Raw genomic sequence first — 67,841 nt, 5'->3', positions numbered from 1 at the left:
CCCAGAGAAGTGAAGTGACTTGCCCAAAGTCACCCAGCTGACATGAGGCGGGGCTGGGATTTGAACCCATGACCTCTGACTCCAAAGCCCAGGCTCTTTCCACCGAGCCACGCTGCTTCTCTTCATGAGGTAACTGAGGTCCAGAGAAGTGAAGTGACTCGCCCGAGGTCACACAGCAGACAAAGTGGCGGAGCCGGGATCAGAACCTAGATCCTTCTGACTCCCGGGCCTGGGCTCTGTCTGCTCCGGGAAGACCTCTGGGAGGAAACGTGTCCTCTTGGAAGGAAGAGGGGATGGGGAAGGTTGGGGGAATGAGACCCGACCCTGCCTTTGTTCATTCATTCATTCATTCATTCATTCATTCATTCACTCATTTAATTGTATTTATTGAGCGCTTACTGTGTGCCAGTGACCTCTGACTCCAAAGCCCGGGCTTTTCCCACTGAGCCACTGCTTCTCTGCCGGGTTCATTCATTCAATCGTATTTATTGAGCGCTTACTGTGTGCAGAGCACTGTACTAAGCGCTTGGGAAGTACAAGTCGGCAGCATATAGAGACGGTCCCTACCCGACAGCGGGCTCACAGTCTAGAAGGGGAAGACAGACAAGACAACAAAACATATTAACAAAATAAAATAAATAGAATATGTACAAATAAAATAGAGCAATAAATACGTACAAACATATACATATATACACATGTATACATACATACATATGTATATATATGTATACACACATATATACACATACATATATATATATACACATACATGTAGACGGTCCCTACCCAACAGCAGGCTCACAGTCTAGAAGGGGGAGACAGACGACAAAGCGAAACATATTAACAAAATAAAATAAATAGAATAAATATGTACAAATAAAATAGAGTAATAAATACATACAAACATATATATACAGATACACACACATATATTATATATATGTTATATATATGTATATGTATACATATATGTATATATGTGTATATTATATATGTTTTATATATATATATAACATCTAGAGACGGTCTCTACCCAACAGCGGACTCACAGTTTAGAAGGGGGAGACAGATGACAAAATGAAGCATATTAACAAAATAAATAGAATAAATATGTACAAATAAAATAGAGTAATAAATATGCACACACATCTATACATATATATGTACAAACATGTATACATGTATACACACACACACACATACATATATATAACATATAGAGCCGGTCCCTACCCAACAGCGGGCTCACAGTCTAGAAGGGGGAGACAGACGACAAAACGAAACATATTAACAAAATAAAATAAATAGAATATGTACAAATAAAATAGAGTAATAAATACATATACATACACATAATTCTAATGGGTTCTCATCCCGGCTCCGCCACTTGTCTGCTGCGTGACCTTGGGGAAGTCACTTCACTTCTCCGTGCCTCAGTTACCTCTTCTGTATGACGGGGGCCTTACGTGGGACAGGGACCGTGTCCAACCCGATTTGCTTATATCCACCCCACTCAGTTGAATTCACCCCAGTGTTAAGTTCACTGCCTGGCACATAGTAAGCGATCAACAGATACCGCCGTTATTGTTCCCCACCTTCGGAAGAGGGTGGGTTGGGGGGCCCAAGGCCTGTATTGTGTGGGGGGTCTCAGAAGATCAGTTCCACGGATACCAGGAGGAGGAGGGCCAGGAAGAAAACGTAGAGGCCGAGCACCAGGGAGGGCATCAGGGCGTCGAAGATGAGCAGCAGCGTCGGCAGCAGGGCGTAGAACAGCAGCACGAGGGTCGGCAGCAGCAGAGGCAGTAGCAACAGGGACCCCCTCACCAGGACGTGAAGCAGCAGCAGCCCGCCCGTCAGCTCCAACAGGCCCACCGAGGGAGGGGGCTCCCTGAGGCCTCCGCGACCCCGGCCCGCCATCCCTGCGGGACGGAGCCGGCGGTCACCACCCCGGACCCCCCTCCCTGCTCCCGGCCTGGGCCCCGGGTCCCCCTCCGAGGGCGAGAGGAGGGACCCCGTGTCCCGGGACTGGAGGGTCAGGTCTCTGCCCCCGTCCACGGACTCCCCCTTCTCTTTCCTCCCTCTAAGACGGTCAGCTTGCTGTGGGCAGGGGATGTGTCCGCTATAATAATAATAATGATGGCATTTATTAAGCGCTTACTAAGTGCTGGGGAGCTTACAAGGTGATCAGGTTGTCCCGCGGGGGGCTCACAGTCTTAATCGCTTACGCGCTTAGTACAGTGCTCTGCACACAGTAAGCGCTCGATAAGTACGATTGATTGATTGATTGATTAATCCCAATGTTACAGATGAGGTCACCGAGGCCCAGAGAAGTGAAGCGACTCGCCCGCGGCCACACGGCTGACGATCGGCGGAGCCGGGATTTGAACCCGTGACCTCTGACTCCAGAGCCCGGGCTCTTTCCACCGGGCCACGCCGCTTCTCTGTTATCTCGTTCTAGTATGCTCCCTCAAGCGTCTAGTACGCACTCAAGGGATACGGTTGATTGAGACGAGACTGTAAGCTCGCCGTGGGCAGGGAATGTGTGTTACATGAGTCTACCGTGCTCTCCCCGGCGCTTAGTGAAGTGCTCTGCACACGGTAAGCGCTCAGTAAGTACGTTTGACCGGCTGACTTACTCCCCTCCCTCTCCCTCAAGGTTGGGGGTCCCATCGGGGGCAGAGGGCGAGCCAAGGAGGTGGCGGGACTTAGACGGTGAGGGCAGCTGTGAGGTGAGGGTGGGTAGGGGGGCTCAGGACACTCACCTCCCCCCAGGTTCCCAAGAGACCACCGTCCCCCCACCCCCCCCAGCCCTTCTGGCCTCCCCTGGCGAGACGAGCCATTGTGACCTCAAGCCGGAGAGGACGAGGTCAGTGTTTCAGAGCTGTTGAGTTCCAGCCAAGCAGGTTCATTGAGTCATTTAATCGCATTTGTTGAGCACTTACGGTGTGCAGAGCACCGTACTGAGCACCTGGGAGAGTACATTGTAACCATCAACAGACACAGTCCCTTACCACAGCGAGCTTGCAGTCTAGGGGGGAGACGGACATTACTATAAATAAATCAAATTACCGCTACGGACACGGCCGCCGTGGGGCCGGAAGCGGGGATGATGACGATGATGGCATTTGTTAAGCGCTTACTATGTGCAAAGCACTGTTCTAAGCGCTGGGGGAGGTTCCAAGGTGATCAAGTTGTCCCTCAGGGGGCTCACGGTTTTAATCCCCATTTCACAGAGGAGGCAACTGAGGCACAGAGAAGTCCAAAGCCACACAGCTGACAGTTGGCAGAGCCGGAATTTGAACCCAGGATCTCTGACTCCGAAGCCCGGGCTCTTTCCACTGAGCCACGGGGATGAACAGAGGGAGCGAGTCGGGGTGACGCGGAAGGGAGTGGGAGAAGAGGAAAGGAGGGCGCGGTCAGGGAAGGCCTCCGGGAGGAGATGGGCCTTCGAAGGCGGCGGGGAGAGGCTCGGATATAAGTGGCCACTCCTCTGGGGACAGGTAGTTAATATAATTTTTAATAGTTACGAATTCACCCCCTCCTAGGGAATGGTTCATTCTACTCCTTAATCCTTTCCCCCGGCGCTGCGGCTCGCCGAGGACAGTTTCTCAGAGGCCACCGTGGATGATGATTTGGGATTTGGTGAAGTCAAACCTTGAGGGTAAGCTTCCCTTCACCCGGGAGAGACCCCAACTCCCGAGCCTCCGGGACCCGCTCAGGCCCCGTGGATAGAACGCAGCCCTGGGAGTCAGAAGGTCGTGGGTTCTAATCCCGGCTCCGCCACGCACCTTTTAACTTCTCTGGGCCTCAGTTTCCTCGGCTGTGAAATGGGGATGTGAGCCCCCCCGGGGGACAGGGACCGCGTCCGTCCCGTTTTGCTTGTATCCACCCCAGCGTCTGGCGCGTAGTAAGCGCCTAACAAATACCACATTTACGGTTGTTATTATTAAGGGGAACCTAACCACGCACAGCCGACGGTTCTGGTCTGCCTGACGGTCGGGGTTTTCGGGTCCCTGGGCCTACAACCGTCCACGATGGCAGAGGCAGAGGGGAAGAATTCCTGGCAGTGGAAGACTTCTAGACCGTAAGCTCCTTGAGGGTGGGGAACGTGTCCGCTTATTGTTCGACCGTCCTCTCCCAGGTGCTTAGTACAGTGCTCAGCATCCGGTAAGCGCTCAGTAAATCTGTTTGAATTGAAAAGAGGAGACGGCGAGGCGGGGCTGGGGGGGGGGTCGTCCATGTATTGACCTGGGTGTTGGGGGGAGGCTCAGTCAGGGGGGTCGAGCCAGAAGAAGAGACCCGGCAGGAGGAGGAGGAGGGGACCGAGTGCGAGGGCGGTTCTGAGCAGCAGTAGCAGCCCCGTCAGCAACAGGGCCACGTCCAGCAGCATCCCCAATGGAGCGGGCAGGAAACTTTCCTCCAGGGCCGGGCCCTCGCCCGCCCCCGACTCCGGACCCCGGGCCGGGGCCTTCAGACCGGACAGCAGCACCCGGGTCCTGTGGGAAAAAGAAACGGGGCGGGCCGGGTTCATTCGGTTCATTCGATCCTATGAACTGAGCGCTTGCGTGCGGGAGCACTGGACTAAGCGCTTGGGAGCGGACAGTGGAAGGGTAAGTAGGCACATCCCCTGCTCACAACGAGTTTACAGTGACATCGTGACTCCCCCCCAGCACCGAAACCGCCAACCGCACTGGAATAAAGGTATGAAGTCGCGGGTTTAGGGAGGGCAGCTTTGTTTTGTTGGTTTTTATGGTATTTGTTAAAGCACTATGTGTCCAACGCTGGTTTAAGCGCGGGGGTTAGGCGCGGTAATAATAATAGTAACAGTAATTGTGTCATCTGTTCAGAGCTTACTGTGTGCACTGTTCTAAATGCTGAGGTCGATACAAGGTAATTGGGTCCCTGTCCCACGTGGGGCTCAAAGTCTCATCCCCATTTTACAGATGAGGGAACTGAGGTCCAATCAATCAATCAATCAATCGTATTTATTGAACGCTTCCTGTGTGCAGAGCACTGTACTAAGCACTTGGGAAATACAAGTTGGCGACATATAGCGACAGTCCCTACCCAACAGTGGGCTCACAGTCTAGAAGGGGGACAGTCTAGAAGGTCCAGAGAAGTGAAGTGACCTACCCAAGGTCACCTAACAGACATATAATAATATTAATGATGATGGCATTTATCAAGCGCTTACTATGTGCAAACCACTGTTCTAAGCACTGGGGAGGTTCCAGGGTGGTCAGGTTGTCCCACGGGGGGCTCGCAGTCTTAATCCCCATTTTACAGATGAGGTAACTGAGGCCCAGAGAAGTGAAGCGACTTGCCCAAAGTCACAAAGCTGACAACTGGTGGAGCCGGGATTTGAACCCACGACCTCCGACTCCAAAGCCCGGGCTCTTTCCACCGAGCCACGCTGCTTCTTAGTTAAGTCCCTGTCCCTCCTGGGGCTCCCGGTCTTAAGCAGGAGGGAGAACAGGGATTGACTCCCCATTTTACAGTTGAGGAAACAGGCACTGAGAAGTGAAGCGACCTGCCCAGGGTCACACAGCGAGCAGCGGACAGAGCCGGGATTGGAATCCAGGTCCTCTCACTCCCAGGCCCGCCGTCTTCCCACTAGGCCACGCTGCTTCTCAGGTGCCGGACCCAAGTTGCCCTGCCCCTTCTCGAGAAGCGGCGTGGCTCAGCGGAAAGAGCCCGGGCTTTGGAGTCAGAGGTCGTGGGTTCTAATCCCGGCTCCGCCAGTTGTCAGCTGGGTGACCTTGGGCAGGTCACTTCACTTCTCTGGGCCTCAGTGACCTCATCTGCAAAATGGCGATTAATAACGATGATGGCATTTATTAAGCGCTTACTATGTGCAAAGTTCTAAGCGATTACGACTGTGAGCCCCATGGGGGACAACCTGATCACCTTGTAACCTCTCCAGAGCCTATAACAGTGCTTTGCACATAGTAAGTGCTTAATAAATGCCATTATTATTATTATTATGATTATTATTCTCACCTGCTGGCCAGATCAAAGGTGACGAAGCTGAGGAGCAGCAGCAGCAGCAACAGCAGAAGACCGGGCCCGGAGGCGGCCAAGACCACCTGGGCCCCCAGCCTCAGTGTCCCCAGCCCTAGGGCCCCATTTAAAAGCCCGGTTCCCATCCAGGGGCCAACCGGCCTCCCCTCCCCAGCTCCCAGCCCCTGGTCCGCAGCGGGGGCCGCTGACCGGCGGGGAGGGGGAGAGGTGCCAGGGGCCCCGGGTGGCGGAATTAGGGGGTCGGAGGTGAGGGGGGTACAGGAACGGGAGAGCTGGGAAGACTGGGAACCCCTATCCATACCTGGGTGGGCAGGCGAGGCCCACCCCCTGCCCGGATCGGCCAGATTCCGGAGGAGGAAAGGGATATCCCAACCCAAACCCCCCACTCTCCCTCAGACCGCTCTGCGGGTGCCCCTCACCTCCACCCACCACCCGTTGCCACGATGGAGGCTGGGCTGGGGCATTGTGACCTCGGCTATAGGGCTACACCGTAGACTGTAAGCTCATTGTGGTCAGGGAATGTGGTGGTTTATTGTTGAACTCTCCTGGGCACTTAGTACGGTGCCCTGCGCACGGTAAGCGCTCGACAAATACGATTAAAGGAATGAATGAAGAGGAGAGGGAGGAAGCGGGTGGCCCCCCCTTGACCTTGGCCTGAACTTTGGAATCAATCAATCAATCATCGTATTTATTGAGCGCTTACTGTGTGCAGAGCACTGTACTAAGCGCTTGGGAAGTCCAAGTTGGCACCATAGAGACGGTCCCTACCCAACAGTGGAGAAGGGGAGAGTGGGGGGGAGTGGAGGGTCCCTCCCCGTGGATGGTTTGGGGGGCGTGGGGTGAAGAGAGGGGGCTCAGGCCAGATCTGGGGGGAAATTAGGACCCTCCCGGGAATGGTCGAGGCCCGGTTTGCGGGGGAGTTTGGGCTGGGTTCAGCCGAGAGGCCCGGACCACCGATGGTTCAGCCTGGGATCGGCTGATGGATTCAGACCAGTGTCCCCCCCAGGGATAACTCGGACTGTGGTCAGTGAAGGGGTTCAGACCAGAGGCAGCCATCCGGCCGGCTGCCCCGACCTGACCTCCTTCATGCGGCGCCGTCGGGAGTAACGCTTCCTTTGGGGGGGTCGGGGTGGGGCTTGGAGATCTCCTGGGGCCAGCCCAGTTGGGGCTGTTTTGGGGGTGCAGGCGGAGAGCGGAGCCATTTCCATGGGGCGGGGACCCCGGGGTTTGTTTTGGGAGCCACTTGTCAGCTGTGTGACTTTGGGCAAGTCACCTCACTTCTCTGGGCCTCAGTTCCCTCATCTGGAAAATGGGGATTAAGACTGTGAGCCCCCCGTGGGACAGCCTGATCACTTTGTATCCTCCCCAGTGCTGAGAGCAGTGCTTTGCACGTAGTAAGCGCTTAACGAATACCAAAATTATTATTATTATTCTTAGTGGGCCTGGGAGACAGAAGGACCCGGGTTCTAATCCCGCCTCTGCCTTTGTCTGCTGGGTGACTCTGGGCAAGTCACTTCACTTCTCTGGGCCTCAGTTACCTCATCTGTAAAATGGGGATTAAGATTGTGAGCCCTACGTGGGACAACCTGATCACTTTCTATCCGCCCCAGTGCTTAGAACAGTGCTTTGCACGTAGTAAGCGCTTAACGAATACCAAAATTATTATTATTATTCTTAGTGGATAGAAGAGAGTCAGAGAGCCTGGGAGTCAGAGGACCTGGGTTCTAATCCCGCCTCTGCCTTTGTCTGCTGGGCGACTTTGGGCAAGTCACTTCACTTCTCTGTGCTTCAGTTTCTTCAGCTGTAAAATGGGGATTAAGATTGTGAGCTCCCTGTGGGACGGGGACTGTGTCCAACGTGGCTCAGTGGAAAGAGCCCGGGCTTTGGAGTCAGAGGTTGTGGGTTCAAATCCCAGCCCTGCCACTTGTCAGTTGTGTGACTTTGGGCAAGTCACTTCACTTCCCTGGGCCTCAGTTCCCTCATCTGTAAAATGGGGATTAAGACTGTGAGCCCCACGTGGGACAACCTGATTATCCTCCCCAGCGCTTAGAACAGTGCTTTGCACATAGTAAGCGCTTAACAAATGCCAATTATTATTATTCTTATTATTCTCTGGGCCTCAGTTCCCTCATCTGTAAAATGGGGATGAAGACATGAGCCCCACGTGGGACAACCTGATTACCTTGTATCCCCCCCCCATCGCTTAGAACAGTACTTTGCACATAGTAAGCGCTTAACAAATACCAACATTATTATTAGGTTAAATCTACCCCAGTGCTTAGTACAGTTCCCGGCACAGCGTAAGCACTTAAGAAATGCCACGATTATTATTATTATTATTATTATCAGGGTCCCCTCGGTGATGATTCAGACTAAAATCAGTGGAGGGGCTCAGACCAGGGACCCCCTTGTGATCATCAGAGGTGCTCAAACCCGTTTCCCCTCCCGGGGATGGTTCAGGCTGTCTCCATCCCCCCCATCTTACCTCCTTCCCTTCCCCACAGCACCTGTATATATGTACATATGTTTGTACATATTTATTACTCTATTTATTTATTTATTTTACTTGTACATATCTATTCTATTTATTTTATTTTGTTAATATGTTTGGTTTTGCCTCCCCCTTTTAGACTGGGAGCCCAGTGTTGGGTAGGGACTGTCTCTATATGTCCCAAGCGCTTGGTCCAGTGCTCTGCACACAGTCAGCGCTCAATAAATACGATTGATGATGACGATGATGGAGGGGCTCAAACCAGGGCACCCCCCCCCACCCCCCCACCCGGGATGCTTCAGGCTGCGGTCAGTGGAAGGACTTAGACCGAAGTCCCCACAGGAAATTCAGGCCGCGGGCGGTGGAACGGCTCAGACCGAAGTCCCTGCAGGAATTCAGGCCGCGGTCGGTGGAGGGGCTCGGACCGACATTCTTCAGGGATGGTTCAGGCTGCGGTCAGCAGAAGGGCTTAGACAAGAGTCGTCCCCCACACCCCCCGGGATGATTCAGGCTGTGGTCAGTGGGATGGCTCAGACCAGCGTCCCCCCAGAAACAGTTCATGCTGTGGAGGGTTCTCCAGGAATGGCCCTGGCCCGGATCAGCAAGGGCTGACGATGATGATGATGGTATTTGATAAGCGCTTACTATGTGCAAAGCACTGTTCTAAGCGCTGGGGAGGTTACAAGGTGATCAGTTTGTCCCACGGGGGGCTCACAGTCTTCATCCCCATTTTACAAATGAGGTAACTGAGGCCCAGAGAAGTTAAGTGACTTGCCCAAAGTCACCCAGCTGAGAAGCGGAGGAGCCGGGATTTGAAACCATGACCTCGGACTCCAAAGCCCGTGCTCTTTCCACTGAGCCATGCTGCTTCTCTAGCCACGCTGCTGCTGCTGCTGATGGTATTTGTTAAGCGCTTACTATGTGCCAAGCGCTGGTCTAAGTACTGGGGGGGATACAAGGTAATCAGGTTGTCCCACGTGGGGCTCACAGTTTTCACAGTAAGGAGTGATTTACCCAAGGTCACCCAGCAGACGAACGGCAGAACCGGGATTAGAACTCAGGTCCTTCTGACCCCCGGGCCCGGGATCTACCCACTGGGCCATGCTGCTTCCCCTGAGGGACATGATGATGATGATGATGATGATGATGGTATTTGTTAAGCGCTTACTATGTGCAAAGCACTGTTCTAAGCGCTGGGGAGATACAAGGTGATCAGGTTGCCCCACCTGGGGCTCACAGTCTTAATCCCCATTTTACAGGTGAGGTAACAGGCTCAGAGAAGTGAAGTGACTGTCACTCAGCAGACAAGTGGCGGAGCTGGGATTCGAACCCATGACTTCCGACTCCAAAGCCCGTGCTCTTTCCACTGAGCCACGCTCATGGGAACACGGGATTGGGCCCTCGATCGCTCCTCCCCGATATCTGGAAACTGTTCCTGACCCAAGCAGACACCCAGTCCGGGCCTTTATCTCTGGCCTTGAAACACCTGGGCCTCCTCACTCCCTGGCCTCCACAATCCAGGGCCTTGCCAGTCCGGGGACTCCCCATTCATTCATTCATTCAATCGTATTTATTGAGCGCTTACTGTGTGCAGAGCACTGGACTAAGCGCTTGGGAAGTACAAGCCCATTCCCCGGCCTGCCGAGTCATGGGCTTCCCCACACCCAGGCCTCCCCACTCCTGGACCTCCCCACTCCCAGGTCTCCCTGCTCTTGGGCCTCCCGGCTCCCGGACCTCCCCACTCCCGGACCTCCCCATTCCTGGGACTCCACATTCCCAGGCCTCCCCACTCCTGGCTCTCCCCATTCCTGGGACTCCACATTCCCAGGCCTCCCCACTCCTGGCTCTCCCCATTCCTGGGACTCCACATTCCCAGGCCTCCCCACTCCTGGCTCTCCCCATTCCTGGGACTCCACATTCCCAGGCCTCCCCACTCCTGGGCCTCTCCACGCCCAGTCTGCTCACTTCCAGGCCTCCGCACACCCACGTCTCTTCACTCCCAGGCCTCCTCACCCCCGGGCCTCCCCACTCCAGGACCTCCTCACTTCTGGGCCTCCCCTCCCTGGGGCCTCCCTACTCGCCGTCCTCCCCAGCCCACTGGTGTCTCCCGGAGGAGGAGGAGGAGGGATGTCCTCGGGCGGCACTGTATGACCGTCATCGACAGCGACAGCGGAGCAGAAGCAGGAGGAGGGCCAAGGGCAGAATGAGCGCGAGGCACATGGCCGGCGGTCACCCCCAACTCCCTCCACACAGCTTCAAGCCAGACGCAGGACCGAGTCTACCTCTATTTGCAGGTGGGATCCTCCTGCACCACGGACGCACAGGGATCGGGGGTTGCCTTCCGGAGAGGGGGCTCGTGGGGTGCTTCTCTCTGGGAATCCGAGCCCGGGGGGGGCTCTCGATTCAATCAATCAATCAATCGTATTTATTGAGCGCTTACTGTGTGCAGAGCACTGTACTAAGCTCTTGGGAAGTACAAGTTGGCAACATATAGAGAGACAACAGTGGGCTCACAGTCTAAAAGGGGGCGATTCCTCTCCGGACGTCCCAGGCCCGGGGGTCTCACTCCAGGGCCCGGGGTGGGGAGGGGGGTCTCGCGTCTTTTTTGGGGGGTCCCGGCCCTGGAGGGGATCGGCTTCTTTCTGGGAGTCCCAGTCTGCGAGGAAGGTGGGGGGAGCATCTCGACTTCTTCGGTGGGAGAGGAAGGTCTTGGCTCTTCTCCGGGGTCCCAGCCCATGGGGGTCTCAAGTAGAAGCAGCGTGGCTCAGTGGAAAGAGCCCGGGCTTTGGAGTCAGAGGTCATGGGTTCAAATCCCAGCTCCGCCAACTGTCAGCTGTGTGACTTTGGGCAAGTCACTTCACTTCTCTGGGCCTCAGTTACCTCATCTGTAAAATGGGGACTGTGAGCCCCGCGTGGGACAACCTGATCACCTTGTATCCCTCCCAGCGCTTAGAACAGTGCTTTGCACAAAGTAAGCGCTTAACAAATACCATAAAAAAAAGAAGTAGCACGGTCTAGTGGATAGAGCCCGCGCTTGGGAATCAGAGGTCGTGGGTTCTAATCCCGCCTCCGCCACCTGTCTGCTGTGTGGCCTTGGGCAAGTCCCTTTACTTCTCTGTGACTCAGTTACCTCATCTGTAAAATGGGGATTGAGACTTTGAGCGTCACGTGGGACAGGGACTGTGCCCAACTGATTACCTTGGATCTCTGCCCCTTGTCGGTTGTGTGACTTTAGGCAAGTCACTTAACTTCTCTGGGCCTCATTCACTCATTCATTCATTCATTCATTCATTCAATCGTATTTATTGAGGGCTTACTGTGTGAAAAGCACTGTACTAAGCGCTTGGGAAGTACATGTTGGCATCATATAGAGACGGTCCCTAGCCAACAGTGGGCTCACAGTCTAGAAGGGGGCTCAGAATCTAGAAGGGGAATAGATGCTATCACATCAATGAGCAATGTCCGTTGTCCACAAAAATATGGAACGCTTCACGACTTTGCACCTCAGTTCCCTCATCTGGAAAATGGGGATGAAGACTGTGAGCCCCGCTTGGGACAACCTGATCACCTTGAAACCTCCCTAGCTCTTAGAACAGTGCTTTGCACATAGTAAGCACTTAATAAATGCCATTATTATTATTATTATTATCTACCCCAGCACTTAAAACTGTGCTTGGCATATAATAAGCGCTTAACAAATGCCATCATTATCATTAGTAGTAGTATTATTAGAGGATCTTGGTTCTTCTCTGGGTGGGGGGGGTCTCGTCCCGGGATCCCCCTCCTCCCCAGTCCCCCAGGCACGATGCTCGTCCAGCGGTCAGGCCGGGCCAGGCCGTGGGTCACAGGAGAAGAGACCTTACTTCTGTCCACGCTGGAGATCGGGGTCGCTCAACTGAGATGGGATCGGAGGGGCCAAAGAGGCCGGGAACCCCTCACACGCCGGCGGTGAGCGTCCTCGGGTTGTCCCACGTGGGGCTCACAGTCCTCATCCCCATTTTACAGATGAGGTAACCGAGGTACAGAAAAATGAATCGCCTGGCCCAAGGTCACACAGCAGATAAGGGGCGCTCTGAGCCCACTGTTGGGTAGGGACCGTCTCTATATGTTGCCAACTTGTACTTCCCAAGCGCTTAGTCCAGTGCTCTGCACACAGTAAGCGCTCAATAAATACTATTGATGATGATGATGATGAAGGGGCGGAGGAGGGATAGAGAAGCAGCTTGGCTCAGTGGAAAGAGCCCGGGCTTTGGAGTCAGAGGTCATGGGTTCGAATCCCAGCTCCGTCACATGTCTGCTGTGTGACCTTGGGCAAGTCACTTCACTTCTCTGAGCCTCAGTTACCCCATCTGTAAAATGGGAATTAAGACTGTGAGCCCCACGTGGGACAACCTGATCACCTTGTATCCCTCCCCAGCGCTTAGAACAGTGCTTTGCACATAGTAAGCGCTTAACAAATGCCATTATTATTATTATTATTATTATTATTATTAGAAACCAGATCCTCTGATTCCCAAGCCCCGGCGGCCCCCTGGAGCCGGATCCAGAGGGAGGGGATGGCTGGGTGGGCCAGGGGGCAGCCCGCCCGAGGTCTAACCGGCGCCGGATTTCGGCTCAGACCCCATTCCCGCTCCACCCGATGGAGGTAGGGGGGCAGGGGGCTGCTTCTAAAGACCCCCAGTCTGGGCCTTACTGCACCCAGCTAGGCCGGCCTGAGCCGTCCCAGGTGCCTTGGGGCGAAGGTCTAGATCATTAACGAATAATAATGATGCCCTCCCTCCTCAAATCCGCCAAACCATCACTCTTCCCCCCTTCAAAGCCCTACTGAAGGCTCACCTCCTCCAGGAGGCCTTCCCAGACTAAGCCCCCTTTTCCTCAGCTCCTCCTCCCCTCTGCCCGACCACCCTTCCCGCCCCACAGCACTTGTGTAGATGATGGTGATGATGATGGCATTTATTCAGCGCTTACTATGTGCAAAGCACCGTTCTAAGCGCTGGGGAGGTTGCAAGGTGATCAGGTTGTCCCACGGGGGGCTCACAGTCAATCTCCATTTTACAGATGAGGAAACTGAGGCACAGAGAAGTTAAGTGACTTGCCCAAAGTCACCCACAGCTGACAATTGGCAAGGCTGAGATTTGAACCCATGACCACTGACTCCAAAGCCGTGCTCTGTCCGCTGAGCCACGCCGCTTCTCATATGTGTATAGATCTATAATTCTATTTATTGATATTGATGCCTGTGACTTGTTTTGATGTCTGTCTCCCCAGCTCTAGACGGGGAGCCCGCTGTGGGCAGGGATTGTGTCTCTTTATTGCTGTATTGTACTTTCCAAGTGCTCAGTACAGTGCCCTGTACACAGTAAGCGCTCAGTAAATACAACTGACTGACTGAATGAATACTAATGGTATTTGTTGAGTGCTTACCATAGTACCAGGCACTGTTCTAGGTGCTGGGGGTAGATACAAGCTAATCAGGTTGGATATAGTCCCCTGCCCCACATGGGGCTCATGCCCTTAATCCCCATTTTACAGATGGGGGAACTGAGGCCCAGAAAAGTTGAGTGACTTACCCAAGGTCACACAACAGGCAAGCGGCGGAGCGGGGATCGGTGCCTCAGTGACCTCGTCTGTAAAACGGGCACAAAGACGGTTGAACCCCTTGCGTGACCCAGTTTGTGTCCATCCTGTCTAGCTTCCATCCACCCCAGCGCTTACTAAAGCGCCTGGCAACGTAGTGAGCGCTTAACAGGTACCATTTTAAAAATGCGGAGAGGAAGAGGGTCAGGTTAATGTCTGTGTCCCTCTCTAGACTGTCAGCTCGTCGTGGGCAGGGAAAGCGTCGGTTTATTTTTGGATTGCCCTCTCCCAAGCGCTCAGTGCAGTGCTGTGCACAGAGTGAGCGCTCAGGCAATACGATGGAGTGGATGGGGAAGGCCGAATTGAGTCCGACCACTGTCCCCAAGACACCCCCGCCCCCCGGGGGTCCCGTTGGCCTCCCCTCCCTGGGTAGGGCTCCTGGGGGGGTGGGGGTCTGCTCTAAGCGCTTAGTCTAGTGTTCTGCACACGGTAAGCGCTCAATAATACGATTGAATGAATGAATAGGAAGGACTCCTATTGTCCTGCCAAGTTTTCCTGGGGCAGGAGCCCTCCTCTGCCCCCAGACCCCTTCCCCATTTCTCCAGGGGGGGAATCCGGGGGAGGGAGGGGAAGATAAGGGTGGGGGGGGAAGGCGAGGTCCTCGGGACCCCCCCCCAGGGTGGGGGGGTGGGATTGGCAGCCCATTGGGCCCAGATGTGAACACCCGCTCCGGTTACACAAGTCGGGAACGTGGCAGGCCGGGCCTTGGCCTGGGGGGAGGGGAGAGAGGGCCCGGGAGGGGGAGGAAATTGGGGAGGGTTGGGGGAAACTGAGGCAGGGGGAGGAGGGGAACGGGGGGGAGAGGAGGGGGCTTCAGGGGTGGGGGGGAGGGGGGCAAGGGAGAGGCTGGGGGAGGGGCTTCTGGGGTGGGGGAGAGGGGGAGAGGAAGGGAGAGGGGCTCCTGGGGTGGGGGAAGAAGGGAGAGGGGCTCCCCGGGTCCGGGGGAGGCTGAGGGAGGGGCTCTTGGGGTGGGGGGGGGGAGAGAGCCAAGGGGGGGGGAAGGAGGGGACAGGGAGGGGAGGGGGCTCCTGGGGAGGGGAGAGGAAGACAGAGGGGCTCCTGGGGCGGGGGGAGAAGGGAGAGGGGCTCCCGGGGTGGGGGGAAAAGGGAGAGGGTCTTCCGGGGTGGGGGGAGAGGCAAAGGGAGGGGAGGGGGTGGAAGGAGGGGAGAGGGAGGGGAAGGGGCTCCTGGGGGGGGGGGAAGGCTTGGAGAAGGGAGGGGGTGGAAGGAGAGGAAGGGGAAGGGGCTCCTGGGGAGGGCAGAGGAAGAGAGGGGGGCTCCCGGGCTGGGGGGGGGGGGGGGGCAGAGGCAAGGAGAGGGAAGAGGGGGGAAGGGAGAGGGGCTCCTGGGGCGGGGGGAGAAGGGAGAGGGAGGGGAAGGGGCTCCTGGGGAAGGGAGGGGAAGACAGAGGGGCTCCTGGGGCGGGGGGAGAAGGGAGAGGGGCTCCCGGGGTGGGGGGGGGGAGGCTGAGGGAGGGGCTCCTGGGGTGGGGGGGAGAGAGCCAAGGAGAGGGGAGGGGGCTCCTGGGGAAGGGAGAGGAAGACAGAGGGGCTCCTGGGGTGGGGGGGGGGGAGGGGGAGGCAAAGAGAGGGGAGGGGGTGGAAGGAGGGGACAGGGAGGGGAAGGGGCTCCTGGGGGGGGGGGAAAAGGCAAGGAGAAGGGAGGGGGTGGAAGGAGAGGCAGGGGCAGGGGCTCCTGGGGAGGGCAGAGGAAGAGAGGGGGGCTCCCGGGCTGGGGGGGGGGGCAGAGGCAAGGAGAGGGAAGAGGGGGGAAGGGAGAGGGGCTCCTGGGGCGGGGGGAGAAGGGAGAGGGGCTCCAGGGGTGGGGGGGGGGGCTGGGGGAGAAGGGAGAGGGGCTCCGGGGGGGGGCGAGGCAAGGAGAGGGAAGGAGGGAAGGAGGAGAGGAAGGGGAAGGGGCTCCTGGGGAGGGGAGAGGAAGAAAGGGGGGCTCCTGGGGTGGGGGGCAGAGGCAAGGAGAGGGAAGAGGGGGGAAGGGAGAGGGGCTCCTGGGGGGGGGGGAGGGGGAGAGGAGGGGGCTCCTGGGGGGGGGAGGGGAGGGGGAGGGGGAGGGGGAGAGGAGGGGGCTCCTGGGGTGGGGGGCTTTCTGGGTCTGGGGTCCCTGGCTGGCAGGCGGGGCTCTTTGCGGGCCCCTCCCCGCGGGGCTCGGGGGGCGGGCAGGAAGGAGAGGGGGCAGGGCCGGACGGAGCGGACCCACCGGAGGACGGGCGGCCCGGGACCTCGCCCACCCTCCCCCTCCCCCCGGCCCCTGAGCCCCCCGAGCCCGCTGCTCATGGCCCTGCTCCCGCCCCTGCTCCTGGCCCTGCTCCTGGCCCTGCTCGGCCCGCGGGGGGCAGGGGCCGCAGCCCCCCGCCCCCAGACCCTCACCTCCCCGAGGCCTCGGGACGCCCGGGACCCCTCCCCCTCCCCGGCCCCCTCCCTCCTCACCCCCAGCACCCTCCGACCCGAGGGGCCCAGCCGAAGACCCGAAAACGAAGGTGAGCACAGCCCCCTCCTTCAAATCCTTGTGTCTGTGTGTGTCTCTTTGTGTGTGTGTGTGTGTGTGTGTGTGTGTGTGTGTGTCCGACCGCGACCATCCCTCTGCGGTATTTACTGAGCGCTTACGAGGGGCAGGGCACTGGACTGAGCGCTTGGGAAGCGGCCAACCCCACGGAATTGGCAGGCCCCGTCCCCTGACCCTCACGACCTCGTGATTGTGTGAGGTGGGGATTAAAAAGTGTGTGTGTGTTGTGTGTGTGTGTGTATGGGTGGGCGCTCAGAACAGTGCCTGGCACATAGTGCTTAACAAATGCCATCGTTATCATTACTGATGGTATCTGTTAAGCGCCGACTATGTTACCGAGCACTGATACAAGGTAATCGGGAGCTTCAGTCTAGAGGGAAAGACAGACATTGAAATGAATTTCAAATAGGGACTTTTAAGTGCTGTGGTGGTAAAGGTGGGGTGGCTATCGAGGGCCTAAAGAGTACAGATAATAATAATGTCGGTGTTTGTTGAGCGCTTACTATGTGCCAAGCACTGTTCTGAGCGCTGGGGGAGATGCAAGGGAATCAGGTTGTCCCAGCTGGGGCTCCCAGTCTTCACCCCCATTTGACAGATGAGGGAACTGAGGCCCAGAGAAGGGAAGTGACTCGCCCAAGGTCACACAGCGGAGAAGTGGCGGAGCGGGGATTAGAACCCACGACCTCCGACTCCCAAGCCCGGGCTCTTTCCACTGAGCCACGCTGCACAACGCGATGGATGCCCGTGGCTGAGGGTGGGTTTGAGTTGGAGATTGCAAGAGGGTGTGTGACAGAGGGGCAAGTGTCATATTTACTCTATTTATTTTATTTTGTTAATATGTTTTGTTTCTAGACTGTGAGCCCACTGTTGGGTAGGGACTGTCTCTAGATGTTGCCAACTGGTACTTCCCAAGCGCTTAGTACAGTGCTCTGCACACAGTAAGCGCTCAATAAATACGGATTGATGGATTGATTGATTTTGTTGTCTGTCCCCCCCCTTCTAGACTGTGAGCCTGCTGTTGGGTGGGGACCGTCTCTATATGTTGCCAACTTGTACTTCCCAAGCGCTTAGTACAGTGCTCTGCACACAGTAAGCGCTCAATAAATGCGATTGAATGAATGAATGAATGAAAGTGTGGGGATGCGGCATTCAGCGCTTAGAACAGTGCTTGGCACATAGTAAGTGCTTAACGAGTACCATTATTACTGCAAGTGTGTGAGTGAGTGTGCAAATGCAAGCAGTCCATCCATTTATAGAGGGCTTACTGTATGCAGAGCACTGTACTAAGCGCTGGGGAGAGTACCAAATGGTATTTTAATGGTATTTGTTAATAATAATGATGGCATTTGTTAAGCGCTTACTATGTGCAAAGCACCGTTCTAAGCGCTGAATAATAATAATGGCATTTGTTAAGCGCTTAGTATGTGCAAAGCACCGTTCTAAGCGCTGAATAGTAATGATGGCATTTGTTAAGCGCTTACTATGTGCAAAGCACCGTTCTAAGCGCTGAATAGTAATGATGACATCTGTTAAGCGCTTACCATGTGCAAAGCACTGTTCTAAGCGCTGGGGAGGATACAAGGTGATCAGGTTGTCCCACGGGGGGCTCACAGTCTTCATCCCCATTTGACAGATGAGGGAACTGAGGCCCAGAGAAGTGAAGTGACTTGCCCACAGTCACACAGCTGACAATCGGCGGAGCCAGGATTAGAACCCATGACCTCTGACTCCCTGCACTTACTTTGTCCCAGGCACTGTACTAAGCACTGGGGTAGATACAAAATAATCAGGTTGGACACAGCCCATGTCCCACGTGGGGCTCACGGTCTTTAATCCCCATTTTACCATTAATAATAATAATAATAATAATAATGGCATTTATTAAGCACTTACTATGTGCAAAGCACTGTTCTGAGTGCTGGGGAGGTTACAAGTTGATCAGGTTGTCCCATGGGGGGGCTCACAGTCTTAATCCCCATTTTACAGAGGAGGTAACTGAGGCCCAGAGAAGTGAAGTGACTTGCCCAAAGTCACACAGCCGTCAAGCGGCAGAGTCGGAATTTGAACCCATGACCTCTGACTCCAAAGCCCGGGCTCTTTCCACTGAGCCACGCTGCTTCCCGGGGCACAGAGATGCGACTTGCCCAAGGCCACACAGCAGACAAGCGGCGGAGCTGGGATTCGAACCCAGATCTTTCTGATTCCCGGGCCCCGGGCTCTAGCCACTAGGCCATTTTGCTCCTCTCTATCCGTGTTAGACACTTTTCCTGCCCACAAGGAGCTTACAATCTACTGAGTGACAGTGGATTGAAGTCTAATTGTAACTGGTTGTGACCTATTCATTCATTCATTCATTCATTCATTCATTCATTCAATCGTATTTATTCATTCATTCATTCAATCGTATTTATTGAGCGCTTACTGTGTGCAGAGCACTGTACTAAGCGCTGGGAAGTACAAGTCGGCAACATCTAGAGACGGTCCCTACCCAACAATGGGCTCACAGTCTAGAAGGGGGAGACAGAAAACAAAACAAACCATGTAGAAAGGTGTCAAAATCGTCAGAACAAATAGAATTAAAGCTATATTCACATTATTAACAAAATAAAAAGAATAGTAAATATGTACTAAACGTTTTCCAATGGCTGTTTTAACACTGTCCAAATATTGACTAACATAGTGTTGCGATGACCCAGCCAAGAGGAAAAAGCCTCAACTGTATTTTCAACACAGTCTTATAGATGTCTCTTTCATTCATTCATTCAATCGTATTTATTGAGCGCTTCCTGTGTGCAGAGCACTGTACTAAGCGCTCGGGAAGTACAAGTTGGCAACGTATAGAGACGGTCCCTACCCAACAGCGGGCTCACAGTCTAGAAGGGGGAGACAGACAACAAAACAGAACATATTAACAGAATAAAATAAATAGAATAGTAAATATGTACAAGTAAAATAAATACAGTAATATGCACAAACATATACACAGGTGGTGTGGGGAGGGGAAGGAGGGGGCTCAGTCTGGGAAGGCTTCCTGGAGGAGGTGAGCTTTCAGTAGGGCTTTGAAGGAAGGAAGAGAGCTACTGAGGAGATGTTGCCGGCTTGTACTTCCCAAGCGCTTAGTACAGCGCTCTGCACACAGTAAATGCTCAATAAATACGGCTGAATGAATGAATGAATGAAGGAATGAATAAATGGAAGTGTATGTTAGCAACTGCGGGAGTGTATGTGACTGAGGGTGTGAGAGTAACTGGAGGTGTGTGTTAGCGATTTTGGGAATTTATGTGACTGAATTTGTGTGTCTGGGTGAACAACTGTGTAACTGGAAGTGTAGGTTAGCAACTGTGGAAATGTATGTGAGAGAGTGTGAATAATTGTGCGTAGCTGTATGAACAACTGTATGAGTAACTCAAAATAACTATGAGAATGTATGTGCCTGCACGTGTGTGTATGCACAGTCGTGAGCAACTGGGAATGTTTGTGACTTTGAGTGTGTGTGTTTGTGCATGGTTGTGGCGATTAACTTGGAGTGTGAGTTAGAAACTGTGGGACTGTAAGTGACTGAGCGTGTGTGTGTGTGCACAGACGTGCGAGTAACTGGGAGTGTGAGTTAGCGACTGGGAATGTTTGTGACTTTGAGTGCGTGTGTTTGTGAACAATTGTGGCAATTAACTGGGAGTCTGAGTTAGAGACTGGGGGGATGTAAGTGTGAGCGCGTGTGTGCGCGCGCGAACAATTGTGCAAGTAACGGAGTGTGGGTTAGCAACTGTGGGAGCAGATCCCGGCTCTGCCAATTGTCAGCTGTGCGATTTTGGGCAAGTCACTTCACTTCTCTGGGCCTCAGTGACCTCATCTGTAAAATGGGGATGAAGACTGTGAGCCCCCCCCATGGGACAACCTGATCACCTTGTAACCTCCCCAGCGCTTAGAACGGTGCTTGGCACATGGGAAGCGCTTAATAAATGCCGTCATCATCAACCGTGGGAAGGTACGTGAGCGAGAGTATGTTTCTGTGAACAGTTCATTCATTTGATCGGATTTATTGAGTGCTTACTGTGTACAGAGCACTGTACTAAGCGCTTGGGAAGTCCAAGTTGGCAACATGTAGAGACGGTCCCTACCCAACAACGGGCTCACAGTCTAGAAGGGGGAGACAGACAGCAAAACAAAACAAGTAGGCATCAACAGCATCAGAATAAATAGAATTATAGCTTTAAACACATCATTAATAAAATAAATAGAATAGTAAATCTGTATCCCAGCTCTGCCACATTCACTCATTCATTCAATCGTATTTATTGAGTGCTTACTGTGTGCAGAGCACTGTACTAAGCGCTTGGGAAGTACAAGTCGGCAACGTATAGAGACGGTCCCTACCCAACAATGGGCTCATGGTCTAGAAGGGGGAGACAGACAATAAAACAAAACATGTAGACAGGTGTCAAAACCGTCAGAACAATAGGATTAAAGCTATATGCCCATCATTAACAAAATAAAAAGAATAGTAAATACGTACTAAACGTTTTCCAAAGGCTGTTAACACTGTCCAAATATTTCTTAACAGTGTGCCTGCTGTGTGACCTTGGGGAAGTCACTTAACTTCCCTGAGCCTCAGTTACCTCATCTGTAAAATGGGGATTAAGACTGAGCCCCACGTGGGACAACCTGATCACTTTGTAGCTTCCCCAGCGCTTAGAGCAGTGCTTTGCACATAGTAAGCGCTTAACAGATGCCATCATTATTATTATTATTACAAGTAAAATAAATAGAGCAATAAATCTGAACAGTTGTATGAACAACTGAGGGAGCGTGGATGAGAGAGTGTGAGCAAGTGTGGGAGGCTGGGATTGGATTTGGATGTGTGTATGTGAACAACACATATATACATACAACACATGTATGTGTGTATGTGAGAAGCAGCGTGGCTCAGTGGAAAAGAGCCCGGGCTTTGGAGTCAGAGGTCATGGGTTCAAATCCCAGCTCCGCCACCTGTCAGCTGTGTGACTTCGGGCAAGTCACTTCACTTCTCTGGGCCTCAGTTCCCTCCTCTGTAGAATGGGGATTAAGACTGTGAGCCCCACGTGGGACAACATGACCACCTTGTAACCTCCCCAGCGCTTAGAACAGTGCACGTAGTAAGCGCTTAACAATGCCATCATTATTATTATTACAAGCAAAATAAATAGAGCAATGAATCTGAACAGTTGTGCGAACAACTGAGGGAGCGTGGATGAGAGAGTGTGAGCAAGTGTGCTCTGCACATAGTAAGCGCTCAATAAATACGATTGATGATGATGAAGTGTGGGAGGCTGGGATTGGATTTGGATGCGTGTATGCGAACAATTGGAGGTTGTGGGGTATTGTGTGGGTGTGACTTGAGTGTTTCCGCCTGTAAGATGGCAGCCGCCTGCCTCTCCCTTCTTCCCTCCATCCACCGGTCCGCCCCCGCAGTGTCCCCAGGGACGCGTCCCGTGCGTGTGCGCGTTGTCAAGAAGAAGAAGAAGATTGTGGTGAGGAAGAGGAAGAGACCAGCTCGGCCAGGCCCCACCGACCCTCCTCGGGGGTCAGAGCCAGGTAGCGGCCCCCAGCCCCGTCCCCCCACCGTGGTCAGACCCCAGCACACACGAGGGCAACAACGGACACACAACACCGACCCTTGTACACAACACTTGGGCGCGGGAGCAGGCCTTGTATATGACAGTTCATTCATTCATTCAGCCGTATTGAGCACGGACACGCACGGGAGCAATCAATCAATCATATTGAGCGCTTACTGTGTGCAGAGCACTGTACTAAGTGCTTGGGAAGTACAAGTTGGCAACATATAGAGACAGTCCCTACCCAACATCATCATCATCAATCGTATTTATTGAGCGCTTACTGTGTGCAGAGCACTGTACTAAGCGGTTGGGAAGTCCAAGTTGGCAACATATAGAGACAGTCCCTACCCAACAGCGGGCTCACAGTCTAAAAGGGGGAGACAGAGAACAAAACCAAACATACTAACAAAATAAAATAAATAGAATAGATATGCACAAGTAAAATAAATAGAGTAATAAATATGTACAAACATATATACATATATACAGGTGCTGTGGGGAAGGGAGGGAGGTAAGATGGGGGGGATGGAGAGGGGGACGAGGGGGAGAGGAAGGAAGGGGCTCAGTCTGGGAAGGCCTCCTGGAGGAGGTGAGCTCTCAGTAGGGCCTGGAAGGGAGGAAGAGAGCGAGCTTGGCGGATGGGCAGAGGGATTGGGGGCATTCCAGGCCCGGGGGATGACGTGGGCCGGGGGTCGACGGCGGGACAGGCGAGAGCGAGGCCCGGTGAGGACATTGGCGGCGGAGGAGCAGAGGGTGCGGGCTGGGCCGGAGAAGGAGAGAAGGGAGGTGAGGTAGGAGGGGGCCAGGGGATGGGCAGCCTTGAAGCCCAGGGTGAGGAGTTTCTGCCTGATGCGCAGATTGATTGGTAGCCACTGGAGATTTTTGAGGAGGGGAGTAACATGCCCAGAGCGTTTCTGGACAAAGACAATCCGGGCAGCGGCGTGAAGTATGGATTGAAGTGGGGAGAGACACGAGGATGGGAGATCAGAGAGAAGGCTGATGCAATAGTCCAGACGGGATAGGATGAGAGCTTGAACCGACCCTTGTACACAACACTTGGACACAGGAACAGGCCTTGTATACGACAGTTCATTCATTCATTCATTCAGGAGCAAGCCTTGTATACGACAGTTCATTCATTCATTCAATCGTATAGAGCGCTTACTGTGTGCAGAGCACTGGACTCTATTACTCTATTTTACTTGTACATTTTTATTCTACTTATTTTATTTTATTTTATTTTGTTAATATGTTTTGTTTTGTTCTCTGTCTCCCCCTTCTAGACTGTGAACCCACCGTTGGGTAGGGACCGTCTCTATATGTTGCCAACTTGTACTTCCCAAGCGCTTACTACAGTGCTCTGCACACAGTAAGCGCCCAATAAATACGATTGCATGAATGGACTAAGCACAGTTGCACGCAGGGGTACTGACCCTTGTACGCAACAGTCACATGAAGGGACATGGAGGAGGAGGAGCACCAACCCTCATATGCAGCAGTCACACACAAAAACACCGACCCTTGTACAGGAAAGTCACTCCCAGGGACACCGACTGTAGTACGCGCCAGTCACCAACCCTCGAATCCGGCGGTCGCACGCGGGAGAGCCGACCCTTGTGCGCACCAGTCATCACGTACACAACGTTACCGTGGACCGTCAGTCCTCCAAGCCTTATTTGTGCATACGCGCACGCCCGGGACGAGGTCACGCGGGTGGGCAGCCGGCTACCACGGACTGCCTGCACAACCCCCTGGGGCCGCGGCCCTGACTCTCTCTGCCCGCCAGACTGCCCGCCCCTGGGCTTGGAGTCCCTGCGCGTCTCCGATGACCAGCTCCGGGCCTCCAGCAGCCCGCACTTCGGCGTGGGCCCGCACCGCGGCCGGCTCAACATCCAGGTGACCCTCGACCCCGGGACCCCCACTCTCCGCGGCCCCAGGCCCGTCCCTCCCCGCCGAGGGGGCTGCTGTCCACGTGCCGTCCCCGGGCGCGGGCGGGCATCGAGGCCGGGGATGGGTGCGCGGGGCGGGACGGCCCCGGGACCCCCGCGGGACCCGCCCGGTGGTCTCCCCTCAGTCAGGCATCGAGGACGGGGACCAGTACGACGGGGCGTGGTGCGCGGAGCCGGACGACCCCGAGCCCTGGCTGGAGGTGGACGCCGGGAGGCCGGTCCGCTTCACCGGGGTCATCACCCAGGGCAAGAACTCCATCTGGAGGTGAGGCCGGAAGGCGGGGGCCCCTCCTTCCGTGTCGTCCTCTCCCAAGCGCTTAGCACGGAGTTCTGCGTGCGGCCCGCGCTCGAGAAAGCCATCGATTGATTGATTGGAAGGCCACCGAGTCACGGCGGGGGGCGGACCCGCGGCTGGTCCCTTGAGCCGGGAGGCCAGGGGTCCTGAGGATCAGATATTAATAATAACAATGGTATTTGTTAAGCGCCTACTATGTGTGGCGCACTGTTCTAAGCGCCGGGGGGCGGTACAAGGTGATCAGGTTGTCCCACATGGGGCTCACGGTCTTCATCCCCATTTTCCAGATGAGGGAACTGAGGCCAGAGAAGTTAAGCGACTTGACTAAGGTCACTCAGCAGACATTAGACTCCCGAGCCCGGGCTCTTTCCGTTGAGCCGCGCTGCTTCTCAGTGCCCCCACGCTCCCACCCTTCACCCCCTAACTGCCCCCCCCTTGTTGACCGGACGCTTGTTGTGGGTAGAGAACATGTCCACCAGACTCTGTTGTAGTGTCCTTTCCCAAGCGCTTAGTCCAGTGCTCTGCACACCGTAAGCGCTTAACAAGTACCCTTGATGGATTGATTGGTTATGGACTGTCGCTAGACTGTAAGCCCTTGTGTGGAGGGAGCATGTCCGCCAACTCTATTGATTTATATTCCCTCAAGTGCCTAGTACAGTGCTCTGCACACAGTAAGCGCTCAATAAATATCTTCAACTAACTGGGCGGCTGTGGGGAGGCAGGGCCCCGGGGGAAAGCTTTCTGGGGCCAAGTTATCAGCGTCCGCTCATTTGCCTTCCCGGGCCTCTGCGTCTAGCAGGACCTTAGTACGGTGCTCTGCAACAGGAAATGATTCAACAGTACCGAGCACTTAATATGTTCAGAGCAATCAATCAATCAATCAATCGTATTTATTGAGCGCTTACTATGTGCAGAGCACTGTACTAAGCGCTTGGGAAGTACAAACTGGCATCACATAGAGACAGTCCCTACCCAACAGTGGGCTCACAGTCTAAAAGGGGGAGACAGAGAACAGAACCAAACATACCAACAAAATAGAAATGTACAAGTAAAATAAATAAATAAATAAATAGAGTAATAAATAGAGCACCGTACCAAAGTCTATTTAATGAGCGCTTCCTGTGTACTGAGCGTTTCGGAGGGGATTGTATTGATGTCTGCGTCCCCCTCCAAACCGTCAGCTCATCCTGGTCTGGGAACGTGGTTGCCAATGTTCCCTTCCGGTTGTTGTTTTAGTCCCAGGCGCTTAGTACAGGGCTTTGCGCGGAGGGAGGGCTCAAGAAATCCGCCCGGGAGAGTGATGAACGAAGGATCTCTGCGACCTCTTGTCTCTCCGACCCCTTAGGTACGACTGGGTGACCTCCTACAAGGTGCAGTTCAGCAATGACAGCAGTAAATGGCGTTGGGGCCGGAACGGCAGCCAGGAGGCGGTGAGGACGGTTCACCCATCGTTCGCTCATTTAATCCTATTTATTGAGCGCTTACCGCGTGCAGAGCACTGTACCAAGCGCTTGGGAGAGGACAGTTAGAGTAACCCTCACCCTAACCAGCTCCGACGCGCACAATCCCTCATCACCTAGGAGTATAGTGGCCTAGTGGACAGAGAAAGGGCCCGGGACTCAGAGGGCCCTGGGTTCTAATCCCGGCTCCGCCACGTGTCCGCCGTGCGTGAGTTTGGGCGAGTCGATCAATCAATCAGTCGTATTTATTGAGCGCTTACTGCGTGCAGAGCGCTGTACTAAGCGCTTGGGAAGTACAAGTTGGTGACATATAGAGACAGTCCCTACCCAACAGTGGGCTCACAGTGGGCCCCGGTTCCCTCATCCGTAAAACGGGGATGAAGACAGTGAGCCCCGTAAATACCAATCGGTGCTATTTATGGAGTGCATACGGTGCGCAGGGCACTGTACTGAGCGGTTGGTAGACACAGTCCCTGACTTCGAGGAGCTTACAGTCGAGAGCAGGAGACAGACATTCAAATGAATTATGGAGATCGATTGAGCGTATTTACTGAGCAATTACCTTGTTCATTCACTCATTCAGTCGTATTTATTGAGCGCTTACTGTGTGCAGAGCACTGTACTAAGCGCTTGGGAAGTACAAGCCGGTGACACACAGAGACGGTCCCTACCCAACAACTGTTCAGAGCCGTGTACTAAATGCCCGGGAGAGGATGATACAACAGAGCTGACTGAGGGAAACGTTCCCGGCCCATGACGAGCTTACAGTTTAGATGCGGGGGGGACGGACGTGAATTTAGATCGATAAATGACGGATGAGGATATAAATGTTGCGGGGTTGTGGGAGGGGTGAGCGAAGGGAGTGAATCCAAGTGAAAAGGCGGATGTGGAAGGGAGCAGGAGAAGAGGAAAGGAGGGCTTAGGCGGGGAAGGCCTCTTGGAGGAGATGGGCTTTTTTTAAAAATAAAGATTTCAAGGTGGGGAGAGTGACTGTCTTAGGGCTGTGATGTCTCTAGCCTGTAAGTTCATCCTGGGTAACAATCATAATTGTGGTATCTGTTAAGTGCTTCCTACGTGCCAGGCACTGTAATAATAATAATAATAATAATAATGGCATTTATTAAGCGCTTACTATGTGCAAAGCACTGTTTTAAGCCCTGGGGAGGTTACAAGGTGATCGGCTTGTCCCAGAGGGGGCTCACAGTCTTCATCCCCATTTTACAGATGAGGGAACTGAGGCCCAGAGAAGTGAAGTGACTTGCCCAAAGTCACACAGCTGACAATTGGCAGAGCCGGGATTTGAACCCATGACATCTGACTTGTCGCCAGCTTGTACTTCTTAGTACAGTGCTCTGCACACAGTAAGCGCTCAATAAATACGATTGATGATGATGATGACTCCAAAGCCCGAGCTCTTTCCACTGAGCCACGCTGCTTCTCTAAGCACCGGGGTTGATCCGAGCACAGAACTTGTCCCACGTCGGGCTCGCAGCCTCCATCCCCATTTCACAGATGAGGGAGCTGAGGCCCGGAGAAGTGAAGTGACTTACCCAAGTTCACCCAGCAGACAAGTAGGGGAGCCAGGGCTGGAATCCGTGACCTTCTGACTCCTGGGCTCGTGCTGTAGCCACTAGGCCATGCTGCTCAGCGCTCAATAAATATGACCGTTTGGCTCTGTATATCATCATCAATCGTATTTATTGAGCGCTTACTATGTGCAGAGCACTGTACTAAGCGCTTGGGAAGTACAAATTGGCAGCATATAGAGACAGTCCCTACCCAACAGTGGGCTCACAGTCTAAAAGGGGGAGACAGAGAACAAAACCAAACATACCAACAAAATAAAATAAATAGAATAGATATGTACAAGTAAAATAAATAAATAAATAGAGTAATAAATATGTACAAACATATACATATATACAGGTGCTGTGGGGAAGGGAAGGAGGTAAGAAGGGGGGGATGGAGAGGGGGACGAGGGGGAGAGGAAGGAAGGGGCTCAGTCTGGGAATGCCTTAAGCAGTCGGGAGAGCAGTTACTAGAAACAGTCCCTGACTTCGAGGAGCTTACAGTCGAGAGCAGGAGACGGACGTTAAAGTGAATTATGGAGATCGATTGATCGTATTTATTGAGCAATTACCTTGTTCAGAGCAGTGTACTAAATGCCCGGGAGAGAACGATCCAGCAGTTGATAGGAACATTGTTAAAGCGCTTAGTACATAAAAATGCCGTGGGGGTGACGATCAAGGGCTTAAAGGGGACGGATCCAAGTGTGTAGGGGAGATGTAATCATCATCATCATCAATCGTATTTACTGAGCGCTTACTATGTGCAGAGCACTGTACTAAGCGCTTGGGAAGTACAAATTGGCAACATATAGAGACAGTCCCTACCCAACAGTGGGCTCACAGTCTAAAAGGGGGAGACGGAGAACAAAACCAAACATACTATCAAAATAAAATAAATAGAATAGATATGTACAAGTAAAATAAATAAATAGAGTAATAAATATGTACATACTTATATACAGGTGCTGTGGGGAAGGGAAGGAGGTAAGATGGGGGGATGGAGAGGGGGACGAGGGGGAGAGGAAGGAAGGGGCTCAGTCTGGGAAGGCCTTACGCAGTCGGGAGAGCAGTTAGTAGAAACAGTCCCTGACTTCGAGGAGCTTACAGTCGTGAGCAGGAGACGGACGTTAAAATGAATTATGGAGATCGATTGATCGTATTTATTGAGCAGTGTACTAAATGCCCGGGAGAGGACGATCCAACAGTTGATAGGAACACTGTTAAGCGCTTAGTACATAAAAATGCCGCGGGGGTGACGATCAAGGGCTTAAAGGGGACGGATCCAAGTGCGTAGGGGAGACGTAATCGCAGTCTCACATCCAGTGGAAATCATAAGTTGAAGGGTGGTGGGGTTCGGCCCCTCGGGGGCCGGGGGTCTCCGGCTGGGGAGGTGGCCTCGGCGTCCAAGCGGCTGTGTCCCCTTCCTCCCTCCAGGTGCTTCCCGGGAACTCGGATCCCGAAACCCCAGTCTTGAGGCTGCTGCCCCGAGCCGAGGTGGCCCGTTACATCCGCTTGCTGCCCCAGGCCTGGTACCTGAACGGTTCCGCCTGCCTCCGAGCTGAGATCCTGGCCTGCCCCCTGCCCGGTGGGACTCGGGGTGGGGGGGGAACCGGGCCGCGGGGCGTGGGCGACGGACGGGCCGGGGAGCGGTGGCCGGCGTCAGCGACGAGGGAGCGGGCCCGGTCCCACGGGCCCGGGAATCCGAAGGTTCATTCATTCCGTCGTCTTGATCGCGTGCTTACCGCGTGCGGAGCACTGGACTAAGCTCTTGGGAGAGCCCGATACGACAGTAAACAGACGCATTTCCTGCCCGCGGTGAGCTCGGCTGTGGCGCTTGTCTGCTGGGTGACCTTGGGCCAGTCACTTCCCTTTTCTGGGCCTCAGTTCTCTTATCTGTCAAATGGGGGTGAAGACCGTGAGCCCCACGGGGGACAGGGACTGCGTCCGTCCCGATAAGCTTGGATCTACCCTAGCGCTTAGAACGGTGCCCGGCACACAGTAAGCACTTACCACCACTAATAATAATAATGATGATATTTGTTAAGTGCTTGCTATGTGCCAAGCACTGTTCTAAACGCTGTGGTATATGCAATAATAATAATGGCACTTATTAAGCACTTACTATGTGCAAAGCACTGTTCTCAGCGCTGTATAATGATGGCATTTATTAAGTGCCTACTATGTGCAAGGCACTGTTCTAAGCCCTGGAGAGGTTACAAGGTGATCGGGTGGTCCCACGGCGGGGACAACCCCATTTTCCAGATGAGGTCACTGAGGCCCAGAGAAGTGAAGTGACTTGCCCAAAGTCACCCAGCTGACAAGTGGCGGAGCCGAGATTTGAACCCACGGCCTCTGACTCCAAAGCCTGGGCGCTTTCCATTGAGATAGCCAGGTTGTCCCACGTGGGGCTCGCAGTCTCAATCCCCAGTTTACAGGTGAGTTAACTGAAGCACAGAGAAGTGAAGCGACTTGCCCACGGTCACACAGCAGACGAGTGGCAGAGCCGGGATTAGAACCCACCGCCGCCTCTGACTCCCAAGCCCGGGCTCTTGCCACTAGGCCATACTAGACTCTAACCTTGTTGTGGGCAGTGAATTGGTCCGTTTATTCTTGTATTGTCATCATCATCATCATCAATCGTATTTATTGAGCGCTTACTGTGTGCGGAGCACTGGACTAAGCGCTTGGGAAGTACAAGTTGGCAGCATATAGAGACGGTCCCTACCCAACAGTGGGCTCACAGTCTAAAGTCTGTTGTCCTCCCCAAACGCTTAGCATGGTGCTCTGCACACTGTGAGCGCTCAATGAATACGACTCAATGAAAAATCCCGCGGTTATTATTATTGTTGGAGATCACCCCAGCTCTTCCCGCCTCCCAAACCTCCCCCCTCATTTCCCTCTCCCTCCGCAGATCCCAACAACCCCCTAGTCGAAGGAGCCCAACTCAGCTCCACCGACCGACTGGACTTCCGCCATCACAACTACAAGGAGATGAGGAAGGTCAGCACCGGGATGACTGCGGTGCCCGCCCGTCCCGATCCCGGCCCGATTCCCCATCCCCGTGCCCTCCACCCGCCCGCCCCCGTGCCTATCCCTTCCTCAGCCCCGGGACCCCCAGCCCCCGCTCCTGACCCGGATTCGCCCCGCAGCTGATGAAACGGGTGAACGAGGATTGTCCCAACATCACGCGCATCTACAGCATCGGCAAAAGCCACCAAGGCCTGAAGATGTACGTGATGGAGATTTCCGACAACCCGGGCGAGCACGAGCTTGGTACGTGATGGGAGATGGGGGGGGCGGAGCCGGCTGGGAATGGCGGCGGGGTCCGTGAGGATGCCGAGTCCGGGGCGGCGAGAAACGGTGATCCCGGGCCCGGGGCTCAGAGGGTCTGGGTTCCCGTTCCGGCTCCGCCGCTTCTCTCATTCATTCATTCATTCATTCAGTCGTATTTATCGAGCGCTTCCCGTGTGCAGAGCACTGTACTAAGCGCTTGGGAAGTACAAGTCGGCAACGTATAGAGACGGTCCCTACCCAACAACGGGCTCACGGTCTAGAAGGGGGAGACGGACAACAAAACATGGAGACGGGTGTCAAAATCGTCAGAACAAATAGAGTTAAAGCTAGATGCACATCATTAACAAAATAAATAGTAAACATGTACCAGTAATAAATGGAGTAATAAATCTGTACAAATATATGTACAGGTGCTGTGGGGAGAGGAAGGAGGTAGGGTGGGGAGGAGGAGAGGAAAAAGGGGGCTCAGTTTGGGGAAAAGGGGGCTCGGTCTCTGCCGTGTGACCTTGGGCAATACGCTTCAGTTTTCCGGTCCTCGGTGGCCTCCGCCGTAAAATGGGGATTAAGATTGCGAGCGCCACGGGGACACAGAAGCAGTCTCACCCCACCTCTGCTGCCTGTCTGCCGTGTGACTTTGGCCCAGTCACTTCACTTCTCTGGGCCTCAGTTCCCTCATCTGTAAAATGGGGGTGAAGATTGGGAGCCCCAAGTGGGACGTAAGAAATAGCCTGACCTAGTGGATGGAGCCCAGGCCTGGGAATCGGAAGGACCTGGGTTCTAATCCCAGCTCTGCCACACGCTTGCTGTGTGACCTTGGGCCAGTCACTTCCCTGCTGTGGGCCTCAGTGTCCTCATCCGTAAAACGGGGACTGAGGCGGCGAGCCCCATCAGGGACAGTGTCCGAACCGGTTAGCTTGTATCCACTCCAGCGCTTAGTACAGTGCCTGGCGCAAAGTAAGCGCTTAACAAATGCCGAAAGAAGAGGAATCCATCAACCCAATACTGGTATTTATTGAGCGCTTCCTGGGGGCAGAGCACTGTACTAAGTGCTTGGAAGAGTTGGTAGACATGTTCCCCACTCACACTGCCTACATATAGTTAGCGCTTCAACAGACAGTCTAGAGCTCACAGTTAATAATAATGATGATGGCACTTTTTAAGCGCTTACTATGTGCAAAGCACTGTTCTAAGCGCTGGGGAGGTTACAAAGTGATCAGATTGTCCCACGGGGGGGCTCACAGTCTTAATCCCCATTTTACAGATGAGGTAACTGAGGCACAGAGAAGTGAAGCGACTTGCCCAAAGTCACACAGCTGACAACTGGCGGAGCCGGGATTTGAACCCATGACCTCTGACTCCAAAGCCTTTCCACTCTTTCCACTGAGCCGTGCTGCTTCCGTGGTATTTCTTAAGCACTTTCTTTGTGCCAAGCACTGTTCTAAGCACTGGGGCAGATACAAAATACAGTTCCTCTCCTACATGGGTCTCGAAGTCTTAATCAGAGAAGCAGCCCGGGCTTGGGAGGCCGTGGTCTAATCCAGGCTCTGCTGCTTGTCAGCTGTGTGACTTTGGGGAGGCCACTTCACTTCTCTGGGCCTCAGTTACCTCATCTGTAAAATGGGGATGAAGCCTGTGAGCCCCCCTGTGGGACAACCTGATCACCTTGTAACCTCCCCAGCGCTTAGAACAGTGATTTGCACATAGGAAGCGCTTAATAAATGCCATTATTATAGAGAAGCAGTGTGGCTCAGTGGAAAGAGCCCGGGCTTGGGAGTCAGAGGTCGTGGGTTCAAATCCCGGCTCTGCCACTTGTCAGCTGTGTGACTTTGGGGAGGTCACTTCACTTCTCTGGGCCTCAGTTACCTCATCTGTAAAATGGGGATGAATCCTGTGAGCCCCCCCGTGGGACAATCTGATCACCTTTTAACCTCCCCAGCGCTTAGAACAGTGATTTGCACATAGTAAGCGCTTAATAAATGCCATTATTACAGAGAAGCAGTGTGGCTCAGTGGAAAGAGCCCGGGCTTGGGAGTCAGAGGTCGTGGGTTCAAATCCCGGCTCTGCCGCTTGTCAGCCGTGTGACTTTGGGGAGGTCACTTCACTTCTCTGGGCCTCAGTTACCTCATCTGTAAAATGGGGATGAATCCTGTGAGCCCCCCCGTGGGACAATCTGATCACCTTGTAACCTCCCCAGCGCTTAGAACAGTGATTTGCACATAGTAAGCGCTTCATAAGTGCCGTTATTACAGAGAAGCAGTGTGGCTCAGTGGAAAGAGCCCGGGCTTGGGAGTCAGAGGTTGTGGGTTCAAATCCCGGCTCTGCCGCTTGTCAGCCGTGTGACTTTGGGGAGGTCACTTCACTTCTCTGGGCCTCAGTTACCTCATCTGTAAAATGGGGATGAAGCCTGTGAACACCCCCATGGGACAATCTGATCACCTTGTAACCTCCCCAGCACTTAGAACAGTGATTTGCACATAATAAGCGCTTAATAAATGCCATTATTATAGAGAAGCAGTGTGGCTCAGTGGAAAGAGCCCGGGCTTGGGAGTCAGAGGTCGTGGGTTCAGATCCCGGCTCTGCCGCTTGTCAGCCGTGTGACTTTGGGCAAGTCACTTCACTTCTCTGGGCCTCAGTGCCCTCATCTGTAAAATGGGAATCTGTAAAAAGCGCGGGTTCTCTCCCGCGGGGGAGAACCTTTTAGTAAGCGCTTAACAAATACCAAAATTATCATTATTATTATTAAGAAGGGGCTCGTCCTGGGAGGGGAAGGCCTGACGTCGCATCCTTTGCCCCCGACCCCCGGGCCTCCCGCTAACCTCGCTTGTACCCCACAGGGGAACCGGAAGTGCGCTACGTGGCGGGCATGCACGGGAACGAGGCGCTAGGCCGGGAACTGCTCCTGCAGCTGATGCAGTTCCTGTGCCTCGAGTTCCTGCGTGGGGATCCACGGGTCACCCGCCTGGTGACCGAGAGCCGCATCCACCTCCTGCCCGCCATGAACCCTGATGGCTACGAGGCCGCCCATCACCTGGTAGCGTTCCGAGACCCCGCGCCCGCCCCCGGGGGGAACGGGCGTCGGTCACTCACCGGTCGGGAAGCGGGGAGACCGGAGGAGTGACCTCCCCGGTCTCCCGGTCGCTAATCCCGGCTCCGCCGCCTTGTCTGCTGGTTGCGACCTTGGACGAGTCCCTTTGCTCCTCAGTTCCTTTCTCTACGCCCTCCAATCTGGCTTCCATCCCCTTCGCTCCACAGACAGCACCCTCTCAAAGGTCACCGACGATCTCCTCCTTCCCAAATCCAACGGCCTCTACTCCATCCTGATCCTCCTCTACCTCTCAGCTGCCTTCGACACCGCGGACCACCCCCTTCTCCTTAACACGCTCTCCGACCTTGGCTTCACAGACTCCATCCTCTCCTGGTTCTCCTCTTATCTCTCCGGCCGCTCGTCCTCCGTCTCCTTCGCGGGCTCCTCCGTTCTCTCCCAGCCCCTAACTGTGGGGGTCCCTCAGGGTTCAGTTCTGGGTCCCCTTCTATTCTCCATCTTCACCCACTCCCTTGGAGAACTCATTCACTCCCAGGGCTTCGATGACCACCTCTGTGCGGATGATACCCAGATCTTCATCTCTGGCCCTGATCTCTGTCCCTCTCTGCAGTCTTGCATTTCCTCCTGCTTTCGAGATATCTTTCGAGAAGCAGCGTGGCTTGGTGGATACAGCCCGGGCTCTGGAGTCAGAGGTCATGGGTTCAAATCCCGGCTCCGCCAATTGTCAGCTGTGTGACTTTGGGCAAGTCACTTAATTTCTCTGTGCCCCAGTTACCTCATCTGTAAAATGGGGTTGAAGATGTGAGCCCCACGTGGGACAAACTGATCGCCTTGTAACCTCCCCAGTGCTTAGAACAGTGCTTTGCACATAGTAAGCGCTTAACAAATACCATCATCATCATTTACTCGGATGTCCCACCATCACCTCAGACTTAATATATCGAAAACAGAACTCCTTATCTTCCCACCCAAACCCTGTCCTCCCTGTGACTTTCCCATCACTTAAAGACAGCACTACCTCCTTCCTGTCTCGCAAGCCCGTAACCTCGGCGTTATCCTTGACTCCTCTCTTTCACGCGACCCACATTTTCAATCCGTCGCTAAATCCCGTCGGTTCCACCTTCACAACATCGCTAAACTCCGGCCTTTCCGCTACCCTCCGAGCCGCTACCAATCGCTTATCCTATCCTGCCTTGATTGTTATATCAGCCTCCTTGCTGGCCTTCCAGCCTCTTGTCTCTCCCCCCTCCAGTCCATACTTCACTCTGCTGCCGGGATCGTTTCTCTACAAAATGTTCCGGCCGTGTTTCCCCACTCCAGTGGTGGCTCATCCACCTCCACATCAAACAGAAACTCCTCGCTATCGGATTTAAGGCCCTCGATCCCCTCTCCCCCTTCTACCTCAGCTCACTACTCTCCTACTCCAAGCCTGCACACTTGGCTCCTCTCATGCCAACCTACTTACTGGCTGTACCTCCATCTCAACTCCGTCGCCTCTGCCCTCTTGGCCCTCCCTCCTCATATCTAACAGACAGTGTCTCTCCACCTTTTCAAAGCCTTATTAAAAGCCCATCACCTCCAAGAGGCCTTTCCTCTTCTCCCACTCCCTTCTGCCTCACCCTGACCGAAAGAGCCCGGGCTTTGGAGTCAGAGGTCCTGGGCTCAAATCCCGGCTCCTCCAGGAGCTGTGTGACTTTGGGCAAGTCACTTCACTTCTCCGGGCCTCAGTTACAGCATCTGCAAAATGGGGATGAAGACTGTGAGCCCCCTGTGGGACAACCTGGTCATCTTGTAACCTCCCCAGTGTTTAGAACAGTGCTTTGCACATAGTAAGCGCTTAATAAATGCCATTATTATTATTATCCCTCCTCCCAGCCCCACAGCACTTAGGCACCCACCCCACCTGTCATTTATGTATATTCACGCCTGTCTCCCCCTCTAGACTGTAAGCTCACTGTGGGAAGGGGACGTGTCACCTTATTGTTACATTGTACTCTCCCAAGCGCTTAGTCCAGTGTTCTGCACAGGGTAAGTGCTCAATAAATACAATTGACTGCCTGACTGTTCTGTAAAAGGGGGAAATGAAGACTGTGAGCCCCATGTGGGACAGGGACCACGTCCAACCCAGTTTGCTTTTTTATTCACCCTAGGCTCAGAACGGGGTGTGGAACATAGTAAGCGCTTAACGAACGCCACGGTTGTTATTATTATCGTTGTTGTTATTATTATTGTTCATGTTTCTCCCCTCCCTCCGCAGGGCTCTGAGCTGGTGGGCTGGGCAATGGGCAGGTGGACACACCAAGGCATCGACCTCAACCACAACTTCGCCGACCTGAACACTCCGCTGTGGGACGCAGAGGACAACGAACTGGTTCCTCACTCTTTCCCCAATCACCACATCCCCCTGCCCTCCTACTACACCTTACCCAACGCCACCGTGAGTGCCACCGAATCCCCGGACTGGCCCCCAGACCCCCTACCCAGAGATGTCTGCTGTGCGACCTTGGGCCAGTCGCTTAACTTGTCTGTGCCTCAGTTCCCTCATCCGTAAAATGGGGATGAAGACCGAGGGATCTATGCGGGACAGGGACTGGGTCCAACCCGATTCCCTTGGATCTATCCCAGTGCCCGGCACATAGTGAGCGCTTAAGAAATACCACAATTATTATCATTATTAGATTAATAGATTATTATAGATGATTAGGTTATTAGACTGTAATAATAAAAATAATGAAAATGATGGCATTTATTAAGCGCTTACTATGTGCAAAGCACTGTTCTAAGCGCCGGGGAGGTTACAAGGTGATCAGGTTGTCCCACTGCGGGGGGCTCACAGTCTTCATCCCCGTTTTCCAGATGAGGTCACTGAGGCCCAGAGACGTGAACGTACTTGCCCAAAGTCACCCAGCTGACAAGTGGCGGAGTGGGGATTTGAACCCATGACCTCTGACTCCAAAGCCCGGGCTCTTTCCACCGAGCCACGCTGCTTCTGCGGGCTGGCAACGTGTCCGTCTATCGTTCTGTCCAGTCGTACTGATTGAGCGCTTACTGTGCCCAGAGCACTGTACTGAGCACCTGGGAGAGAACGATACAGCACTAAACAGACACATTCCCCGCCCGCGACGGGTTTACAGTTTCCACCCTCCGTAAGCACCCGATAAACCGCCCGACCCGAGACCCCCGAGTCAGCCCCTCGCCTCGCTTCCCTCCCCCCGCCCCGCCCAGGTGGCCCCCGAGACCCGGGCCGTGATCGAGTGGATGCGGAGGATCCCTTTCGTGCTGAGCGCCAACCTGCACGGCGGGGAGCTGGTGGTGTCCTACCCCTTCGACATGGCGCGCTCCTACTGGAAGGCCCGCGAGCCCACCCCGACCCCGGACGACCCGGTCTTCCGCTGGCTGGCCGCCGTCTACGCCGGCAGCAGCCTGGTCATGCAGCACGAACCCCACCGGCCCTGCCACACCGACAACTTCGCCCGGCACGGCAGCATCATCAACGGGGCAGATTGGCACACCGTGGCAGGGAGTACGGAACCCGTCCCCCCGACGCTCTCCCCGGCTCCCCGGGATACCCTCCGTTCCCATCCCGGGCCCCCACCCTGCCCCGGTGGCCCTGACCGGACCTCGGAAGCGGTCCCGCCTGAGGGACGGAGCCCGGGACTGGGCGTCCGAAGGACCTGGGTCCGCCGCACGTCTGCTGGGTTTTCCGTTGCATTGTACTCTCCCAAGCGCTGACTGAAAATGCTCTTCGTTCATTCATTCAGTCGTATTTATTGAGCGCTTACTGTGTGCGGAGCACTGTACTGAGCGCTTTATCTTTTATAATGGCATTTATTAAGCACTTACGATGTGCAAAGCACTGTTCTAAGCGCTGGGGAGGTTACAAGGTGATCAGGTTGAACCAAGGGGGGCTCACAGTCTTAATCCCCATTTTACAGAGGAGGGAGCTGAGGCCTCTACCCCCGATCTTACCTCCTTCCCTTCCCCACAGCACCTGTATATATGTATATATGTTTGTACATATTTGTTACTCTATTTATTTTACTTGCCCATATCTATTCTATTTATTTTATTTTGTTAGTGTGTTTGGTTTTGTTCTCTGTCTCCCCCTTTTAGACTGTGAGCCCGCCGTTGGGTAGGGACTGTCTCTAGATGTTGCCAACTTGGACTGCCCAAGCGCTTAGTGCAGTGCTCTGCACAAAGTAAGCGCTCAATAAATACGATTGATGATGATGATGAAGTGACTTGCCCAAAGTCACCCAGCCGACAAGCGGCAGAGCCGGGATTAGAACCCACGACCTCTGACTCCCAAGCCCGGGCTCTTTCCACTAAACCACGCTGCCTCTCCACAGCGCTTGGGAAGTCCAAGTTGACGACATACAGAGACAGTCCCTACCCTACAACGGGCTCGCAGTCTAGAAGGGGGAGACAGACTATTTATTTTACTTGTACATATCTATCCTATTTATTTTATTTTGTTAGTATGTTTGGTTTTGTTCTCTGTCTCCCCCTTTTAGACTGTGAGCCCACTGTTGGGTAGGGACTGTCTCTATATGTTGCCAATTTGGACTTCCCAAGCGCTTAGTACAGTGCTCTGCACATAGTAAGCGCTCAATAAATACGATTGATGATGGTGATGATGATGACAACAGAACAAAACAAGTAGGCAGGTGTCAATACCGTCAGAATAAATAGAATTCTTGCTATATACAAATCATTAATAAGATAAATAGAACAGTAAATATGTACAAGGAAAATAATAAATATGATTGAACGGACGAATGAACGAGAAGCAGCGTGGCTCAGTGGATAGGCCCCGGGCGGGACTGGGCATCCGAAGGACCTGGATTCGGATCCCAGCCCTGCCACTTCTCTGTTACGACAGAAGCAGCGTGGCTTAGTGGGCTTGGGAGCCAGAAGGACCTGGGTTCTAATCCGGACGCCGCCACCCATCTGCTGTGTGACTTGGGGCAAATCACTTCCCTTCTCTGGGCCTCAGTTGCCTCATCTCTAAAATGGGGATGAAGACTGTGAGCCCCACGTGGGACAGCCTGATTACCTTCTATCTACCCCAGCGCTTAGAACAGCACTCGGCGCATAGTAAGTGCTTAACGAATACCGTAATTATTGTTATTGTGCACTTATTCAATCATATCTATTGAGCGCTTACTATGAACAGAACACAGTGCTAAGCGCTTCGGAGAGTACAATAGAACGATGAACAGACTGGGTCCCTGCCCACAGCTAGCTTACAGGGCTTAGTAGAGCGCCTGGCACGTAGTAAGCACTCAACAAATAACAGAAAAAAAGATACAACAAGACCTTCGCGGGCGACTCCCACGGGGAGACCTGACGATACCGATGTTCATTCAATCGTATTTATTGAGCGCTTACTGTGTGCAGAGCACTGTACTAAGCGCTTGGGAAGTCCAAGTTGGCAACATATAGAGACGGTCCCTACCCAACAGTGGGCTCACAGTCTATGCCCGCCCCCTCCAGCGAGAGCAGGACCTCAGGGCCGTGGAAATCCATTCGCTCATTCGATCGTGTTTATCGAGCGCTTACTGTGTGCAGAGCACTGTACTAAGCGCTTGGGAAGTCCAAGTTGGCAACATATAGAGACGGTCCCGCCCCCTCCAGCGAGAGCGGGACCTCAGGGCCGTGGAAATCCATTCATTCACTCAATCGTGTTTATCGAGCGCTTTCTGGGAGCAGAGCACTGTACTGAGCACTTGGGAGAGGACCGTATAACAGTAGGTAGACGGAATCCCTGCCCGCAATGTGCTCACAGTGTCGAGGGGGAGACGGACCCGAATATAAGTCGATCTGTTACCCCAAGGGGGGATACCCCGTGCCCGCCGACCTTCCCCTGACCTCCCGTTCGTCCCTGCAGGCATGAACGACTTCAGCTACCTACACACCAACTGCTTCGAGCTGACCGTGGAGCTGTCGTGCGACAAGTTCCCCCACGAGAGCGAGCTGCCCCAGGAGTGGGAAAACAACAAGGAGGCCCTCCTGACCTACTTGGAGCAGGTCTGCCCTCTCCTCCCGACCCTGCCCCTTCCCCTTCGATCAAGCCGTCGTATTTATTGAGCGCTTGCCGCGTGCGGGGCACTGGACTGAGCGCTTGGGAGGGGACAACGCGGCGCTATAATATTCCCTGCCCACGACGAGCTCACGGTCTAGAAGACCGTCGCCCTGTGGATGGCGAGCCTGCTCTTTTTTTTTTAATGGCATCTATTAAGCGTGGCTCAGTGGAGAAGAGCACGGGCTTTGGAGTCAGAGGTCGTGGGTTCGAATCCCGGCTCCGCCACACGTCTGCTGTGCGACCTTGGGCAAGTCACTTAACTTCTCTTAGCCTCAGTTACAGGTATTACATCATTATTATTATTATTATTATCGATCCATCGTATTTATTGTGCACTTACCACAAGAACAGTGCTTAGCACATAGTAAGCGCTCAATAAATACGACTGAATCGAATGAAAGATCCCAGATGATGATGATAATTATTTGTAAAATGGGGATTAAGACTGTGAGCCCCATGTGGGACAACTTGATCACCTTGTATCCACCCCCAGCGCTTAGAACAGTGCTCTACACATAGTAAGCGCTTACCAAATGCCATTATTATTATTATTATTATTATTATTATTATTATTATTATTATTATTATTAAGCGCTTACTGTGTGCTAAGCACTGTTCTAAGCACTGGGGTAGAGGCGAGGTGATCGGTTCCTGTCCAACACTGGACTCGCAGTCGTAATCCCCATTGTACAGATGAGGGAACTGAGACCCAGAGAAGTGAAGCCGTTTGCCCAGGGTCACACAGCGGACGAGTGGCAGAGCCGGAATTAGAACCCAGGTCCCTCTGACTCCCAGGGCCCGGGCTCCATCCGCTAGGCCGTGCTGCGTCTCTCCCAGCAGTCTGCCCCCTTCCCGCGAACTCGGGTCTCATAGAGAAGTAGGACGGCCTAGCGGAGAGAGCCCAGGCCTGGGAGTGAGGAGGACCTGGGTTCGAATCCCGGCTCTGCCGCTTGTTCGCTCTGTGACCTTGGGCCAGTCACTTTGCTTCTCTGAGCCTCAGTGACCTCATCTGTTAGATGGGGATGGAGACTGTGAGCCCCACCTGGGACAGGAACCGTGGCCACCCAATTTGCTTGAATCCGCCCCAGCGCTTAGCACGACGTCCGGCCCGTAGAAAGCGCTTAACGAATACCCCAGCTATGATTATCATCTCCCTCCATCCCGCTGGGCGCAGGTGCGGCGGGGGATCGCAGGCGTGGTGCGGGACAAGGACACGGAAAAGGGCATTGCAGATGCAGTCATCGCCGTGGACGGGATCAACCACGACGTCACTACCGGTGCGTTGGGGTCCGGTCGAATTCTGTCAATCAATCAGTCAATTATGCCTTTAATTACGTCTATTAACGTCCGTCTCCTCCTCCAGTCAGTGGGCAGGGAATATGTCTGTTTGTGGTTGTCTCGTCCTCTCCCAAGCACTCAGTACAGCGCTCTGCACACAGTGAGGGCTCGGTAAATACGATCGAATGAATCAAAAAGCAGCGATCAAGAATGATCGAGAAGCAGCGTGGCTCGGTGGAAAGAGCCCGGGTCATGGGTTCAAATCCCGGCTCCGCCGCTTGCCTGCTGTGGGACTTTGGGCAAGTCACTTCACTTCTCTGGGCCCCAGTGACCTCATCTGTAAAATGGGGATTAAAACTGTGAGCCCCCCGTGGGACAACCCGATCACCTTGTAACCTGCCCAGTGCTTAGAATGGTGCTTTGCACATAGTAAGCGCTTAACAAATACCATCATTATTATTATTATTATTATCGATCCATCGTATTTATTGTGCACTTACCATAAGCATTTGGGAGAGTACAGTATAACGGCTTAACAGACACATTCTCTGCCCACAGCGAGCTGACGGTATAGAGGGGGAGACAGATGTTAATAGAAATAAAGAAATTACGGATATGGACGTAAGTGGCGTGGGGTTGAGGGGGTGAATAAGCAGCGCGGCTCAGTGGAAAGAGCCCGGGCTTGGGAGTCAGAGGTCATGGGTTCTAATCCCGGCTCCTCCGCTTCTCAGCTGGGTGACTTTGGGCAAGTCACTTCACTTCTCTGGGCCTCAGTTCCCTCATCTGGAAAATGGGGATGGAGACTGTGAGCCCCCCGTGGGACAACCTGATCACCTTGCATCCTCCCCAGTGCTTAGAACAGTGCTTGGCACATAGTAAGCGCTTAACAAATGCCATCATTATGATTATTAATAAAGGGAGTAAATCAGGGCATATCTTGGTAGCATCTGGATGATTCTTCTGAACCTCTGTTCTTTGTCCCCCTAGTTCCTCTGCCCCTATGTTCTATAACTCCCTGTTTCAATGAGGAAGCAGTAATAATAATAATAATAGTAATAAAAACTGTTAAGCACTTAATTATGTGCCAAGCACTGGGGTATATGATGGTAATTGTTAAACCATCATCAATCATCAATCGTATTTATTGAGCGCTTACTATGTGCAGAGCACTGTTAAACGCCTATTATGTGTCCAACACTGGTCTAAGCACCGGGGTAGACCCGGTTAATCGGGTTGTACCCGGTCCCTGTCCCACGTGGGGCCCACGGTCTTCATCCCCATTTTACAGAGGAGAGAACTGAGGCCAGAGAAGTGAAGTGACTCACCCAAGGTCACTCAGCAGATACGTGGTGGCGAGGGATTAGAACTCGGGTCCTTCTGACTCTCAGGCCCGAGCTCTGGCCACCTAGTAGTCGTAATGGCATTTATTGATTATCTGGAGCAGAGCCCCGTACTAAGTGTTAGGAGAGAATTCACATTTGCCTGTTGTTGGGTAGGGACTGTCTCAAATGTTGCCGATTTGTACTTCCCAAGCGCTTAGTACAGTGCTCTGCACACAGTAAGCGCTCAATAAATATGACTGAATTGAATGAAAGATCCCAGATGATGATAATAATTATGGCATTTGTTAAGCGCTTATTATATGACAATAATAATAATGGCATTTGTTAAGCGCTTACTATGTGCCAACCACTGTTCTAAGCGCCGGGGGGGTTACAAGGCAATTAGGTTGTCCCGCATTGGGCCCACGGTCTTAATCCCTATTTTACAGATGAGGTAACCGAGGCCCCGAGAAGTGAAGTGACTTGCCCCGGGTCACAGGGCTGCCAAGTAGTGGAGCCGGGATTAGAACCCGTGACCTCTGACTCCCAAGCCCGGGCTTCTTTCCACTGAGCCACGCTGCTTCTCTACTAGGCCGAGGCGCCGTGCTAAGCGGTGATCAGGTTGGACACGGGCTCTGCCGATCAGGAGGGACCGTGGGCATCGAATCCCCATTTTACAGATGAGGTAACTGAGGCCCAGAGAAGTGAAGTGACTTGCCCCAGGTCACAGAGCTGCCAAGTAGTGGAGCCGGGATTAGAACCCGTGACCTCTGACTCCCAAGCCCGGGCCCTTTCCACTGAGCCACGCTGCTTCTCTACTAGGCCGAGGCGCCGTGCTAAGCGGTGATCGGGTTGGACACGGGCTCTGCCGATCAGGAGGGACCGTGGGCATCGAATCCCCATTTTACAGATGAGGTACCTGAGGCCCAGAGAAGTGAAGTGACTTGCCCCAGGTCACAGAGCTGCCAAGTAGTGGAGCCGGGATTAGAACCCGTGACCTCTGACTCCCAAGCCCGGGCTGCTTTCCACTGAGCCACGCTGCTTCTCTACTAGGCCGAGGCGCCGTGCTGAGCGGTGATCGGGTTGGACACGGGCTCTGCCGATCAGGAGGGACCGTGGGCATCGAATCCCCATTTTACAGATGAGGTAACTGAGGCCCCTAGAAGTGAAGTGACTTGCCCCAGGTCACAGGGCTGCCAAGTAGTGGAGCCGGGATTAGAACCCGTGACCTCTGACTCCCAAGCCCGGGCTGCTTTCCACTGAGCCACGCTGCTTCTCTACTAGGCCGAGGCGCCGTGCTAAGCGGTGATCGGGTTGGACACGGGCTCTGCCGATCAGGGGGGACCGTGGGCATCGAATCCCCATTTTACAGATGAGGTAACTGAGGCCCAGAGAAGTGAAGTGACTTGCCCCAGGTCACAGAGCTGCCAAGTAGTGGAGCCGGGATTAGAACCCGTGACCTCTGACTCCCAAGCCCGGGCTGCTTTCCACTGAGCCACGCTGCTTCTCTACTAGGCCGAGGCGCCGTGCTAAGCGGTGATCGGGTTGGACACGGGCTCTGCCGATCAGGAGGGACCGTGGGCATCGAATCCCCATTTTACAGATGAGGTAACTGAGGCCCAGAGAAGTGAAGTGACTTGCCCAAGGTCACAGGGCTGCCAAGTAGTGGAGCCGGGATTAGAACCCGTGACCTCTGACTCCCAAGCCCGGGCTGCTTTCCACTGAGCCACGCTGCTTCTCTACTAGGCCGAGGCGCCGTGCTAAGCGGTGATCGGGTTGGACACGGGCTCTGCCGATCAGGAGGGACCGTGGGCATCGAATCCCCATTTTACAGATGAGGTAACTGAGGCCCCGAGAAGTGAAGTGACTTGCCCCAGGTCACAGGGCTGCCAAGTAGTGGAGCCGGGATTAGAACCCGTGACCTCCGACTCCCAAGCCCGGGCTGCTTTCCACTGAGCCACGCTGCTTCTCTACTAGGCCGAGGCGCCGTGCTAAGCGGTGATCGGGTTGGACACGGGCTCTGCCGATCAGGGGGGACCGTGGGCATCGAATCCCCATTTTACAGATGAGGAAACTGATTTCCCCGAGGTCACACAGCAGCCAAGGGGCGGAACCGGGATTAGCACTCAAGCCCCCTGACTCCTTGTCAGTCGTCTTTACTGAGCGCTGACCGTGTGAAGAGCGCTGTACTAAGCGCTTGGGAGAGGACGGGAAAACGGGCACATTCCACGTCCGGCAGCGAGTTTTCAGCGTAGAGGCCCGGGCTCTCGGCTCTAAGCCGCGCCGCTTCTCAGTGCTGCCTCAGTTCTCCCGGGACCCAACTGCCCACAGGGTCACACCACAGTCTGACCGAGGTTCGGCCACTATTTCCGCCCCTCGTGGGACCCGCGTGGCCCCGGGCAACCGCCGGCACCACAAACGTGGGCACAGCTGCCTGGAGCGAGATCCAAAAACAGCGGGTAGAGCCCGGGCCTGACCACCACCGCGCCTTTCATTCCTTCATTCAGGGAGAAGCAGCGCGGCTCCAGTGGAAAGAGCCCGGGCTTTGGAGTCAGAGTTCATGGGTTCAAATCCCAACACTGCCAATTGGGCAAGTCACTTCACTTCTCCGTGCCTCAGTTACCTCATCTGTAAAAAGGGGATTAAGACTGTGAGCCCCCCATCACTGATCACTCTGTAACCTCCCCAGTGCCTTGCACCTAGTAAGCGCTCAATAAATGCCATTATTATTACTCGTTCGCTCATTCAATCGTATTTGATAATAATAATGATGATTGTGGTATTTGTTAAGCGCTTACTATGTGCCAAGCACTGTTCTAAGCACTGGGGTAGATACAGGGTCATCGGGTTGTCCCACGTGGGGCTCACGCTTTTAATCCCCGTTTTACAGGTGAGGTAACGGAGGCTCAGAGAATTGAAGTGACTTGCCCAAGGTCACACACAGCAGACGTGTGGCGGAGCCGGGATTAGAATGACGATGGCATTCATTAAGCACTTACTATGTGCCAAGCACTGTTCTAAGCGCTGGGGAGGTTACAAGGTGATCAGGTTGTCCCACGGGGGGTTTACGGTCTTAATCCCCATTTTACAGATGCGGGAACAGAGGCTCAGAGAAGTAAAGTGAATTGCCCAAGGTCACACACAGCAGATGTGTGGCGGAGCCGGGATTAGAATAACGATGGCATTTATTAAGCGCTTACTATGTGGCAAGCACTGTTCTAAGTGCTGGGGAGGTTACAAGGTGATCCGTTCGTCCCACGGGGGACTCGGTCTTCATCCCCATTTTAGAGATGAGGGAATGGAGGCTCAGAGGAGTGAAGTGACTTGCACAAGGTCACACACAGCAGCCATGTGGCGGAGCTGGGATTAGGATAACGATGGCATTTGTTAAGCGCTTACTATGTGCCAAGCACTGTTCTAAGCACTGGGGAGGTTACAAGGTGATCAGGTTGTCCCACGGGGGGCTCACGGTCTTCATCCCCATTTTAGAGATGGGGTAACTGAGGCCCCCTCCTCCCGCTCTTCTCCCCCTCCTCCCCCTCTCCATCCCCCCCACCTTACCTCTTTCCCTTTCCCACAGCACCTGTATATATGTATATATGTTTGTACGGATTTATTACTCTATTTTTTACTTGTACATATCTATTCTATTTATTTTATTTTGTGAATATGTTTGGTTTTGTTCTCTGTCTCCCCCTTCTAGACTGTGAGCCCACTGTTGGGCAGGGACCGTCTCTATGTGTTGCCAACTTGGACTTCCCAAGTGCTTAGTACAGTGCTCTGTGCACAGTAAGCGCTCAATAAATACGATTGATTGATTGATTGATTGAATTCGGGGCTCTTCGTGACCCCCGCATGAACCCCAAGAAGGCCCAGCTTAGCAGGCAGAGCCCAGGCCTGGGAGTCAGCTGTGTGACTTTGGGCAATCAATCAATCAATCAATCGTATTTATTGAGCGCTTACTGTGTGCAGAGCACTGTACTAAGCGCTTGGGAAGTCCAAGTTGGCAACACATAGAGACGGTCCCTGCCCAACAGCGGGCTCACAGTCTAGAAGGGGGAGACAGAGAACAAAATCAAACATAGTAACAAAATAAAATCAATAGAATAGATATGTACAAGTAAAATAAATAGAGCAATAAATCCGTACAAACATATATACATATATACAGGGGCTGTGGGGAAGGGAAGAGGGTAAGGCGGAGGGGGAGAGGAAGGAGGGGGCTCAGTGTGGGAAGGCCTCCTGGAGGAGGTGAGCTCTCAGTAGGGCCTTGAAGGTGTTGGGAGCAGCAGTTGGGAAGCAGCGTGGCTCAGTGGAAAGAGCCTGGCCTTTGGCGTCAGAGGTCATGGGTTCAAATCCCAGCTCCGCCAATTGTCAGCTGTGTGACTTTGGGCAAGTCATCATCATCATCAATCGTATTTATTGAGCGCTTACTGTGTGCAGAGCACTGTACTAAGCGCTTGGGAAGTACAAATTGGCAACATATAGAGACAGTCCCTACCCAACAGTGGGCTCACAGTCTAAAGGGGGGAGACAGAGAACAAAACCAAACATACTAACAAAATAAAATAAATAGAATAGATATGTACAAGTAAAATAAATAAATAAATAGAGTAATAAATATGTACAAACATATATACACATATACAGGTGCTGTGGGGAAGGGATGGAGGTAAAATGGGGGGATGGAGAGGGGGACGAGGGGGAGAGGAAGGAAGGGGCTCAGTCTGGGAAGGCCTCCTGGAGGAGGTGAGCTCTCAGCAGGGCCTTGAAGGGAGGAAGAGAGCTAGCTTGGCGGAGGGGCAGAGGGAGGGCATTCCAGGCCCGGGGGAAGTCACTTCATCATCATCATCAATCGTATTTATTGAGCGCTTACTGTGTGCAGAGCACTGGACTAAGCGCTTGGAAAGTACAAATTGGCAACATATAGATTCTCGTCTCTGGGCCTCAGTTCCCTCATCTGGAAAACAGGGATGAAGACCGTGAGCCCCATGTGGGACAACCCGATCACCCTGTAGCCTCCCCAGCGCTTAGAACAGTGCTCTGCACATAGTAAGCGCTTAATAAATGCCATTATTATTATTATTATGGGAGGAAGGTGGGTGAGAGTTTCGGCGGGTGGGCGCGGGGGGACTGGCCTCCGCGCCCATCCCTTGCCCGCCCTTCCCGCAGCCTTCGACGGAGACTACTGGCGGATGCTGACGCCCGGGGAGTACTCCGTGACGGCCGGCGCCGAAGGGTACCACTCGGTCACCCGCACCTGCTGGGTCCCCTTCGAGGAGGGTCCCACGCCCTGCGACTTCAGGCTGACCAAGACCCCCAAGCAGAGGCTGCGGGAGCTGCTGGCCTCCGGGGCCAAGGTGCCCCCCGACCTCCAGCGGAGGCTGCGGCGGCTGCGGGGCCGGGGCCCCTGAGGGTCCCGGCCCGGGTGTGGGGGGCAACGACGGGGTGGGCGGAGGGGCATCTCGCGGGCGGGACCCGTTGAGAAGGGGCAGGGCGGGTGGCGGGATGGTTCACCGCTTAATAAACCGGTTCACTGCCGCTCCGCCTCACTATCTTGTTTCCTTTTTAACGGTATTTATTAAGCGCTCGCTGTGTGCCAAGCACTGGGCTAAGGGTGGACACGAGGGCATCAGGTTGGACTTCCCAAGCGCTTAGTCCAGTGCTCTGCACACAGTAAGCGCTCAATAAATACGATTGATTGATTGATTGATCAGGTTGTCCCACGGGGCCTCTCCATCCCCCCCGCCTTAACTCCTTCCCTTCCCCACAGCACCTGTATATATGTATATATAATAATAGTGATGGCATTTATTAAGCGCTTACTATGTGCAGAGCACTGTTCTAAGCGCTGGGGAGGTTAAAAGGTGATCAGGCTGTCCCACGGGGGGCTCACAGTCTTCATCCCCGTTTTCCAGATGAGGTCACCGAGGCCCAGAGAAGTGAAGTGACTTGCCCAAAGTCACACAGCTGACAAACTGGCAGAGCCGGGATTTGAACCCATGACCTCCGACTCCAAAGCCCGGGCTCTTTCCACTGAGCCACGCTGCTTCTCACATATGTTTGTACGTTACTTGTACATATCTATTCTATTTATTTTATTTTGTTAATACGCTTTGTTTGGTTCTCTGTCTCCCCCTTCTAGACTGCGAGCCCGCTGTCGGGTAGGGACCGTCTCTAGATGTTGCCCACTTGGACTTCCCAAGCGCTTAGTCCAGTGCTCTGCACACAGTAAGCGCTCAATAAATACGATTGATCGATTGATTGATTGATTGATCTATTCTATTTATTTTATTTTGTTAATACGTTTTGTTTTGTTGTCTGTCTCCCCCTTCTAGAGTGTGAGCCCACTGTCGGGTAGGGACCGTCTCTAGATGTTGCCAACTTGGACTTCCCAAGCGCTTAGTCCAGTGCTCTGCACACAGTAAGCGCTCAATCAATCAATCAATCGTACTTATTGAGCGCTTACTGTGTGCAGAGCACTGGACTAAGCGCTTGGGAAGTCCAAGTTGGCAACATAGAGACAGCCCCTACCCAACAGTGGGCTCACAGTCTAGTAGTACTTCAATAATCAATCAATCAATCGTATTTATTGAGCGCTTACTGTGTGCAGAGCACTGTACTAAGCACTTGGGAAGTACAAGTTGGCAACATATAGAGACAGTCCCTACCCAACAGTGGGCTCACAGTCTAGTAGTACGTCAATAATCAATCAATCAATCGTATTTATTGAGCACTTACTGTGTGCAGAGCACTGTACTAAGCGCTTGGTAAGTCCATATAGAGACGGTCCCTACCCAACAGTGGGCTCACAGTCTAAATAAATACGTAGTACGTCAATACTCTAGAAGTAAGTCAATAAATACGATTAATTGATTGATCCCCGCTTCACAGATGAGGGACCCGAGGGCACGGAGAAGTTAAGCGGCTTGCCCGAGGTCACGCAGCAGACGAGGGGCGGAGGAGGGATTAGAACCCACGGCCTCTGACTCATTCATTCCATTGTATTTATTGAGCGCTTACTGTGTGCAGAGCACTGGACTAAGCGCTTGGGAAGGACAGTTGGGCCACAGGTACCCAACAACGGGCTCACAGTCTAGAAGGGGGGAGACAGACAACAAAACTCCGCCGCCTGTCAGCTGTGTGACCTGGGGCAAGTCACTTCACTTCTCTGAGCCTCAGTCACCTCATCTGTCAAATGGGGATGAAGACTGTGAGCCCACGCGGGACAAACTGATCACCTTGTATCCCCCCCTCAGCGCTTGGAGCAGTGCTTGGCACATAGTAAGCGCTTAACGAATGCCATCATTATTATTATTACCCCAGCGCTTAGAGCAGTGCTTGGCCCATAGTAAGCGCTTAATAAATGCCATTATTATTATTATCCCAGTGCTTAGAGCAGTGCTTGGCCCATAGTAAGCGCTTAACGAATGCCATCATTATTATCATTACCGCGCTTAGAGCAGTGCTTGGCACATAGTAACCGCTTAACGAATTCCATCATTATTATTATTACCGTGCTTAGAGCAGTGCTTGGCCCATAGTAAGCGCTTAATAATTGCCATTATTATTATTATTTTTATTATTATTATTACCCCAGTGCTTAGAGCAGTGCTTGGCACATAGTAAGCGCTTAACAAATGCCATTATTATTATTATTATTACCGAAGCGCTTAGAGCAGTGCTTGGCCCATAGTAAGCGCTTAACGAATGCCATCATTATTATTATTACTGCGCTTAGAGCAGTGCTTGGCACATAGTAAGCGCTTAATAAATGCCATTATTATTATTATTATTACCCCAGTGCTTAGAGCAGTGCTTGGCCCATAGTAAGCGCTTAATGAATGCCATCATCATTATTATTATTACTGCGCTTAGAGCAGTGCTTGGCACATAGTAAGCACTTAATAAATGACATTATTATTATTATTATTATTATTACCCCAGCGCTTAGAGTAGTGCTTGGCCCATAGTAAACGCTTAATGAATGCCATCATTATTATTATTACCGTGCTTAGAGCAGTGCTTGGCACATAGTAAGCACTTAATAAATGCCATTATTATTATTATCATTATTACCCCAGCGCTTAGAGCAGTGCTTGGCCCATAGTAAGTGCTTAATAAATGCCATTATTATCATTATTATTATTATTACCCCAGCGCTTAGAGCAGTGCTTGGCCCATAGTAAGCGCTTAACGAATGCCATCATTATTATCATTACTGCGCTTAGAGCAGTGCTTGGCACATAGTAAGCAGTTAATAAATGCCATGATTATTATTATTATTATTACCCCAGCGCTTAGAGCATGGCTTGGCCCATAGTAAGCGCTTAACAAATTCCATCATTATTATTACTACCGCGCTTAGAGCAGTGCTTGGTGCATAGTAAGCACTTAATAAATGCCATTATTATTATTATTATTATCCCAGCGCCTAGAGCAGTACTTGGCCCATAGTAAGCGCTTAATAAATGCCATTGTTATTATTATTATTATTACCCCAGCGCTTAGAGCAGTGCTTGGCCCATAGTAAGCACTTAATAAATGCCATTATTATTATTATTATTACCCCAGTGCTTAGAGCAGTACTTGGCCCATAGTAAGCGCTTAATAAATGCCATTATTATTATTATTATTATTACCCCAGCACTTAGAGCTGTGCTTTGTCCATAGTAAGTGCTTAACGAATGCCATCATTACTATTATTACCGCTCTTAGAGCAGTGGTTGGCACATAGTAAGCACTTAATAAATGCCATTATTATTATTATTATTATTATTACTCCAGTGCTTAGAGCAGTTCTTGGCCCATAGTAAGTGCTTAACGAATGCCATCATTACTATTATTACCGCGCTTAGAGCAGTGGTTGGCACATAGTAAGCACTTAATAAATGCCATTATTAATATTATTATTACTCCAGTGCTTAGAGCAGTGCTTGGCCCATAGTAAGTGCTTAACGAATGCCGTCATTACTATTATTACCGCGCTTAGAGCAGTGGTTGGCACATAGTAAGCACTTAATAAATGCCATTATTATTATTATTATTATTATTATTATTATTACTCCAGTGCTTAGAGCAGTTCTTGGCCCATAGTAAGTGCTTAACGAATGCCATCATTACTATTATTACCGCGCTTAGAGCAGTGGTTGGCACATAGTAAGCACTTAATAAATGCCATTATTAATATTATTATTACTCCAGTGCTTAGAGCAGTGCTTGGCCCATAGTAAGTGCTTAACGAATGCCGTCATTACTATTATTACCGCGCTTAGAGCAGTGGTTGGCACATAGTAAGCACTTAATAAATGCCATTATTATTATTATTATTATTATTATTATTACTCCAGTGCTTAGAGCAGTGCTTGGCCCATAGTAAGCGCTTAACAAATGCCATCATTATTATTATTACTGCGCTTAGAGCAGTGCTTGGCACATAGTAAGCACTTAATAAATGCCATTATTATTATTATCCCTGTGGTTAGAGCAGTGCTTGGCCCATAGTAAGCGCTTAACGAATGCCATCATTATTATTATTACCGCGCTTAGAGCAGTGCTTGGCACATAGTAAGTGCTTAGTAAATGCCGTTATTATTATTATTATTATTATTATTATTATTACCCCAGCGCTTAGAGCAGTGCTTGGCACATAGCAAGCGCTTAGTAAATGCCATTATTATTATTATCATTACCCCAGGGCTTAGAGCAGTGCTTGGCCCATAGTAAGTGCTTAACGAATGCCATCATTATTATCATTACCACGCTTAGAGCAGTGCTTGGCACATAGTAAGCGCTTAACGAATTCCATCATTATTAGTATTACTGCGCTTAAGGAGCAGTGCTTGGCACATAGTAAGCGCTTAATAAATGCCATTATCATTATTATTATTACCCCAGTGCTTACAGCAGTGCTTGGCACATAGTAAGCGCTTAATAAATGCCATTATTATTATTATTATTACCCCAGCGCTTAGAGCAGTGCTTGGCCCATAGTAAGCGCTTAACGAATGCCATCATTATTTTTATTACCACGCTTAGAGCAGTGCTTGGCACATAGTAAGCACTTAATAAATGCCATTATTATTATTATTACCCTAGTGCTTACAGCAGTGCTTAGCCCCTAGTAAGCGCTTAACGAATGCCATCATTATTATTATTACCCCAGCGCTTAGAGCAGTGCTTGACACATAGTAAGCACTTAATAAATGCCATTATTATTATTACCCCAGCGCTTACAGCAGTGCTTGGCCCATAGTAAGCGCTTAACGAATGCCATCATTATTATTATCATTACCGCACTTAGAGCAGTGCTTGGCACATAGTAAGCGCTTAATAAATGCCGTTATTATCATTATTATTATTATTACCGCAGCGCTTAGAGCAGTGCTTGGCCCATAGTAAGCGCTTAACGAATGCCATCATTATTATCATTACCGCGCTTAGAGCAGTGCTTGGCCCATAGTAAGCGCTTAACGAATTCCATCATTATTATTATTACTGCGCTTAGAGCAGTGCTTGGCACATAGTAAGCGCTTAATAAATGCCATTATTATTATTACCCCAGTGCTTACAGCAGTGCTTGGCACATAGTAAGCGCTTAATAAATGTCATTATTATTATTATTATTATTACCCCAGCGCTTAGAGCAGTGCTTGTCCCATAGTAAGCGCTTAACGAATGCCATCATTATTATCATTACTGCGCTTAGAGCAGTGCTTGGCACATAGTAAGCGCTTAACGAATTCCATCATTATTATTATTACTGCGCTTAAGGAGCAGTGCTTGGCACATAGTAAGCGCTTAATAAATGCCATTATCATTATTATTATTACCCCAGTGCTTACAGCAGTGCTTGGCACATAGTAAGCGCTTAATAAATGTCATTATTATTATTATTATTATTACCCCAGCGCTTAGAGCAGTGCTTGGCCCATAGTAAGCGCTTAACGAATGCCATCATTATTATTATTACTGCGCTTAGAGCAGTGCTTGGCACATAGTAAGCGCTTAATAAATGCCATTATTATTATTACCCCAGCGCTTAGAGCAGTGCTTGGCCCCTAGTAAGCGCTTAATGAATGCCATTATTATTATTATTATTATTATTATTATTATAGGACTCCCAAGCCGGTGCTCTTGTCTCTCCCCCAACGCTTAGTACAGTGGCCGGCCTGTACTAAGCGCTTCCTTCCTTCTAGACTGTGAGCCCGCTGCTGGGTAGGGACCGTCTCTATACGTTGCCAACTTGTACTTCCCGAGCGCTTAGTACAGTGCTCTGCACACCGTAAGCGCTCAATAAATACGATTGATTGATTGATTGATTCCTTAACAGTAGTAAGAAATCAGTGGGGGGGGGGGGGCGGGGGGGAGGTTCCCAGCTCCCGCTTTGGCCACTAGGGGGCACTCCGAGCAGGAGCCCCCTCCCTCCTCGTTTCCTATTGGCTGGAGGCGCGGGACGGGGGCGGGGCTCCCCCCGCGCCGACCAATCAGGGGCGCCGGAGCGGGCCCTGCCCGGGTCACGTGTCCCCGCTCCCCGGAAGTGGCGGAGGAGGAGTCGCGTTGTAGGGAGCGGCAGCGCGGTGTAGAAGAGGCGGGAGGATCCGGACGCCGGAGAGGTAGGAGGGGGCTGCTTCCCTCCCTGCCGATTATACTCATTATAATAATAATAATAATAATGATTGGGGTATTTGTGAAGCGCTTACTACGTGGCAGGCACTGTACTAAGCGCTGGGGCAGAAACAAAGCTAATAATAATAATAATGATGGTGTTAAGCGCTTACCATGTGCCAAGCACTGTTCTAAGCGCTGGGGAGGATACAGGGTGATCAGGTTGGCCCACGGGGGGCTCCCAGTCTTCATCCCCATTTTCCAGATGAGGCCACTGAGGCCCAGAGAAGTGAAGGGACTCGCCCAAGGTCACCCAGCCCGGGATTTGAACCCAGGACCTCTGACTGCAGGGCCCGGGCTCTAATAACGGTGCTTTAGAGCGGTGCTTTGCACATAGTAAGCGCTTTTACCTCCTTTTCTTCCCCACAGCACCTGTATATATGTTTGTACATATTTATTACTCTATTTATTTTACTGGTACATAGCTATTCTATTTATTTTATTTTGTTAGTATGTTTGGTTTTGTTCTCTGTCTCCCCCTTTTAGACTGTGAGCCCGCTGTTGGGTAGGGGCTGTCTCTAGATGTTGCCAATTTGGACTTCCCAAGCGCCTAGTATAGTGCTCAGCACACAGTAAGCGCTCAATAAATACGATTGATGATGATGATTATTAATAATAAGGGGTGGTATTTAGTAAGGCCGGCGCGGGCGGGGATTGTCCCCTCTTGGTTGCCGACTTGGACTTCCCAAGCGCTTAGTACAGCGCTCTGCACGCGGTAAGCGCTCAATAAATACGATGGAATGAATGCATTATTATTATTATTATTATTATTATTATGAGTAGATTGTCCCTCTTTGTTGACAGCTTAGGCTTCCCAAGCGCTTAGTACAGCGCTCTGCACGCGGTAAGCGCTCAATAATACGATGGAATGAATGCATGAGTAGATTGTACCTCTTTGTTGCTAACTTGGACTTCCCAAGCGCTTAGTACAGCGCTCTGCACACGGTAAGCGCTCAATACATATGGTGGAATTAATGCATTATTATTATTATTATTTATATTAGTAGATTGTCCCCTCTTTGTTGCCGACTTGGACCTCCCAAGCGCTTAGTACAGCGCTCTGCACGCGTTAAGTGCTCAATAAATACGATGGAATGAATGCATTATTATTATTATTATTATTATTATTATTATTATTATTATGAGTAGATTGTCCCTCTTTGTTGCCAGCTTAGGCTTTCCAAGCGCTTAGTACAGCGCTCTGCACCCGGTAAGCGCTCAATAAATACGATGGAATGAATGAATGAGTAGATTGTCCCCTCTTTGTTCCCGACTTGGACTTCCCAAGCGCTTAGTACAGCGCTCTGCACCCGGTAAGCGCTCAATAAATATGATGGAATGAATGAGTAGATTGTTCCCTCTTTGTTGCCGACTTGGACTTCCCACGCGCTTAGTACAGTGCTCTGCACGCGGTAAGCGCTCAATACATACGATGGAATCAATGCATTATTATTATTATTATTTATATGAGTAGATTGTCCCCTCTTTGTTGCCGACTTGGACTTCCCAAGCGCTTAGTACAGCGCTCTGCACCCGGTAAGCGCTCAATAAATATGATGGAATGAATGAGTAGATTGTTCCCTCTTTGTTGCCGACTTGGACTTCCCACGCGCTTAGTACAGTGCTCTGCACGCGGTAAGCGCTCAATACATACGATGGAATGAATGCATTATTATTATTATTATTTATATGAGTAGATTGTCCCCTCTTTGTTGCCGACTTGGACTTCCCAAGCGCTTAGTACAGCGCTCTGCACGCGGTAAGCGCTCAATAAATACAATGGAATGAATGCATTATTATTATTATTATTATTAGGAGTAGATTGTCCCTCTTTGTTGCCGACTTAGGCTTTCCAAGCGCTTAGTACAGTGCTCTGCATCATCATCATCATCAATCGTATTTATTGCACGTGGTAAGCGCTTAGTAAGTACGATGGAATGAATGCATGAGTAGATTGTCCCTCTTTGTTGCTAACTTGGACTTCCCAAGTGCTTAGTACAGCGCTCTGCACGCGGTAAGTGCTCAATAAATACAATGGAATGAATGTATTATTATTATTATTATTATGAGTAGATTGTCCCTCTTTGTTGCCAGCTTAGGCTTTCCAAGCGCTTAGTACAGCGCTCTGCACCCGGTAAGCGCTCAATAAATACGATGGAATGAATGAATGAGTAGATTGTCCCCTCTTTGTTCCCGACTTGGACTTCCCAAGCGCTTAGTACAGCGCTCTGCACGCGGTAAGCGCTCAATAAGTACGATGGAATTAATGCATTATTATTATTATTTATATGAGTAGATTGTCCCCTCTTTGTTGCCGACTTGGACTTCCCAAGCGCTTAGTACAGCGCTCTGCACGCGGTAAGCGCTCAATAAGTACGATGGAATTAATGCATTATTATTATTATTTATGTGAGTAGATTGTCCCCTCTTTGTTGCCGACTTGGACTTCCCAAGCGCTTAGTACAGCGCTCTGCACGCGGTAAGCGCTCAGTACACACGATGGAATTAATGCATTATTATTATTATTATTTATATGAGTTGATTGTCCCCTCTTTGTTGCCAACTTGGACTTCCCAAGCGCTTAGTATTCTTTCCTTCTGCAAAACTCCCTGTGTTGGTAATAGACAGCAGTATGGCAGAATCGATAATTGTGAGGTAAAGCTACTTTTTCTACTCATCCAGGTTTGTCTCCCCCACACAGTCCCCTCTCACTCTATAGCATCGTTTACCCTTTTAAAAAATGGAAAAGAAGCATCCTTGCCTAGCAGATGGAGCATGGGCCTGGGAGTAAGAGGACTTGGGTTTTAATCCCGGCTCTTCCACTTGTCTGCTGTGTGATCCTGGGCAAGTCGCTCAACTTCTCTGTGCCTCAGTTACCTCATTTGCAAAATGGGGATTAAGGCTGTGAGCCCCATGTGGGATATGGGCTGTTTCCAACCTGATTATATATGTATATATATATGTAGCTCTGGCTCAGTGGAAAGAGCCCGGGCTTTGGAGTCAGAGGTCGTGGGTTCAAATCCCGGCTCCGCCAATTGTCAGCTGTGTGACTTTGGGCAAGTCACTTCTCTGGGCCTCAGTTCCCTCATCTGTAAAATGGGGATGAAGACTGTGGGCCCCACGTGGGGCAGCCTGATCACCTTGTATCCTCCCCAGCACTTAGAACAGTGCTTTGCACATAGTAAGCGCTTAACAAATGCCATCATTATTATTATTATTATATATGTTTGTACATATTTATTACTCTACTTATTTTACTTGTACATATCTATTCTATTTATTTTATTTTGTTAGTATGTTTGGTTTTGTTCTCTGTCTCCTCATCTTAGACTGTGAGCCCACTGTTGGGTAGGGACTGTCTCTATATGTTGCCAACTTGTACTTCCCAAGCGCTTAGTACAGTGCTCTGCACACAGTAAGCGCTCAATAAATACGATTGATTGATTGATTAGTACAGCGCTCTGCACACGGTAAGCACTCAATAATACGATGGAATGAATGAACGAGTAGATTGTCCCCTCTTTGCCGACTTGGACTTCCCAAGCGCTTAGTACAGCACTCTGCACACGGTAAGCACTCAATAAATACGATGGAATTAATCCGTTATTGTTATTATTATGAGTAGATTGTCCCCTCTTTGTTGCGGACTTGGACTTCCCAAGCGCTTAGTACAGCACTCTGCACGGGGCAAGCGCTCAATAAATACAATGGAATGAATGAATGAGGAGATTGTCCCCTCTTTGTTGCCGACTTGGACTTCCCAAGCGCTTAGTACAGCGCTCTGCACGCGGTAAGCGCTCAATAAATATGATGGAATTAATGCATTATTATTATTAGTATTTATATGAGTAGATTGTCCCCTGTTTGCCGACTTGGACTTCCCAAGCGCTTAGTACAGCGCTCTGCACGCGGTAAGCGCTCAATAAATACAATGGAATGAATGCATTATTATTATTATTATTATTATGAGTAGATTGTCCCTCTTTGTTACCGACTTAGGCTTTCCAAGCGCTTAGTACAGCGCTCTGCACGTGGGAAGCGCTCAGTAAGTACGATGGAATGAATGCATGAGTAGATTTTCCCTCTTTGTTGCTAACTTGGACTTCCCAAGCGCTTAGTACAGCGCTCTGCACGTGGTAATTTCTCAATAAATACGATGGAATGAATGCAGCATTATTATTATTATTTATATGAGTAGATTGTCCCCTCTTTGTTGCCAACTTGGACTTCCCAAGCGCTTAGTACAGCGCTCTGCACCCGGTAAGCGCTCAATAAATATGATGGAATGAATGAGTAGATTGTTCCCTCTTTGTTGCCGACTTGGACTTCCCAAGCGCTTAGTACAGCGCTCTGCACGCGGTAAGCGCTCAATACATATGATGGAATTAATGCATTATTATTATTATTATTTATGTGAGTAGATTGTCCCCTCTTTGTTGCCAACTTGGACTTCCCAAGCGCTTAGCACAGCGCTCTGCACGTGGTAAGCGCTCAATAAATATGATGGAATGAATGAGTAGATTGTTCCCTCTTTGTTGCCGACTTGGACTTCCCAAGCGCTTAGTACAGCGCTCTGCACGCGGTAAGCGCTCAATACATACGATGGAATCAATGCATTATTATTATTATTATTTATACGAGTAGATTGTCCCCTCTTTGTTGCCGACTTGGACTTCCCAAGCGCTTAGTACAGCGCTCTGCACGCGTTAAGCGCTCAATACATATGATGGAATCAATGCATTATTATTATTATTATTTATATTAGTAGATTGTCCCCTCTTTGTTGCCGACTTGGACTTCCCAATCGCTTAGTACAGTGCTCAGCACGCGGTAAGCGCTTATACATACAGTGGAATTAATGCATTATTATTATTATTTATATGAGTAGATTGTCCCCTCTCTGTTGCCGACTTGGACTTCCCAAGCGCTTAGTACAGCGCTCTGCATGCGGTAAGCGCTCAGTAAATACGATGGAATTAATGCATTATTATTATTATTATTTATATGAGTAGATTGTCCCCTCTTTGTTGCCGACTTGGACTTTCCAAGCGCTTAGTACAGCGCTCTGCACGCGGTAAGCGCTCAATAAATACGATGGAATGAATGCATGAGTAGATTGTCCCCTCTTTGTTGCTGACTTGGACTTCCCAAGCTCTTAGTACAGCACTCTGCACGCGGTAAGCGCTCAGTAAATATGATGGAATGAATGAATGAGTAGATTGTCCCCTCTTTGTTGCCGACTTGGACTTCCCACGCGCTTAGTACAGCGCTCAATACATATGATGGAATTAATGCATTATTATTATTATTATTATTTATATGAGTAGATTGTCCCCTCTTTGTTGCCAACTTGGACTTCCCAAGCGCTTAGTACAGCGCTCTGCACGCGTTAAGCGCTCAATACATATGATGGAATCAATGCATTATTATTTTTATTATTTATATTAGTAGATTGTCCCCTCTTTGTTGCCGACTTGGACTTCCCAATCGCTTAGTACAGTGCTCAGCACGCGGTAAGCGCTTATACATACAGTGGAATTAATGCATTATTATTATTATTTATATGAGTAGATTGTCCCCTCTCTGTTGCCGACTTGGACTTCCCAAGCGCTTAGTACAGCGCTCTGCATGCGGTAAGCGCTCAGTAAATACGATGGAATTAATGCATTATTATTATTATTATTTATATGAGTAGATTGTCCCCTCTTTGTTGCCGACTTGGACTTTCCAAGCGCTTAGTACAGCGCTCTGCACGCGGTAAGCGCTCAATAAATACGATGGAATGAATGCATGAGTAGATTGTCCCCTCTTTGTTGCTGACTTGGACTTCCCAAGCGCTTAGTACAGCACTCTGCACGCGGTAAGCGCTCAGTAAATATGATGGAATGAATGAATGAGTAGATTGTCCCCTCTTTGTTGCCGACTTGGACTTCCCACGCGCTTAGTACAGCGCTCAATACATATGATGGAATTAATGCATTATTATTATTATTATTATTATTATTTATATGAGTAGATTGTCCCCTCTTTGTTGCCGACTTGGACTTCCCAAGCGCTTAGTACAGCGCTCTGCATGCGGTAAGTGCTCAATAAATACGATGGAATGAATGCATTATTATTATTATTATTATTATTATTATGAGTAGATTGTCCCTCTTTGCCGATTTAGGCTTTCCAAGCGTTTAGTACAGCGCTCTGCACGCGGTAAGCGCTCAGTAAATACGATGGAATGAATGCATGAGTAGATTGTCCCCTCTTTGTTGCCGACTTGGACTTCCCAAGCGCTTAGTACAGCTCTCAGCACGCGGTAAGCGCTCAATAAATACGATGGAATGAATGAATGAGTAGATTGTCCCTCTTTGTTGTCGACTTGGACTTCCCAAGCGCTTAGTACAGCGCTCTGCACGCGCTAAATGCTCAATAAATGCGATGGAATGAATGCATGAGTAATAATAAAATAAGGTGGTACTTGTTAAGCGCTCACTAGGTGCCAGGCACTGCACTGAGCGCTAGGGTGGGTACAGGCAAATCGGGTTGGACGCAGCCTCTGTCCCACGTGGGCTCGCAGTCTTCATCCCCATTTTACAGATGAGGGAACTGAGGCCCAGAGAAGTGAAGTGACTTGCCCCAAGTCACACAGCAGGCAGGTGGCAGAGCCAGGATTAGAACCCATGACCTTCTGACGTCCAGGCCCGGCCTCCATCCAGGATGCCATGCTGCTTGTTAAGCGCTTATCACGTGGCAGGCACTGTACTAAGTGCTGGGGGTGGGAATAATAATAATAAGGATAATAATAATGATGATGGCATTTGTTTAGCGCTTACTATGTGCGAAGCACTGTTCTAAGCACCGGGGTGGGGGGGTTCAGGGTGATCCGGTTGTCCCATGTGGGGCTCACAGTCTTCGTCCCCATTTTACAGATGCGGTAACTGAGGCTCAGAGAAGTGAAGTGACCGGCCCAAGGTCACACAGCAGACAGATGGCAGAGCTGGAATTAGAACCCATGACCTCTGACTCCCGTACAAGCTAATAATAATTGTGGTGTTCAAGCGCTTACTATGTGGCAGGCACTGTACTAAGTGCCGTGGTGCATACAAGCTAATAACAATTATGCTATTTGTTGAGTGCTCACTACGTGGCAGGCACTGTACTAAGCGCCGGGGGAGATTCAAGCTAATAATAATGATGGTGGTATTTGTTAAGTGCTTACTAGGTGGCAGGTACTGTACTAAGTGCCAGGGTGGATACAAGCTAATAATAATTGTGGTGTTTGGTAAGTATTCATTCATTCGATCGTATTTATTGAGCGCTTACTGTGTGCTCACTGTACTTACTAAGTGCCAGGCACTGAACTAAGCAATGGGGGAGATACAAGCTAATATCACCTCCTCCAGGAGGCCTTCCCAGACTGAACCCCCTCCCCACCCTCCCCCACCTTACCTCCTTCCCTTCCCCACAGCACCTGTATATATGTATATAAGTTTGTACGGATTTATTACTCTATTGATTTTACTTGTACATATTTATTCTATTTATTTTATTTTGTTAATATGGTTTGTTTTGTTGTCTGTCTCCCCCGTTCTAGACTGTGAGCCCGCTGTTGGGTAGGGACCGTCTCTATATGTTGCCAACTTGGACTTCCCAAGCGCTTAGTCCAGTGCTCCGCACGCAGTAAGCGCTCAATAAATACGATTGAATGAATGAATGAAGCTAATAATAATTGTGGTATTTGTTAAGCCCTTACTATGGGCCATGCACTAAGTGCTGAGGGAGATACAAGCTAATAATAGTAAGAATAATTGTGGTATTTGTGAGCTTGGGTAGGGACCGTCTCTATGTGTTACCGACTTGTCCTTCCCAAGTGCTTAGTACAGTGCTCTGCACGCAGTAAGCGCTCAATAAATACAATTGAATGAATTTGTTAAGCACTTACTGAGGACCAGGCGCTTTATTAAACGCTGGGAGAGATGCAAGCTAATATAATAATAATGTGTGGGTTTTTTAAAGTGCTTACTAGGGGCCAGGCACTGTAGTAAGTGCTGAGACACTGTCTTAATCGGCTTAGACCCAGCTCCTGTCCCCCACGGAGTCTTCCCCGTTTTTACAGACGAGGGTACTGAAGGTCAGAGAAGTGAAGTCACTTGCCCAAGATCACACAGCAGACAAGTGGCGGAGTTGGGCAAGAAACCAGGTCTTTGCAACTCCCAGGCCTGTGCTTTAGCCACAAGGCCACATTTATTCAATCGTATTTATTGAGCGCTTACTGTGTGCAGGGCACTGTACTGAGCGCTTGGGAAGTCCAAGTCGGTAACATAAAGAGACGGTCCCTACCCGACAGCGGGCTCACAGTCTAGAAGGGGGAGAGAGACAACAAAACAACACAGGTGACCAAAATAAAATAAATGGAATAGTAAATATGTACAAGTAAAATAAATAGAGTAATAAATCCGTACAGACGTATATACAGGTGCTGGGGGGAGGGGAAGGAGGGGGCTCGGTCTGGGAAGGCCTCCTGGAGGAGGTGAGCGCTCAGTAGGGCTTTGAAGGGAGGAAGAGAGCTAGCTTGGCGGATGGGCGGAGGGAGGGCATTCCGGGCCGGGGGTCGACGGCGGGACGGGCGAGAACATCTACTATGTGCCAAGCACTGTCCTTAGCGCCTGGGGTAAGGACAAGATGATTGTGGTTTTTGTCAGGCGCTTACTATGTGCCAACCACTGGACTAAGCGCTGGAGTAAGGACAAGATGATAATTGTGATATTTGTCAAGCTCAGTGCGCCATAGCTTGTATCTCCCCCATTGCTTAGTACAGTGTCTGGCACTTGGTAAGTGCTTAACAAATATCACCATCATTATTATTATTAGCTTGAATCTCCCCCAGCGCTTAGTACGGTGCCTGCCACATAGTAAGCACTTAATAGTAATAATAATGATGATGATGATGGCATTTGTTAAGTGCTATGTGCAAAGCACTGTTCTAAGCGCCGGGGAGGTTACAAGGTGATCAGGTTGTCCCACGGGGGGCTCACAGCCTTAATCCCCATTTTACAGAGGAGGTCACTGAGGCCCAGAGGAGTGAAGTGACTTGCCCAAAGTCACACAGCCGACAATTGGCAGAGCCGGGATTTGAACCCGTGACCTCTGACTCCAAAGCCCGGGCTCTTTCCGCTGAGCCGCGCTGCTTAACAAATATCACCATTATTATTAGCTTGTAGGCACCCTGTCACTTAAGCACTTCTTATGTGCCAGGCACTCTACTAAGCTCTTGGGTCGATACAAGGTAATAAGTGTGGTATTTGTTTAGCGTTTACTATGTGCCAAGCACTGTAGCAGCGTGGCTCATTGGAAAGAGCACGGGCTTTGGAGTCAGAGGTCGTGGGTTCGAATCCCAGCTCCACCACATGTCTGCTGTGTGACCTTGGGCAAGTCACTTAACTTCTCTGAGCCTCAGTTCCCTCATCTGTAAAATGGGCATTAAGACTGTGAGCCCCATGTGGGACAACTTGATCACCATGTATCCCCCCCAGCGCTTAGAACAGTGCTCTGCACATAGTAAGCACTTAACAAATGCCATCATTATTATTATTATTATTATTAGTAAGTGCCGAAGTGATCAAATGCTGTCAAGTCATTTCCAATTCATAGCTACTTTTTGGATTTTCATCCTTGGAGTTTTCTCCGCAAAAAAGACAGAAGTGGCTTACCATTGCCTTGTTTCACGCAGTAAAAATTGGAGTCTCCGCCATTGTCTTTATTGAACGTTTTGATGACTCGATCATGAATAGAGCCCTGGCCTGGGTGTCAGAAGGTCATTCATTCATTCCATCGTATTTATTGAGCGCTTACTGTGTGCAGAGCACTGTACTAAGCGTTTGGGAAGTACAAGTCGGCAACGTATAGAGACGGTCCCTACCCCACAACTGGCTCACGGTCTAGAAGGGGGAGACAGACAACAAAGCAAAACATGTACACAGGTGTCAAAAAGGTCATGGGTTCTAATCCCGGCTCTGCCGCTTGTCCGCTTTGTGATCTTAGGCAAGTCACTTAACTTATCTGTGCCTCAGCGACCACATCTGTAAAATGGGGATGGAGACTGTGAGCCCCACATGGGACAGGAACTGTGTCCAACCCAATTTGCTTGTATCCACCCCAGCACTTAATACAGTGCCTGGCACTTAGTGAGCCCTAAAAAATACAATTATTATTATTTTGGGTTACCCTGAGGAGAGGGTTATCTCTCGGTGGCTCTGAGCATCATTGGCATACGCAAAATCTCCTGCCACGACAAGACGTCGGTTTATAGGAGAAAGGCGCTGGGGTAGATACCAGATAATTGTGGTATTACGAGGTCACACGGGAGACAATTGGCGGAGCCGGGATTAGAACCCAGGTCCTCGGACTCCCAGGCTGGTCTATCTCCCCTAAGAGATGCTGCTTCTCTGATTTGGGGAGGGGTCACCCTGGGTCTTCCCTCCCACAGCGAAGCCTAGACCGAGAGCTGGAGAGAAGCAGCGTGGCTCAGTGGAAAGAGCCCGGGCTTTGGAGTCGGAGGTCATGGGTTCAAATCCCGGCTCCGCCAATTGTCAGCTATGTGACTTTGGGCAAGTCACTTCACTTCTCTGGGCCTCGGTTACCTCATCTGGAAAATGGGGATTAAGACTGTGAGCCCCCCGGGGGACAACCTGATCACCTTGTAACCTCCCCAGCACTTAGAACAGTGCCTTGCACCTAGTAAGCGCTTAATAAATGCCATTTATTATTATTATTATTATTATCTCCGGGAACCAGCCCCCTCTAGACCGTCAACTCACTAAGGACAGGGAACGTGTTTGCTTATTCTCTTGTATTGCCCTTTCCCAAGTGCTTAGAACAGTGCTCTGCACATAATAAGCGATCAATAAATTTCAACAAGCTTCCTAGTTTATAGTAGGCTCTCCAGATGAGAAGCAGAGTGTCCTAATGGTGAGAGCATTGGCCTGGGTGTCAGGAGGAGCTGGGTTCCAATCCCGGCTGCGCCACACGTCTGCCGTGTGATCTTGGGCAAGTCACTTTCTCTGGGCCTCAGTTCCTTCATCTGTAAAATGGAGATTAAGACCGCGAGCCCCATGTGGGACAGGGACTTTGTCCAATCTGATTACCTTGTATCTACCCCAGTGCTCTGAACAGTGTCGGGCACATAGTAAGCACTTAACAAGTACCATAATAATTATTATTATTACTGCTTATTCTTCTTTTCTCTTCCAAGCACCTAGAACTGTGCTCTGCATGGAGTAATTGTTGTCTGGTCCTCTCCCAAGCGCTCCACCCAGTGCTCTGCACACAGTGAGTGCTCGATAAATAATAATGATAGTATTTGTTAAGCGCTTACTATGTGCAAAGCGCTGTTCTAAGCGCTGTGGAGGTGACAGGTGATCAGGTTGTCCCACGGGGCGCCTCACAGTTTCAATCCCCATTTTACAGACGAGGTCACCGAGGTACAGAGAAGTGAAGCGACTTGCCCAAAGTCACACAGCTGACAGTTGGCAGAGCCGGGATTTGAACCCATGACCCCTGACTCCAAAGCCCGGGCTCTTTCCACCGAGTCACGCTGCTTCTCACCCAGCTGAAGTCACCCATAGATGAAATCTCACCCATCCTGCAGGCTCCAAGGAAACTTGGCAATTAATATAGTGAGAACTGGTAAGGTTTCAGGGTGACCGTGGTTACTACTGAATGGATGAATGAAAGAAGCGAGCGCTCAATAGATATCATTGACGGATTGACCGGGCCTGCCGGCGTCTCCCTCCGCCCCTCCAGGCCGCTGCCCGATGGACCCCCAGACGGACGGAGATCCGGCCTTCGGAGCCGACGTCGTCGTGATCCGCGAGTACCGAGACTCGGATCACCGGGAGGTGCGCGAGCTGTTCGCCTCGGGCATGGGCGAGTACGCGCCTGCCCTGTGCGCCCACGTCCTGCGCCAGCCCTGGGTCCTGCTGGTCCTGTCCTGCACCTTCTGCTTGCTGCTGGCCAGCGCCCGCTCCCTGCTGCTGCCCGTGCTGGCCCTCACCTTGCTCCTGGCCGCCGGGCGCCAGGCCCTGACCTGGGCCTGGGGCCTCTACATCGCCCGCTGCCTCGGGGAGGACCTGCTGGACGTGCGGGCGGCCTACGCGGAGGAGGCCGGCGGCCGCTTCTGGGTGGCGGAGGCGGGTGGATGGCTGGTGGGCACCGTGGGGGTGAGGCCGGCCCGGGGCGAGGCCCGGGAGCTGGCGCTGAAGCGCCTGACGGTGCGGAGGGGCTGGCGGGGCCGGGGCATCGCCAAGCGGCTGTGCCGGACCGTGCTGGACTTCGCCCGCCGCCGGGGCAGCCGCGCCGTGGTGCTCCGCACGGTGGTCGTGCAGCACGACGCCCGGCTGCTCTACGCCGGGCTGGGCTTCCGGCCGGGCCCGCCCCAGCTGCTGCCCACCGTCTACGGACGCTTGGCCAACTTCACCGTCACCCACTTCCGGTACGACCTCGACCCCACGGACTGAGCTCTCCGGCCCGAGCCCCCTCCCCGGCCTCCCCTGGCCCCCCGCACGGAGAGGGTGAGGGTGGAGGGGCGGTGGGCACCCAGGGGAGGGCATAGGTCAACCCCGGGGGCCTGGGCGGGCTCCGGCTGGGCAGGGCCGAAGTCAAGGACAGCTCTGCCTGGTTGGACTTGCAACTCACATCCACTTCCCGGCCTTGAGCTGGGCTGGGGGCTTCAGGGGAGGGCGGGGTACGTTTTTTGGCCGCCTGGTGAAAGCCAGCCCCCGGGGTCGCCGCAGCTGCCAGGCCCCGGCTTTGGGGTAGCCCGCCCGAAGGTACATCTCCCTCCGACTTACCCCACTGTGCGGTAGAAAGATGCTACGCTCCTAAGAATCTTCTCCTAATCCTCCCCCTCCTCACGCCCCTGTTGTTCTGTCTCTGGTCTGAGATCACCAGAGCAGGATTCATTCATTCATTCAATCGTATTTATTGAGCGCTTACTGTGTGCAGAGCACTATACGAAGCGCTTGGGAAGTGCAAGTTGGCAACAGATAGAGACAGTCCCTACCCAACAGTCGGCTCACAGTCTAGAAGGGGGAGACAGACAACAAAACAGAACGTGTGGTCAGGTGTCAAGTCATCAGAATAAATAGAAGTAAAGCTAGATGCACATCATTGACGAAATAAATAGAACAGTAAATATGTACAAGTAAAATAGAGTAATAAATCTGTACAAACAAACAAGGAGGGTATTGTTCTGTCATCCTCTCCCAAGCGCTCAGTACAGTGCTCCGCACACAGTAAGCGCTCAGTAAACACGATGGAATGAATGACCGGCCGAGAGCCCGGTGGCAGAGGCCGGCAGATTAGTAGGGGCACAGCTGGCCGGGCATGGGGTTGGCACGGAGAATGGGCTGCAGCTGGTGCCCGTGCCTTTGGGCTGAGGTCACCACGGACCGGGCCTCGGGTGGGCGATGGTCCACAGCTTGAGCCGGGCGTGGGGTGGGCGGGCACAGCATCTCCTGGGCACTGGGAGGATGGTACTCACCTGTTGTCCCTCTTCCCTGTCCTGTTTCTACCTCTGCCTCGAGGTCTCAGGCGATGCCCACTGTGGCAAGTGTTGCCAAG

General features: G+C 51.7%; 2 protein-coding genes across 3 annotated transcripts; both read left to right on the top strand.

Moving 5' to 3' along the window:
- Positions 1–12,320: 12,320 nt before the first annotated feature.
- CPXM1 (carboxypeptidase X, M14 family member 1) lies at positions 12,321–47,977 on the top strand. The gene is made up of 15 exons (XM_038745716.1): positions 12,321–12,463; positions 16,330–16,646; positions 22,121–22,243; positions 24,056–24,165; positions 24,344–24,483; positions 25,859–25,943; positions 28,976–29,126; positions 30,453–30,541; positions 30,691–30,814; positions 33,670–33,866; positions 36,136–36,315; positions 37,104–37,401; positions 39,769–39,908; positions 41,138–41,240; positions 47,736–47,977. Exons 1-15 carry the CDS (start codon positions 12,321–12,323, stop codon positions 47,975–47,977), a joined length of 2,442 nt encoding a protein of 813 aa, XP_038601644.1.
- Positions 47,978–54,104: 6,127 nt separating this feature from the next.
- On the top strand, positions 54,105–67,223 carry LOC119926511 (probable N-acetyltransferase camello). Of its 2 annotated transcripts, none has more exons than XM_038744527.1 (2): positions 54,105–54,178; positions 66,024–67,223. In XM_038744527.1, the coding sequence occupies exon 2, from the start codon at positions 66,035–66,037 to the stop codon at positions 66,734–66,736; it is 702 nt and encodes a 233-aa protein (XP_038600455.1). In that variant the 5' UTR covers positions 54,105–54,178; positions 66,024–66,034; the 3' UTR covers positions 66,737–67,223. The 2 variants fall into 2 exon arrangements, with proteins under 2 accessions (XP_038600455.1, XP_038600454.1); XM_038744526.1 differs by lacking the exon at positions 54,105–54,178 and adding an exon at positions 65,830–65,906.
- Positions 67,224–67,841: the final 618 nt, after the last annotated feature.

This window comes from Tachyglossus aculeatus, chromosome 4 (genome assembly GCF_015852505.1).
Source record: "Tachyglossus aculeatus isolate mTacAcu1 chromosome 4, mTacAcu1.pri, whole genome shotgun sequence".
Classification (NCBI taxonomy): Eukaryota; Metazoa; Chordata; class Mammalia; order Monotremata; family Tachyglossidae; genus Tachyglossus; species Tachyglossus aculeatus.
This window is presented reverse-complemented; position numbering and strand designations above follow the sequence as displayed.

What these genes read in the sequence shown, in the direction of transcription:
- CPXM1 (XM_038745716.1), top strand. Translation starts at nt 12,321, where the DNA reads ATGCTCGTCCAGCGGTCAGGCCGGGCCAGGCCGTGGGTCACAGGAGAA. An exon ending in CCTGGCCTGCCCCCTGCCCG is followed by an intron (nt 29,127 to 30,452) that starts GTGGGACTCGGG and finishes CTCCCTCCGCAG; the next exon opens with ATCCCAACAACCCCCTAGTC. An exon ending in CAACCACGACGTCACTACCG is followed by an intron (nt 41,241 to 47,735) that starts GTGCGTTGGGGT and finishes CCCTTCCCGCAG; the next exon opens with CCTTCGACGGAGACTACTGG.
- LOC119926511 (XM_038744526.1), top strand. Translation starts at nt 65,846, where the DNA reads ATGAAATCTCACCCATCCTGCAGGCTCCAAGGAAACTTGGCAATTAAT. An exon ending in AATTAATATAGTGAGAACTG is followed by an intron (nt 65,907 to 66,023) that starts GTAAGGTTTCAG and finishes CCGCCCCTCCAG; the next exon opens with GCCGCTGCCCGATGGACCCC.